This window comes from Myxocyprinus asiaticus, chromosome 28 (genome assembly GCF_019703515.2).
Source record: "Myxocyprinus asiaticus isolate MX2 ecotype Aquarium Trade chromosome 28, UBuf_Myxa_2, whole genome shotgun sequence".
Classification (NCBI taxonomy): Eukaryota; Metazoa; Chordata; class Actinopteri; order Cypriniformes; family Catostomidae; genus Myxocyprinus; species Myxocyprinus asiaticus.
Window position 1 is genome coordinate 17,624,049 of NC_059371.1, and position 71,728 is coordinate 17,695,776.

The 71,728-nt window shown below is 37.8% G+C and overlaps 3 long non-coding RNA genes across 4 annotated transcripts; all 3 read left to right on the forward strand.

Moving 5' to 3' along the window:
- The first annotated feature begins 3,077 nt into the window (after positions 1 to 3,077).
- LOC127419451 (uncharacterized) lies at positions 3,078 to 9,941 on the forward strand. The gene is made up of 4 exons (XR_007893673.1): positions 3,078 to 3,109; positions 8,368 to 8,485; positions 9,409 to 9,620; positions 9,783 to 9,941. It is a non-coding gene; the product is annotated as an uncharacterized LOC127419451 (long non-coding RNA).
- Positions 9,942 to 10,181: 240 nt separating this feature from the next.
- On the forward strand, positions 10,182 to 30,208 carry LOC127419452 (uncharacterized). 2 transcript variants are annotated; one of them, XR_007893674.1, is made up of 4 exons: positions 10,182 to 10,346; positions 12,519 to 12,614; positions 26,037 to 26,202; positions 30,074 to 30,208. It is a non-coding gene; the product is annotated as an uncharacterized LOC127419452 (long non-coding RNA). The 2 variants fall into 2 exon arrangements; XR_007893675.1 differs by lacking the exons at positions 26,037 to 26,202; positions 30,074 to 30,208 and adding an exon at positions 15,672 to 15,756.
- A 944-nt stretch (positions 30,209 to 31,152) lies between these two features.
- On the forward strand, positions 31,153 to 45,394 carry LOC127419450 (uncharacterized). The gene is made up of 3 exons (XR_007893672.1): positions 31,153 to 31,414; positions 41,507 to 41,781; positions 45,291 to 45,394. It is a non-coding gene; the product is annotated as an uncharacterized LOC127419450 (long non-coding RNA).
- Positions 45,395 to 71,728: the final 26,334 nt, after the last annotated feature.

The window sequence follows — 71,728 nt, forward strand, 5'->3', positions numbered from 1 at the left end:
AACAGTTGCCTTCCCAACCACGATTGCTAAAATCGGCTTCGGTGCCATTACCCTGTTCTCTCTCTCTCTCTCTCTCTCTCTCGTACTAACACACACACACGACACCTCAAAAACATATCCGCACACACATTTGGCGAACAGATAACTTGGTGATAAAGCTCAGCTTTGTCCCTTAGTTACCGTACCAGCGGAGGCACGCATTAAATGGGCAGATGCAATTAACCAGTCTCTCCGCCCACATTCGCGTGACGTACTCTCCACGAGAGCCACGTCTACCATTTTGTGCCCTCCTTCCCTCCTTACACACACACACACACACACACACACACATATATACAGTTGTACTCAAAAGTTTGCATACCCTTGGAGAATTGATAATATATGCACCATTTTTAAAGAAAACATGAGTGAGCAGGCAAAACACATGTCTTTTATTTCTTATGGGATTCATATTCAACTGTAGGTTATAACAGAATGGCACAATCATAAAACAAAATATGGCAACAAAGAAAAAAATGAAATGAGCCCTGTTCAAAAGTCTACATACCCTTAGTTCTTAATACTGTGTATTGCCCCCTTTAGCATCAATAACAGCGTGCAGTCTTTTGTAATAGTTGTCTATGAGGCCCCAAATTCTTGCAGGTGGTATAGCTGCCCATTCGTCTTGGCAAAATGCCTCCAGGTCATGCAAAGTCTTTGGTCATCTTGCATGAACCGCACGTTTGAGATCTCCCAAGAGTGGCTCGATGATATTAAGGTCAGGAGACTGTGATGGCCACTCCAGAACCTTCACCTTTTTCTGCTGTAACCACTGGAGGGTCAACTTGGCCTTGTGCTTAGGGTCATTGTCGTGCTGGAAAGTCCAAGGGCGTCCCATGTGCAGCTTTCGTTCAGAAGAATGCAAATTGTCTGCCAGTATTTTCTGATAACATGCTGCATTCATTTTGCCATCAATTTTCACAAGATTCCCCGTGCCTTTAGAGCTCACACACCCCCAAAACATCAGCGAGCCATCACCATGCTTCACAGTGGGGATGGTATTCTTTTCACTATAGGCCTTGTTGACCCCTCTCCAAACATAGCGCTTATGGTTGTGACCATAAAGCACTATTTTGGTCTCGTCACTCCAAATTACAGTGTGCCAGAAGCTGTGAGGTGTGTCAAGGTGTTGTTGGGCTTTTTTGTGGCATTAGCGCAGTAAAGGCTTCTTTCTGGCAACTCGACCATGCAGCTCATTTTTGTTCTCCTTGAAACAACCACACCGTCTTTTTCCAATGCAGCCTGTATTTCTCCTGAGGTTACCTGTGGGTTTTTCTTTGTATCCCGAACAATTCTTCTGGCAGTTTTGGCTGAAATCTTTCTTGGTCTACCTGACCTTGGCTTGGTATCAAGAGATCCCCAACTTTTCCACTTCTTAATAAGTGATTGAACAGTACTGACTGGCATTTTCAAGGCTTTGGATATATTTTTATATCCTTTTCCATCTTTATAAAGTTCCATTACCTTGTTACGCAGGTCTTTTGACATTTCTTTTCTGCTCCTCATGGCTCAGTATGTAGCCTGCTCAGTGCATCCAAGTGAGAGCTAACAAACTCATTGACTATTCATACACAGGCACTAACTGCAATTTAAAAAGCCACAGGTGTGGGAAATGAACATTTAATTGCCATATAAACCTGTGTGTGTCACCTTGTGTGTCTGTAACCAGGCCAAACATTCAAGGGTATGTAAACTTTTGATCAGGGCCATTTGGGTGATTTCTGTTATCATTATGATTTAAAAAGAAGCCAAACAACTATGTGATGATAAATGGCTTCATATGATCACTATCCTTAAATAAAAGACAATTTTTTTGCATGATCAGTCATATTTTCAAAATCTACGCCAAAATTTCACAATTTCTGCCAGGGTATGCAAACTTTTGAGCACAACTGTACATACCTTTCTCACATGTATTATAGGCTTATCCGTTACCATATCTAATCATGTTACTGTTTAGTTTGCAGTTGGAAGTCAGAAGTTTATTGACTGCATTGTATTGATTATTAATTGATATTATTGCATTAATAAACTTTGTTATACTTTAAAGAGAAGTGTTTTGGTATTGTTCTGCATGCACCTGTATCAAGGGCTAGCAGGGGATGTCAGTGCTCAGATTCAAGCCTTCACTGTTTTCCTTTTGAATGTCGATTTTCTCCAGATATCGACTTTCCTAAGAGAACAATCCTATAGCGAGACTGTTATACTGTCTGGTTATTAGTTCCTGATTCCAGGGTGGTGCCCCAGCGATATTAATCCTTTATTAATATTCTGTTGATTTTGATAATTGATAATTATCTTTGATTGTTGATTTGAAGGATCAATAAGCTAGTGTTAATTCTAATCAATGTTCTATTGATTTTAATAATTAATAATTTTCTCTGATAATAATTCATATTCTTTTGAATTTGATAATTGATGGTTATCTTTGATAGTAATTAATATTCTATTGAATTTGATAATTGATGGTTATCTTTGATGATTGTTGATTTAAAGGATTAAAAAGCTAACATTGATTCTAATCAATGTTCTATTGATTTTAAAATTGGACCAATGACGTGACGTGCAATTTTTATGTCCAAACCCCTTTTTGGAGTGAAAATAAGGAAAATGTTATAAAAAAAAAACAAAACAAACAAACACATTTTTTGAATCTATTAATCTCAGTTTATCAAATGATACGAACATGTAATGAGGGTTTTACAAAGTTTAAGAATTATTAGACATTATAGTCACACAATGTCATACCGGATAACTGTCCGGACCTCATGGTGAAATGCAAAAAAGCTACAAAAAGTGTTATAATGAAATAAAACCTAAAATCTCTGCCACAGGCATTATTGTATGAGTGTTGCCAACAATATATTTAAATATTTAAAAAAATATGACATCCAGTTGATTGTTATGCTTTGGAGCATTCTGTCCCAAAACTGGCAGTCAGCCAATGTCATCCGGGATAACATGCAATCTGGAGAAATTTTATGGGGCATTTTATTTTGACACGTTATCAGACAGGATGTTACACAATCAGGAAGACCCTGAAGGACCCCCAAACAATGGTGAAAGATTAGTAAGTCTCTCTTAAAATGTCTTTAATTTACCCTTTTCGCTCACTGGTACACTATGTAGTAAAATCCTGTGTCATTTGAGATAACGTTAAAAAGACATATATAATGTTAATTTTATGCAAATGTGTTTATTTAATATGAATTTACATTCTTGGAAGTTGAAGGTCAAGGTTGCAGATTTCTATAGGTAGCCAAAACAACTGCCTGATTAAGGTTCAAACTGAGTTTTGTCATATAGGATAACAGTTTTTTTCTTTTAGCCCATAATGTCATCCGTTATCCCGGATGACACATGTTTGACATTATATTCTTTTTATACAGTTTTCCGCTTTTATTTGTATAATTTCCATTCTTATTGTGATACTAACACATTAAGGAACATTGTTTAGTTAAATACTAACAAATTATATATTAATAATAATATTTAATTATTAAATTATAATTAAATTAAATGATTGTCCAACCTGTCATATTGGGGAATCCACCCCTTTAAGAAAAAGCCATCCACTCTAGTGACATCACCATGCAGTTTTTTTCTTGCTTCAGTGGCGGGAAATTCAACTGGGTAGGGTTGCACCAGCTGTGTGTAAGTTCTCACGTAAGTTAAGATTTAAAGTTCACACTAAGGGCTTAGTAACTACTAGTTAGTTTGTAACTAAGTCAGTGCTTAATTTGGTTGCACCACCTGTTCTTAAGGCAAGACTTAGGGTCGTAAGCTCTCCGTAAAGTAATGCATAGTCGCATAATATGACGTTTACCTGTACTGATCCAATAAACAGCCATCACATTTGTACACAGAAGTATTAAAAAGCCGTGCATTTCAGTTTTATCTTGTTACAGTTGATGTTCAAACCTTGTTTACTCACGTAACTGTCAGCTGTAATAAATTATATCCTCATTGAAATACGATACGTAATAAAATGAGATTTAATTAATGGTATATTTAGCCTATGTAAATAACAATATTTAATAACTGTATCTAAAAAGACAAGGGGCAATAAATAAATAAGTACTAATACAACAGATATTTATTCATTTTAACATCTGTTTAGTATATGTTGAAACTTGACACTGGGCAGCGTACACAGGAAAGTGCACCGTTAGATCGGTTTCATGCTGAAGAAGTACGTTTTTTACATAATATTTTCTCCTGTAAATATAAACGAGTGTAAATGCCAACATCATCATATAGGATATGTCGAAAGGACTGAAGCTTGTCAACCAAAACATGAGCTCATTGATGTCATTAAGTGAGTCTGCTTTTTTATTCCATCAGTTACTCCTGGTCAGAGGCTTCCGTAAATATTTAGTTTATACGTAAGGTTACGTCCTACCTAAGTTTAATGGTGCAATGCTCAAATATTTAGTAGTGCGTAAATTGTGACTTAGTGCCCATTTACGCCACAACTAGGCTAAGTTGAAACTTAATAGCTGGTGCAACCGGCCCTTGAGGTGAGTGAGTAGCTTACTTTCCTACTGACAAATTTTCCATAGGTTTGCTTACTTGCTTGCTCTGCCCAAGCTTAACATGTTAAACCTGTCGGCATAAAATATGCAAGAAGTGATTAGAATAAAAATTTTGCAAAATATGTAAGTTTAACTATACCAAATTCTCTTCAACAACCAGACTAGCTAGTTAGCTAGTCCCAGTTTGTGTAAGCTAATATGCTAACTGAAGCTCAAAATGCAATTAAAAATAAGCTGTCTCAAAAGCTAATAGAGGAGATTATTTCATTACACAAGAAAGGTCATGGCTAAAAGTACATTTCCAAAGCACTTCAATTTCCAATAGACAAAGTTGGCAGCACCATTCATAAATTTTTTAAATATGGTACAACTGCAACTTTCTTGGGGTGTGGAAGAAAGCAAAACTTCACCAAGGGAAATGTTGACTCCAGCTGACTGAATATTCAAGAAGTAATTAGGAAAGACCTGTGGAGTCCTGGAAGAAGGTTTTATAGACGTATGACACTAAACTGAAAATGAGTTTTAGACCCATGGGTCAGCAGTACGTCTGGAGTAAGATGACAAGGTGATGACAAGAATGACACCATCCCCAGAGTCAAGCATGAAGGTGGGTCAGTCCTGTTATGGGGGTGATTTGCAGCTGCAGGAAACGGCTGTCCTGACTATGTGACTGACACCATGGATTCTTTCAGGTATTAGGCCATTTTGGCATGAAAAATTTGATGCCTTCAGTGTGTAAATTGAAGCTTGGTAATCACTGGACTTTCCAGCAAGACAATAACACTGAGGATACATCCAAGTTTTCCAAAATCTGGTTCAGGGGTAGGTCGTGGAATGTCCTTAAATGGCCCTTTCAATCCATCATTAAAATCCCATTGCAAACCTTTGTTGGGATTTCAAGGAAGCAGTGGCAGAACAGAAACCAAAAAATGTCAAAGAGCTGGAAGCTTTTGCTCATGAGAAATGTGTAATAATTCTAATAGAGAGGTGTCCGAAGCCTGAGAACACTTACCTGAAACATTTATTTGCTGTTATTAAGGATAAAGGATGCTTCACAAATGATTGACTTTGGGGGTTGAATATTTTTGACATGAGATTTGTGGAGAGAAGTTTTTATTTTTTATTTTAAAAGTTGGGTAAACTGAACTCTTTGTTCTCAAAATCACTCAAATGTGTATTAAAAACTTACTTTGACTGTTTACTGAGGTTTTAGTTGATGTGTTTGTGTCTTGTGTCTTGGATTTGTTTGCTGATTGTAATAAACTTCTTGCATATGGATTCAACCTTCACCTCCATGTTGAGTCCCTTACAATATATTTTGAAAATTCATTAATGTTATCCCGTATGACATTTTGACTGGTGTCATCACATGATTCTCAATGAAAACACTTAAAATACATTGTTTGAAAATAAGATTTTAGTAAGGCAATAACATCCTCATAAAGGCAAAAATTATTTTGATGTGCAGTTTTAACCTATTTAAATTTTTGGTCAATTGAAAACCTTATTTGTCACTGGGCCAATTAATAATTATCTTTGATAATTATTAATTATTGCTAATTACCAAACCCACTCCTGAATGAAGCACCCAACAGTCCATAGCTAGAAATGTCAGTACCATAATTTTAATGAACCTGTGAACTTGTAAAGCCGAATTGGTGAGGGCAATATAATTACAGCAGGTGTGACAATGGCCCTGCCAAAATTATACTGCCCCCGGTAAACTGTTCCCTTTGAAGCCAGAGTCACATGCTTTTCAGGACAGAACCTCCATAGCTAGAAATGTCAGCACCATAAATATGATGTATCTGTGAACCTGTAAAGCTGAGTTGGGGAAGGAAACATTGTTACGGCAGGTGTAACAACGGCCCTGCCGAAATTATGCTGCCCCCTGGAAAACAGTTCCCTTTGAACGTATAGTCTCATGCTTTTCAGGACACAACCTCCATAGCTACAAATGTCAGCACCATAAATATGATGTATCTGTGAACCTGTAAAGCTGAGTTGGGGAAGGAAACATTGTTACGGCAGGTGTAACAACGGCCCTGCCGAAATTATGCTGCCCCCTGGAAAACAGTTCCCTTTGAACGTATAGTCTCATGCTTTTCAGGACACAACCTCCATAGCTACAAATGTCAGCACCATAAATATGATGTATCTGTGAACATGTAAAGCTGAGTTGCGGAGGGAAATATTATTACGGCAGGTGTAACAACGGCCCTGCTGAAATTATACTGCCCCCTGGTAAACAGTTCCCTTTGAATGTAGAGTCTCATGCTTTTCAGGACACAAGCTCCATAACTAGAAATGTCAGCACCATAAGTTCAATGAACCTTTGAACTTGTAAAGCTGAGTTGGGGATGGCAATATTATTACAGCAGGTGTAACAACGTCCCTGTCAAGATTATACTGCCCCCCTGGAAAACAGTTCCCTTTGAGGCTGCTTTTCAGGACAGTTTGATGTACCTGTGATTTTGGAAGGTGTATCCAAAAAAAGATTCTCCTTTAACATCCTGTTAAAGTTAATTGCTATTGATATAACAATTAATATGGTATGGCAAGGTGAAATGTACTGGGAGCAGAGAAAAGAATAAACTTTGTACAAAAAAAAAAAAAAAAAAACTTATTGCACATCTGATTACATTGCAATTAATAGAGTAGTAAAAAATACATATTGCACAAGGGGTATAAATTTAAAGTATAGAGTAAAATTCTTATATCCTTTATCTTTTTTGAGAATATGTGCGACTGTACCATCCACAGACATTAACTGCACTCATTTCTAGTGCAATTAGATAATCCCTTCCATTGTTCGATTTGTCAACATCCCTTAGTGTCTATCACTAACAATGTTTCTTTTTGTCTTATGTAGGGTATTGTTCTATATACATAAGTTTTACAATAGTACTTTAGTACATGTATTTAAATTGCATGTGTAAAACAGAATAAAGCTGATTATAAAAGACATTTTTATTAATGTTGTTCATATTTAGGTGCAATTGCAAGAGTAGATATAGCTGATGTTACATTAAAATGACTGGAAATGGCGACATAACTGCGTGTCGATTTACTTCAACTTCATTTTCACTGTTTTCATCATTACACGGGTAAAATTACTTTAATGTTGCACCCATGTGCAATAAACTTAACATTCAAATTACACCATTACACACGATGTACACATTTTACACAACAAAGGCAACATACAGCAATGCACATCACACATGTACAAAATATATGCAAAATGCAAATAGCAACATACTGAGTGTCTGGACTGCTGCATACATCACAAACAGGAGGCAGCTGGACATTTTCTGAAACTGCACAATTTTAATCAAATGAATTAATTCAGTTAATGCTTTTAAATATACTTCCGCAACACTTTGTTGATGTTGTCTTGGTGTAAGTTGTGTGGAAAACATTGATTATAATGTAGACAGAAGAGCGCTAAACTTGCCGCACCAGTGTGATCAAATGACGTCATGCGCGTGCACTTGAGGGGCAGTCAGAATCTGACTGGGGCACACATTTTGGCACAACACCTACTACACACACAACACCAACCAATCGCACTTCCGCTAGCCAACCGGAAATTCTGCCCACTTAGCGAAATACAGTGGACTCGCTGAAAATATTGTTGATACATTCTGAAGTGCTATTAAAATGTTCCCTTATTAGACAGCTTTATGTAACTGGACTTTCTCATAAGCTCAGTGCTGTCCAGTTCAATTCCAAGTGAAGCCTCACAATTCTTTCTTTTTTTGCTGAACTTTTGACTCTCTCACTTCTGCAGGTGGAAGCACACACAACTGTGTTTGGCATGTCCCTGATCATTCTGCAAAAGAGCGGTCAGATGAGGCAAGGGCTTCCACTAGTTCTCTGGCACATAGTGCAGTTTGTGGAGAAGCATGGTGAGTGGTGTGTGAATGTGTCAGGTCAAGTCAAGTCATTTTTATTTTTATAGGGCCTTTCACAACACACATCGTTTCAAAGCAGCTTTTCAGAAAATCATGCATTATCAGAAAATGAAACTAATATCTATAATTCTTAGAGTCATCATTGTGTAGTTTGATAAAATAAGATTGTGAATTGTGTTTAAAAATAAGTAATGAAATAATAATTGTATTTAGAAATCCAGTGAGCAAGCCAAAGGCGACTGTGGCAAGGAACACAAAACTCCATAAGATGTTGGTTAATGGAGAAAATTAAACTTGGGAGAAATCAGGCTCACTGTGGGGGCCAGTTCCCCTCTGGCTAACATCATGAATATAATGCCAATATTACTTAATTATGTATAGTGCAAGTCATGGTTTAAAACTATTAAACTAAGTAAGTGTTAAGGGACAGTGTTTAAACAAAGATTTTGTAAGAACTGTAAGATTAATGACTAATGTCTTTGAACTTCATCCTGGATTAACTGCAGAAGTTCACATAGATGCAATTGTCCTTTGTTAGTTGGTTGATGAAGGCTTTTGTTGACAATTAAATGATAGTCTATGTATTCCATTATAAGAGTGTAGCATTAGACCAAGGTAATGCAGGCAGAGATCAGTGAGGTGCATCGCAGTTCAACCGGCCGGTAATTTCGGTGAGGTCTATCCTAAATCCAAGGTTCAGGCAATGGCATATGATGTACCCCATGTCTTATGGTTGAAATTGGCATAAGTTCATCCTCTGAAGTCCATCGTAATAGACTGAAGTGATGTGTTTGACAGTGTTTCTCTCATAGTCACTTGTAATGCATGGATTATGCAAGATTGTGTGTATTTGTCAAATTTGTCTTTGTGTGTGTGTGTGTGTGTGTGTGTGTGTGTGTGTGTGTGTGTGTGTTTAGGACTCAATCAGACTGGGCTGTTCAGAGTTGGTTGGTTTGTGAAACGCTGCCAAGCGCTGAGTTAGAGTTTTGATCAAGGGGAGGTTTCAGACCTCGATGATGAAGATATTCCAACTCTGGCCTCCTTATTAAAACTTTTCCTAATATTAGGGAACTGCCAAGTGGACTGATACCAGATACACACAGGACACAATTATTGGAAGTCTTCAGGGGTATGCACACACACACACACACTCTCAAATGAATTAACTTTTTTCTCACGCTACTGTGCAACGTGCAGCATGCTAAGTGAAAATCGTTGGTTCTTGCTTCACAACAATGCAAATTTATAAAATCTGACTGAATATTTTTTTAATCCTGACTTCATCCTGCAGATTCCAAATAAGGAGAACTGAATCTGACTTTGAAGAACATCCTGAGCAGTCTCCCTGAGGAGAATTATAACATCCTGTGCTACCTGATGTACTTCCTGTCCCTTGTGGCTGCTAATAGTAATTTAAACCTTATGACCTCGAGTAACTTGGCAGTAGTGTTTTGACCCACCATCTTACAGTGAGTGTTTGTAGGTATGCATTTAAAAACTGATGTTTCTAGAACTTTCCAGATTTGTTTCGATTGAAAAAACACATTTTACCTTTACATGCACATATTTCATAGGGCTGGATCATAAGACACACAAACCAGTCTTTTGTAGTTGTCAATCAGAAAAGGAAGATGAGTGTTTGGTTTATTTAGGAAGGTGACATGTGTATTACCTGTGTGTGCAGTGTTCCTCTCTGCCCCAACTTGATTGAGGAACAGGGGATGTGTAATAGTCTTAACAGTATCTACTCGACCATCTGATCCATCTTCTCCCAAACATCTATCCTGACATGTCCACCGGCAATACAGCAGACTTACACGCCATGGGAGATCCTCCTAACTCTGTCATGTCAAAAGTGAGTTTGTCCTGTGTTTTAGGTTTCTTATATAAATTATGGAGTCTGGCTGTACCGTGAGTGTCAGTGGATCTGAAAGACAGTATTTGAAGATGCTAGACCATGTCAGAACATTCGTCTCAAGCATCAGTAATAAATTCAAGATGCTTATCATTATCCTGTAATGATCATACTGTTCTTTGCACTTAGCAAAGTAAGTATTCAAGTACCTCAAGGATGTGTATATATATCATCTATATCTTTAGATGTAGTTATTTCTACAGTCAAGTATAAACATGTATAATGTGCATACCTGCAGATGTGTAGCATGTTTATATGAATGATAAGTAAAAAGTGTACATCCTGTGTAAGGAGGAAGAGTACTAATGCTAAAGAAGACTCTGTCCTGCAGCTGCCTACTAACACACTCACAGAAATCAGGTACATACAGTTGTACTCAAAAGTTTGCATACCCTGGCAGAAATTGTGAAATTTTGGCATAGATTTTGAAAATATGACTGATCATGCAAAAGATCTTTTCTCTAAGGATAGTGATCATATGAAGCCATTTATTATCACATAGTTGTTTGGCTCCTTTTTAAATCATAATGATAACAGAAATCACCCAAATGGCCCTGATCAAAAGTTTACATACCCTTGAATGTTTGGCCTTGTTACAGACACACAAGGTTACACACACAGGTTTATATGGCAATTAAAGGTTAATTTCCCACACCTGTGGCTTTTTAAATTGCAATTAGTGCCTGTGTGTAAATAGTCAATGAGTTTGTTAGCTCTCACGTGGATGCACTGAGCAGGCTAGATACTGAGCCATGGGGAGCAGAAAAGAACTGTCAAAAGACCTGCGTAACAAGGTAATGGAACTTTATAAAGATGGAAAAAGATATAAAAAGATATCCAAAGCCTTGAAAATTCCAGTCAGTACTGTTCAATCACTTCGTAAGAAGTGAAAAATTCGGGGATCTCTTGATACCAAGCCAAGGTCAGGTAGACCAAGAAAGATTTTAGCCACAACTGCCAGAAGAATTGTTTGGGATACAAAGAAAAACCCACAGGTAACCTCAGGAGAAATACAGGCTGCATTGGAAAAAGATGGTGTGGTTGTTTCAAGGAGCACAATACGATGATACTTGAACAAAAATGAGCTGCATGGTCGAGTTGCCAGAAAGAAGCCTTTACTGTGCCAATGCCACAAAAAAGCCCTACAACACCTTGACACACCTCACAGCTTCTGGCACACTGTAATTTGGAGTGACGAGACCAAAATAGATCTTTATGGTCACAACCATAAGCGCTATGTTTGGAGAAGGGTCAACAAGGCCTATAGTGAAAAGAATACCATCCCCACTGTGAAGCATGATGGTGGCTCACTGATGATTTGGGAGTGTGTGAAAATACTGGCAGACAATTTGCATTCTTCTGCATGAAAGCTGCGCATGTGACACTCTTGGACTTTCCAGCACGACAATGACCCTAAGCACAAGGCCAAGTTGACCCTCCAGTGGTTACAGCAGAAAAAGGTGAAGGTTCTGGAGTGGCCATCACAGTCTCCTGACCTTAATATCATCGAGCCACTCTGGGGAGATCTCAAATGTGCGGTTCATGCAAGATGACCAAAGACTTTGCATGACCTGGAGGCATTTTGAATGGGCAGCTATACCACCTGCAAGAATTTGGGGCTATTACAAAAGACTGCACGCTGTCATTGATGCCAAATGGGGCAATACACAGTATTAAGAACTAAGGGTATGCAGACGTCAGGCAAAACTCATTTCATTTTTTTCGTTGTTGCCATGTTTTGTTTTATGATTGTGCCAATCTGTTATAACCTACAGTTGAATATGAATCCCATAAGAAATAAATGAAATGTGTTTTGCCTGCTCACTCATGTTTTCTTTAAAAATGGTACATATATGACCAATTCTCCAAGGGTATCCAAACCTTTGAGCACAACTGTACACTGAGAGCACACACAAACACATACACACACTGTGCTGTTTTAAAAAAATATTTTTTTTTTTTTTTTTATGTATGCCCAGTTTACATTCAAACAAACACGTACACACATGATGTTGATTATTATGGGTTTATTATAATTGATTTATTGTAGAGATAAGTGCTTATCATTATTAAAGTTTATTTAAATGCATGTTATGTGTATGTATTTTCTAGATCAAAGACAGAGAAGCTTCCAAAAATTGGACGTTTTGGACGACTAAAAAACTGATTGAGATATTTTTGGAGAAGATTCTTCCCAAAGACTGGCAGGTACACATATGTATAAACACACACATTAGGCTATTTTCAGATTTATTTATGTCTGTTAGTGTGTGTGGGTGGGTGTGTGTGTGTGTGTATATATGTATATCTCCATGTATATGTACATATATACATAGAGAGAAAAAAAATAAATAAAAATACCATACACTTAACACTTAAATGTAAAATAGCAAGCAATTATCAACATCAACATCGCAAATACAGTGGTTTACAGCCCATTTACCTTTAAACATCTCCATATCATTGACCAGTTTGTAATACGTTAACTAAATTTAAATGCGAGATTTTAATAACCCTTTTAAAATAGACACAACATCAGTTGACATAGCATCATTCAAAAAATGTTTTCTTGATAGCCATATAGCCAATTTTGCCTGACCAAAAAGAAAGTTAATCAGAACATGTACTTCCCTCCTTCTACTATACTTTGGTCCATAGATGAAAAGTGCTGGAGTAAAAACTTCCCCTAAAGTATGAACCCACTCTTCTAAGATACAAAACAAAGCCTTTCACACTTTAAAAACAAATGAAAAACAGTTTCCTGCTCTCTACAAAAAGGACAACCTACACCTACCTCTGGATCAAGGTGTGATCTGTGTCTGTTTGTAGCTATAATCCCATGTACTATTCTCCACTGAAGGTCTCCAGACCTTTTCTCAATGGGTGGTTTGTACAGGGACCTCCAGCAGCCTTTAGGGGAGGCACCTGGCCCCAGAACCTCCAACCATTTTGACTCACTGACACTCTTCAGTGTGTTAAGATGCCACACTTTCACACACATACAGGTGCATCTCAATAAATTAGAATGTCGTGGAAAAGTTCATTTATTTCAGTAATTCAACTCAAATTGTGAAACTCATGTATTAAATAAATTCAATGCACACAGACTGAAGTAGTTTAAGTCTTTGGTTCTTTTAATTGTGATGATTTTGGCTCACATTTAACAAAAACCCACCAATTCACTATCTCAAAAAATTAGAATATTTTGACATGCCAATCAGCTAATCAACTCAAAACACCTGCAAAGGTTTCCTGAGCCTTCAAAATGGTCTCTCAGTTTGGTTCACTAGGCTACACAATCATGGGGAAGACTGCTGATCTGACAGTTGTCCAGAAGACAATCATTGACACCCTTCACAAGGAGGGTAAGCCACAAACATTCACTGCCAAAGAAGCTGGCTGTTCACAGAGTGCTGTATCCAAGCATGTTAACAGAAAGTTGAGTGGAAGGAAAAAGTGTTGAAGAAAAAGATGCACAACCAACCGAGAGAACCGCAGCCTTATGATTGTCCAGTAAAATCGATTCAAGAATTTGGGTGAACTTCACAAGGAATGGACTGAGGCTGGGGTCAAGGCATCAAGAGCCACCACACACAGACATGTCAAGGAATTTGGCTACAGTTGTCGTATTTCTCTTGTTAAGCCACTCCTGAACCACAGACAACGTCAGAGGCATCTTACCTGGGCTAAGGAGAAGAAGAACTGGACTGTTGCCCAGTGTTCCAAAGTCCTCTTTTCAGATGAGAGCAAGTTTTGTATTTCATTTGGAAACCAAGGTCCTAGAGTCTGGAGGAAGGGTGGAGAAGCTCATAGCCCAAGTTGCTTGAAGTCCAGTGTTAAGTTTCCACAGTCTGTGATGATTTGGGGTGCAATGTCATCTGCTGGTGTTGGTCCATTGTGTTTTTTGAAAACCAAAGTCACTGCACCCGTTTACCAAGAAATTTTGGATCACTTCATGCTTCCTTCTGCTGACCAGCTTTTTAAAGATGCTGATTTCATTTTCCAGCAGGATTTTGCACCTGCCCACACTGCCAAAAGCACCAAAAGTTGGTTAAATGACCATGGTGTTGGTGTGCTTGACTGGCCAGCAAACTCACCAGACCTGAATCCCATAGAGAATCTATGGGGTATTGTCAAGAGGAAAATGAGAAACAAGAGACCAAAAAATGCAGATGAGCTGAAGGCCACTGTCAAAGAAACCTGGGCTTCCATACCACCTCAGCAGTGCCACAAACTGATCACCTCCATGCCACACTGAATTGAGGCAGTAATTAAAGCAAAAGGAGCCCCTACCAAGTATTGAGTACATATACAGTAAATGAACATACTTTCCAGAAGGCCAACAATTCACGAAAAATGTTTTTTTTATTGGTCTTATGATGTATTCTAATTTTTTGAGATAGTGAATTGGTGGGTTTTTGTTAAATGTGAGCCAAAATCATCACAATTAAAAGAACCAAAGACTTAAACTACTTCAGTCTGTGTGCACTGAATTTATTTAATAACGAGTTTCACAATTTGAGTTGAATTACTGAAATAAATGAACTTTTCCACGACATTCTAATTTATTGAGATGCACCTGTAATGTAGATGGCTTTCTTATCAGCATCACCAAAGAAGGCCAGCTTAGATGTCTTAAATGACAATAAGCAGCCCTCTTTTTCTTGTCATGTGCCAGTCAGTGCTGAGAAAAACATCTCTGGAAAATCACAATTGTCTGCCTCTTCATCAAAAGCTTCCATTGCCTGTCTATAGTCCTGAGGCAGAGACTCTAGAATCTGAGTCAACATGTTTTGTGCCAGCCTGACTGATTTTATTCCCAGTTTTGAAGCTAGATTTTCAGGGCTAATCCAACTTTTTTTTGTCTTTTAAGTGTCATATTTGTAATATTTGCAGCCCACATGGCTTTTCTGAAAGTGTCCAATTTAAAAACATCCGAATCCAATGCCGAATTGAAAAACAGTGGTTCCTCCTTCAGCCATAATTTCTGTGTGCAACCTGCACTCCGTGACAAAGTAAAAAGTGACCATGACTTTAAAATTGATCTATAAAAAGGCTCAAGCCACTTAAATCCAGTCTGTTAATGTCCATCAAGAACAAGTGGCAATCCAGGCCCATGTTTTCAGCTCTTCTTAGGAGGGCACAGGCTACTTCAGCCCAGCTCACATCCTCTCCATAGAGCAGTCTTTGCACCATCTGCATTCTGAATGTCCTGAGTCTCTCTCTGATGTCAATCAACCCCTGGCCTCCTTCTTGTCTAGGTAGATACAGCACAGCAGCCTTCAACCAGTGCTGTCCCGCCCAGAAAAAGTCCACTAGTCGTTGTTGTATTCCTTGCACTAAATCCTCAGGAGGCTCAAGTATTGTCATTCTGTGCCAAAGTGAAGAAGCAACCAAGTTGTTACATATCAGAACCCTCCCCCTATAGGACAACTGGGGGAGCAACCAATTCCAGTGAGACAACCTAGCACACACTTTCTCCAAGAGGCCTTCCCAGTTTTTCTTCTTAAACTCTTCTGTCCCTAAAAACACTCCTAAATATTTAAAACCTGCTCTTCCCAACTGCAGCCCACCAGGAAGCATTGGGCCTTTAAGAACTCTGCCACACCATAAAGCTTCACTTTTTCCCCAGTTAACTACTGCTGATGAGGCTTTTCCATAAAATTCTAAAGCCTGTTTAAGCACCTGAATGTCACTTTGGTCTCTGATTATAACTGTAATATCATCAGCATAGGCAGAGAGTTTAATAGAACAGTTTATGGTGTTGACCTGTAGGCCCATTAACTCTCTCAGTTTACATAACAAGGGTTCAATTACAATGCTGTACAGTTGACCTGAAAGTGGACAACCTTGTCTGATTCCTCTTTTAACATTAATAGGGATACTTATCCCACCACCCATTTTGATCATGCATATCGCTTCAGTATATAAAAGTTTAATCCTTGAGATTAATTTTTCCCCAAAACCAAAAGCATTTAGGGTGTCAAACAAAAAACTATGATCAACTCTGTCAAAAGCCTTTTCCTGATCCAGGGACAACAGGCCATATTGTCATCTTTACAATAAGCATAATCAAAAACATCCCTGATTAAATGAAGATTATCCATGATTGACCTATTTTTAACACAATATGACTGATCTTTGTGTACAATTTCATACAGCACATTATTTAATCTATTTGCTAGAACCTTGGACAAAATGTTATAGTCTGTGCACAAGATTGCCACAGGTCTCCAGTTCTTTAAAATAATTAAATCTCCCTTTTTTGGGAGCAATGACAAAACAGCACGTTGACAGCTATTTGGAAGAAAACCTTCACTACAGCATTTCTGAAGTACCTTAAAATAGTCCTCTCCTATTATTGTCCAAAAAGATTTGTAAAACTCGGCCGGTAATCCATCCAAGCCAGGACTCTTGCCTGAAGAGAGACCCTTGACAGCCAGAGAGACTTCCTCAAAAGAGCTATCAGTCTCAAAAAGCTTTTTATGATCTTCAGATAAAACAGGTAAGTCTTTTAGCAGCTCTCTTCTACAATGTTCATCAGAGACTTCAGCAGTGTACAAATTAGAATAGAAATCAACAGCAAGCTTTCTCATCTCCTGTGGGTCTGAAGTAACATGTCCATTGTTGTCCTTCAACGAAAGCATACATTTCTGCTGACCCACTTTACGCTCTAGATTAAAAAAAAAAGAAAGTAGTAGGAGCATCCATATCCTTCAGAGTTAAATAACGGCTTCTTATGAGAGCTCCTTTAACCATTTCATTCAGAATTAAGCTTAAATGGGTTTTTTTTTCAGTCCAACGTTTTAAATTAGCAGCATCATTTACAGTCATATTCATTTCAATATTAACAATCTCTCTTTCCAGCCACTTTAATGTATTTTTTAAACGTACAGAGGAATAAGCAGAATATTTCTGAGAGAAATCTCTGTGCACTTTACCAACTTCCCACCACTGTATAATACTTTCAAAAAGACTCTTTTCTGTTTGCCATGCTTCCCAAAATAACTTAAAAGCTTCACAAAAGTCATTATCTTCTAAAAGTTTGGTATTAAAATGCCAGTAGCAGCTCTTATGTGTACTTATAGACAGGGTAAAACCAACCCTAATGAGTTTGTGATCAGAAAGTATATTAGGAATAATTTCTGTACTAACTACTCTATTTTTCAGGTTACAAGATATATATAAAAAAACGGTCCAAACGAGCAGCATAAATCCTATCATTACAAACCTTCACCCATGTATATTTTTTTATAGAAGGGCTGTGTTCTCTCCATACATCTGAGAGATTCAGCTTTTTAATTATACCAGCTAAAGAGGAGGCTGACTGTGCATAAGGTTCTTCCCCATTCCTATCAAGATTAAAATCAAGACTGCAGTTCCAGTCGCCCCCTACAACAATAAACACGTCTTCATTTTCTTCTTTAACTATATTTTCAAACTTCTTGAAAAGTAAACTCCTTTCTGCTCCAACATTAGGACCATAAATATTTACAAACAGGAATTTAAAATTACTAATTTCAGCCTTAACAATTAGAAACCTTCCTGGCTCTACTTCATTTTTTGATAAAACTTTACCATTTACAGTAGGAGAAAAAAGAACAGCCACACCAGCACTTAAATTAGTCCCATGACTGAGAACATACTCTCCTTTCCACCATAAACCCCAGTTAACTTCATTACTACAAGTACTATGAGTTTCTTGCAAAAATGTAACACTCAAATCTTCCAAACCAATGATTTCTGATAAAACCTCATTCTTTCTCCCATCCCTCATCCCATTGATATCAAGAGAACCCACCCTTAAGATCTCCATACAGAAGAGAGAGAAAAAGAGAAAACAGATCAGATGGAAAGAGAAATTTTCAGCCATTATTTAGATTTTCCCCTCGCTTTTCCCATTCTTCTTCCTGATCTAGCAACAGTTAAGTGCTTTTTAAGATGAAATCTTTTCTGTTGTGAAAGCTCATCACAGCTACTTACTTTCCTAAACCACATTACTGAAGCAATAAACTTTTCAACATCAGGGAAGTAATCTCTTATTTCAACACCTACTTTTCCTTTTGTCTTATCAAGAAAAGAATTGATCTGCTCAAGGGGATATAGATCTTTCACAACCTCCTTAGACACATCAGACCACTGCTCATCATCTCTCATTTTATCATTGGTATACTGTGATAAACTCTCAGTCTCATCAGCCATATTTTCCTCAAAACCAAATTTCTGTACAGTATCATCATCAGCATCACTCTGATCATTTTCATCACCAACACTCACAGCTTTATCAGGTAAATGACTACATCCAGATTGCTCCACACAGCCAGCATTAACAACAGAGTTGCTCACCTCCTCTGTAGCTCCTTTATCCTGCTCCTCAGCTCTCTCAGATTCTGTGTTATTTACTTGAGGTTCGACATCGTTTCCATCACCACGAGATGTAGAAGCGCGCTGTTCATCTCTATGCGGACACACGAAGCGCTTATGGTCCAAGTCACCACACTCAAAACATTTCAAACTCTCAGTGCTTGCATACACCATGAAAGAATTCTCTCCGTGAGTAACACGGAAAGAAACTTCCAAGGTCCGCTCCGGCGAGTTAAGAAACATACAGACATGTCGTCTAAAAGAAAGAACGTGTTTTAGTGCGGCGTCTTTACATCCGAGGGGAACTGCTTTTATGGGACTTGCGATCTTACCAAATCTCACTAACTCTTTCACGATAGCTTCTTTAGATATGAAAGGGGGAACATTGGAAACGATTACTTTGGTTGCTGGAGCAGATAGTGGGGTTACCGGAACAAAAGTTTCCTTCACCCATATTCCGCTCACAGTCAACTCATTGACGAGTAATTCAGATTTTAAAAACACGACTACTGCTTTGTTCATCCGTGAAGCCGAGACGACGTTTTCAAAACCAAGTTTCTGACCGATAATCAAGAGCAACTCCTCCACTGTCACCCCGGTACACACCTGCAGCCGTTTCGGAGTGACAGGGTTGGCGTTCCTTGCACGTGAGCAGTAGCCATCCCGGCGACTACAAGCCGCACACACACACACACACACACACACACACACACACACACACACACACACACACACACACACACACAACTTTTCTTCCTACACTGAAAAAAAAAAAAACAGCGATAGGAAAAGAATAAAAAGAGAAGATTATATATATATATATATCAGCTCCTCCACAATCTCAAAGAGAGAGAGAGAGAGAGAGAGAGAGAGAGAGAGAGATTGAGATTTTAAAACACATTTATTACAATTTATTTCCACTTATAAAAAAACATAAAAAAACAAACACCTAATTAAATAAGAAAAAGAAAAAAAATGTATATAAATTGAGTAAAATGAAGTTTGTTGTCTACAACAGAGCACAAAACCTCTCCATAGCACCAAACATCCTCAAACATTGCAATACATGAAGTAGCTTTATAAAAACTAAAATCAATCAACAATCTTGACTTTACCATGGCACAAAAAATGGACACAAGATTAAAATCCTGATTTTGTTCAATTTTATCTTTCCTACTCATGTATATTGCCAATTTACTTTTACCCAGAATAAAATTTAACAGCTGACACTCTGTCGTCTCCTTGTATATTTAACACCAAAAATGAAAGTTTGCACTGAAAATTCATAATCAAAGGATTTAAACAAGTTCTGAAAAACCTCATATAAAGGTTTAAGTCTATAACAATGCATAAAAACATGAAAAACAGTCTCCCTTTGAGAGAAAAAAGGACATTCTTGGCTGACATCAGGATTCATCACAGATATAAAGGCATTTACAGCAATAATACAATGTAAAATTCTCCATTGCAAATCTCCAATTTTTTTAGTTAATGGTGGCTTGTAAAATGTTCTCCAATTTGGTTTAACAACTTCATCCAAATCTAAAACAGTTCGCCAGGGTGTATCAGTTCTTTCATTTAGTGCTTTTTTATTAAATCATTTAACACATGACTTATAAATTTTTTTGCCATTCACTTCTTCAAAGTCCATGTCCATTAATTTTTCTGATTCCAGAAAAATTCCACCATGCTCCTCTAAATTAGGTGAAATCAACAACTTTGGAAAAAGATCTTTATCATTGGGAGTAATTTCTCCATCACAATATTTCCTGAGTAAATCGGTCTCTTCTACTGTAAGAAGAGTCTGTATCTTTTGTAATAATTTTTCAGTCATTCGAGTGGATCTAACCCCAACTGCATTGCCACTGCATCCACCTCAATAAGATCTGGTCCTGCCAAACTTATAAGTTGACGAAGAGTTACCACATAAGCATTTATAAAGGCTTCAGTCAATGAAAACGATGCACTTGTTATGTCTAGTCTTGCACCATAAACCAATGGCTCTTCCATAAGCCAATACAAGGATGTGGGATTGTTTATCCTTTGGAGTTTAAAAAGACTTAAAAAGGTTCCGATAAAAAACTGGAAAATTCGCCACATTTAAAGTTTTTGGATCCAATAAAAATAAATATTTGTCCAGACTTAGACCTGCAACAGTTTTTAAAATAGCACTTGCCACTGGTCTCCAACTTACAGACTCTGGGCCTGTCAGGAAACATTGTATTAATTGTACTTGAAAGGACGCTGTCCTACTTTGCAAATGCACAAGTCCTTGTCCACCTTCTTCTTTTGGTATGTACAAGACGTTAAGGACCACCCAGTGCATCTTATCCCAGAAGAAGTCTATCAACATTGATTGGATCTTAGCAAGAAAATGTGGTGGCAGGTCAACACAAGTCAGCCGATGCCAAAGAGTTGAAGCAACAAGGTTATTAATAATAAGGATTCGACCCCTATAAGACGATATTTGCTTGATCCACTTCCATTTATCCAAACGGCCCTTTAATTTCTCAGACATCCCTTCCCAATTTTTTTATTGAAAATACTCATCTCCCAAATAAACTCCCAAATACTTTAAACCATATTTTTTCCACATCAGACCATTTGGGAGTTTGGGGGTCACTGTTATCCACACTCCCACCAAAACAGCTTCACTTTTTACCCAATTAACCTTTGCAGCTGATATCATCTCAAAATGTTCCAAAGTTTTCATTAAAATGTTCACATCATTTTGCTCTTTAACAATAACAATAATGTCATCAGCATAAGCTGATAAAACACAAGTACTTCACAGTTCATCAAGGAGAGGCCTTTTACAACCCTTCTTCATCTGTGCAAAAGTGGTTCTATTGCCAAGGTGTAAAGCATGCCTGATAATGAACAACCTTGCCTTATACCACGCTGAACATTAAAAGGAGCACACAAGCCACCATTAATTTTCAACATACTCTCAATGTCATTATATAATAGTTTAATATAGCCTTTAAAAACTGAATTAAAACCAGGCATCTAGAGTCTTCCATAAATAATCATGCTCTACGCGGTCAAATGCCTTTTCTTGGTCAATGGAAATCAAGACAAAATTTACACTACAAATCTTTGAAAAATCAATCAAATCTCGAATTTAAAAAAAATTAATCAAATACAGGCACACAGTAGGATTGGTCAGGATTAATGATGTCCTCTAAAACTTCCCCTAATCTAATCACCAATTCTATGGACAGAATTTTATAGTCAGAGCACAGTAATATGACACTGGTCTCCAGTTTTTAATATCACTTAAATCTCCTTTCTTTGGGAGGAGAGTAAGAATTGCTTTCCGACTACTCAGTGGTAGAAAAACACGAACTAAACTGTCACTAAGAACTGCAAGCAAGTCCTCACCTTTGATGGCCCAGTATGCTTTATAGAATTCAAAGGGAATTCCATCTATCCCTTGAACCTTCCCGTTCTACATACACTGGAGGGCTTCATACAGTAATTTTAAAGTAATGACTTTACTAAGTTTTGCATTGATACTTTCAGAAATTTTTGGCAGATCTTCAAAGAAGATGTGATTAACATCTTGATCTGTCCTATGATCACGACTATAAAGATTTTTATAGTATGTTACTGCTCTTTTTCTCAATTCGACTGGGTCTGATAAGAGAACCCCAGTTTCAGAACGTAAATTCTGTATATACCGTCTTTGTCCATTCTTTTTTTCTAATCTGAAAAAAAACTTTGATGGAACATCCATCTGCCCCACATTCTGGAAATGTGATCTGACCAATGCCCATTGTGCCTTTCTTTTATATAAATCAGGCTGATCTTTTCATAAAAAGAGAATCTAAATGGTCTTGATTTCCTGTTTCTTGAATTAAAACTTGAATTTCTAAAATTTCATTTTCTAAATTCTTTATAGACTGAGTTAAAATGTTTGTGACATTTAGAGTATATTGTTGACATAATTGCCTAATATTTACTTTCCCAATGTCCCACCATTCTTGTAAAGAAGAAAATTGATCTTTTTGTTCTCTAAAAGAAAAACAATAAAACTTAAAAACATCTTTAAACTGTAAATCTGACAGCAATGTCACACTGAAATGCCAATAGGGACTATTTAACTTAACAGAATTTACAATCATTTTACACACAACCAAACTATGGTCAGAGAAACCTACTGGAACAATTGAGCCATTTATGAAGAAACTAAGATGATGTTTGAAAACATAAAATCTATCTAATCGTGCCATTGACAACAAATTGTCATGAGCGTGTGTCCGTGTATATTGTTTAACATTAGAATTAAAATTTCTCCATACATCACATAGCTCATTCGCTTCTATCATTTGTATCAGTTTTCAGCGTGAAGCCGTATGTGGCTCTACATGATTCCTATCTATGTTTCTTTCAACACAATTAAAATCTCCTCCCAAAACCAAAAATTCCCCATCATCACACTTTTCTATTACTGTATTCAATTTATCTAGAAAAAGCATTGTTTTTCTGTTTGTGAGGTTGGTGCATATATACAAACAAAAGCAAAAACATGATCTTCAAATTGAGCCTTAATCTTTAAACATCTACCTTTTACAATCTCTTCAACTGAAAAAGATGAGGGAGTAAAATTTTTATTAAACAAAACTGCAACTCCTCCACTGAGTGAAGCATTATGACTCAAAAAAAGGAGACCGCCCCACTCCTTAGCCCATTCAGTAGCAATTTTTCCATCGCTATGTGTTTCCTGTAAAAACAGGACATCTATTTTATTCTGTTTTATTACTTCATGTATCTGTGCTCTCTTTCTGCAGTCTCTAGCCCCATTCACATTTAAAGATGCAACGCTAATGTCATTCATCATTGAAAATGAAAAGGAAACTAGACTACAGAGGGCAAAACATCCAATAAGTGCATACAAACTAAACCATTTCATCATCATTATTCAATTGGAGTTGGATTTTTGTAATGATTTTCTTTAAACGCTATACTTCTTTATCTGTAAATCTTCCTTCACTCATTGAGCACTTAACATTCTCCAGAAGTCTTCTGAGATCTGGAAAATATTCAAAAATTTGCACTCCTCTCATGTTTTTGGTCACTTTCAAGAACTTTCTTATCTCTTCCACTCCATAGTCAAGACATGACCAACTGGACTGAGAGCAAACTTAGACATTGGAATCAGAGCATTTGCTCTCACTGCTTTCATTGTCCACCTTACTCTCTTGCTGATTTTTTTCTGGCCTGTTTCAAAACCATGCTCTTGTCACTTTTTTTTCCTCTTTAGAGGTTGAATTACACTCTCCGCGTTTGACTCCGTATCAGAAAGCTGAATCAAACTAATTTGCATGTTAGCCAGAGCCTCTCCACAATCGGTGTTGTTGCTTTCATCAATCTCACAGGTTATCGTATCGGATTTTTGGGTGTTTATTTTATCACTTTTGACACTTTGTCTAGTCAGATCAGAATCAAAAACAATTTCTGCTGACACAACTCTTTTTTGAGCACTAGAAGTACTGGCAACTTCTCTGTCTTCATTTTGCGCAATGTTATCTTTAACACCATCATTCTGCTCACTGTGATGAGCGATGTTTTCCGGGCACCTGCGTATCAAATGACCAGACTTTCCACAACCAAAACACTTCATTGTGTCTGTAGTAACAAAAACGGTGTAATCAAAATCATCCAAGATCAAGATCAGTTCTGTTTCCATTCAATATCATATACGTGAATTGCCTGAACGACACAACATGTTTCACCAACTCCGATTTACTCCCTATAGTGATCTTTTTCACGGGAGCAATCAGTTTGCCGAAGCGTGACAATTCTTTAGTCAACATCTCATCTTTAATGAAAGGGGGAGCATTTGAAATGGTAACTTTTTTAGCGGGGGTAGAAAGAGGTAGTACTTGGGTAAATAAACCACGTATGTTTATTCCCTTTCCAACCACTTCATTCGCTTTCTCTACTGTACTCAGGAATAGCACAACAGAGTTATTCATTCTGGACGCCACTAACACACACTCATGACCCACTACATCACCAACCGCCACACTACACTCCTCCACACTCCCCGCAGCCACCACCTTCACTCCATGGCGCCACGTGAGTGAATCTAGAGCCTTAGCTCCCTGAGTTGCCATGCTTCCCAGTACGAAGACTGGTTTAGGTGCTCAGTTAATAAATAGAATTCTCTGCAAATTTCACAACAAAATAAAACTAACCCGAAAAATTAAAATAAAAAAAATAAAGGAGAAAAATAAAATCTTTTAAAGCCACAGCAGGCACAAAAGACTACACACTCACCATACCACTCAACAAATGCCCGCACATGCGCACAGAGAGAGAGAGAGAGAGAGAGAGAGAGAGAGAGAGAGAGAGAGAGAGAGAGAGAGAGAGAGAGAGAGAGAGAGAGAGAGAGAGAGAGAGAGAGAGAGAGAGAGAGAGAGAAACTATGAGTAAGATCAGTAAGATCTTGTCCCTTTATCACATAGGAACCACAGAGAGAGTGGACAGATCTCTGCTGGCAAAGACAATTTGTGTGTTGCAAATTCAGAAAGGGAGATGATGATGTGATAGCTCAAGTCAGGAGAGTTACTGAGGTGTAACCTGTAGACAAGCACAGTTGTTGGGCACCCAGCACAAAGATGAGGATCCAGATTCAGGAACTAGGAAGACAGACACTAACAAAGAAAACACAGACTAAGAAACTGTGCTTTAGCCTGTGTTTCTATATCATTCCCTGATTTATTGGGGCCTAAGGATTGGTGATAAAGAGAAAGTCTCAGGTATGGGTTGGCAGGGTTGGGAGGGTTACTTTTGAGATGTATTCCACTACAGATTACAGAATACATGCTGTAAAATGTCATTTGTAATGTATTCCGTTAGATTACTCAAGGTCAGTAACGTATTCTAAATACTTTGGATTACTTCTTCATCACTGGTAGATTTTTTCACTTGTTTTGACTATAAAAACTCTGCCAGTACAGTAAGACAAAATACACATGTTAAAAATACATTCTCTGAAAAACCTAAATATCTTATGCAGTGTTGTTTCTAAAACAAGATAAATCTAACTGATCTTGTTTTAAGGATTTTTAGATATTTTTACAGGAAAACAATAAAAAATTATTATCAAGAATATGATTTTTACCCTAATATCAAAGGTCTTACTAGAAAAAGAAATTATGATCCAACGTGAATTTTCTTGATAAAAAAATATGATCGTGCCTTTAAGCATTTTAGCGTAAAGCTGACAATTTACACAAGGTATATTTCTATTTCTAGTTGGGCTAGACGCAAACACTGGCAGACACTGGGGCTGGTGAGACACACAGAGACGCACACTGTGACTGAAGACAGACACTGGCAGGCACTGGGTTTGATGCTGATGGAAGACAGATCCCGGACCATCAAAAATAGAAGCGGGCTCTGAAGCCTTTTATTTCTTTGGGTATTCCTTGTATTCTCTTGCACCTCAAAAATATCACTTGTTAAAAATGAATAATTTTTACTGATAGCCTACATTTAATAAGACACTTTCATGTGTTTTTCGATATACAGTAAAATCAGTTTCACAGCTTTTTCAATTTGATACAGTTTTTAATAGTTCCAAATGTTGTGAAATGCTGATTAAATTATATGCAATAAGATTTGTTCACAAGTAATCTCCTGCTGGCCTGACCCTTTAAATCAGCTGTATAAACTTTGTTTTGAAATCTACCACTGCACAAGTCGACCGGTGGCCCACTGGGAAAAGTCCCTGTACTCCCCATGGGGCCAGACCATCCCTCGCTTTAATCGTCGTGAAAGTGTCATAAGCTGAAGGCGAGCCATTAAAGAAATGTGCGAGGCTCTATCCCTGTCTCCAACGTTACTAACCAACACAAGTAATCGCCTTTAGAGTAGAAATAGAGAATATCTGAATCTGAACAGATGGTCTCTTGATTAAGTTTTATACTTAAGCAGGCAGCCTCTTCCTGAGAACATTCTTTAGACAAGTGCAGAAGAGGAAGGACACTTGCCTTCCCGAGGAACTACAGGTAGGCTACTTTAATCTTATTATAGATAGATAGATAGATAGATAGATAGATAGATAGATAGATAGATAGATAGATAGATAGATACTGTGGATGATAGATAGATAGATAGATAGATAGATAGATAGATAGATAGATAGATAGATAGATAGATAGATAGATAGATAGATAGATAGATAGATAGATACTGATGGATAGATAGATAGATAGATAGATAGATAGATAGATAGATAGATAGATAGATAGATAGATAGATAGATAGATACTGTGGATGATAGATAGATAGATAGATAGATAGATAGATAGATAGATAGATAGATAGATAGATACTGTGGATGATAGATAGATAGATAGATAGATAGATAGATAGATAGATAGATAGATAGATAGATAGATAGATAGATAGATAGATAGATAGATAGATAGATAGATAGATAGATAGATAGATAGATAGATAGATAGATAGATAGATAGATAGATAGATAGATAGATAGATAGATAGATAGAATGTTCAAAGGCAAGATGACGCCTTACATCGGGCAAGAAGATAAACTTGTCCTAGCTGTCATCTGATTTTTATAAAATGCATAAAATACATCTGATATCATAATTAAACTTTTTTATTTTTGTCATTTAATGTACTAAATCAAATAACTATTTTCACAATTAAGTGAAGAAAAAAAAAGATAGACAAATTAGGCTATATAACAGAATCCCAGTCAAAGTGATTCATCTGAGAGAAGAAAAAAAAAAATATTCCATTTACCATATACTATAAATATATACATATTTAGACACCCATATTTTTAATTGAATGTATGTTATAACAGCAATCACACGATTAAGGTTCCCCACCTCCGAAATCTAAATTTAACCCCTGCATTCAAAACAAAATATTTGATTAAATTGCAGTTATCTACTTCACACTCCATACAAAACCTTCTAGATGAATAAATGGTTAATTATTGTTTTTTACACAGTTCCCAGACCATTCATATTAATAATTATTTTTGCGACTTGATATTAGGCTACAGCAAGCAAATACGCACGATTTATTTTATCGGCATAACAGCAAATTAAATAATAGGTAGTAAAAAACTCTTTGCTAACGCAGAAAAATAAAATAATAAAACGGAACTGTTTGGACCTGCAGCATACGACGTTAAAAGTGGTCCCGCAACTAAATGATGAAGTTGAATTAAAGTTTTGGAAGTTAAGATGAAATGGAGAGAGTCTTCTTCACAAGCTCAAGGAACGATGATGAATTTATTTTCAGGAATCTCCATGCTGGATCGTGTTGTCCTGGAGCGGCAAGAAGAATGTCCGATCAATACGTAATAAGCATTAATAGGAACATCATGCCCGTGGCCACAGCCTTACACACGCTCCGCCTATGAACAGTACCGTAAAATAAAGTGCTACCGACAGATATTTCATTCGTTTGTGGCCACACACACGAAAATACAGTGTGACTCCGTTTTTGATAATGAGCTGATATCGTCTGGATCAAGACAGATTTTACACATAATGTGAAGTGACATCTGTGCATTGAATATCCTGAATATTTTGAGGTGGTAAACCATTTTCATTCTTAGTTGTTTCTTGTGATCAAATATAGGACCAGGGAGTGGTTTTCCATACAGGTTAGCAGCGCTCATGTTTAAAGAGACTGTTGATAACAGATGAGCTTTTCATAAATGACTGACTCAGGGGTGTGGCAGGGTTGCTTACTGGGAAATTAAGATCAAATTAACCAAGGGGGTTTGATAGTAAAACTGACACAAATCGCCAACACTAATCTATCTCTCTCTCTCTCTCTCTCTCTCTCTCTCTCTCTCTCTCTCTCTCTCTCTCTCTCGCACATGCTCACACTTCTTACTGCCTTTGCATATGATGAAGATGATGATACTGAACCACAGGGACTCTGAGCTCCATGACTCACAGATCACAGAACATTAAGTTGAGAATTACTAGATTCAGGTATCCACATTTAATGATGAAATAGTTTAATAAGCTCAAGTTTGTCTGACACTAGGCACCTATACATGTACAGTACAGTGGCTCCAAAAAGTAGGCTATTTGAACACTTTTGGACCCTTAAAGGGATAGTTTTAAAGCCACAGCAGGCACAAAAGACTACACACTCACCCCCCCCCCCCCCAAAAAAAAATAAATCTCATCATTTATTCACCCTCATGCCATCCAAGAAGTGCATGACTTTCTTCTGCTCAACACAAATGAAGATTTGTAGAAGAATATATCAGCTCTGTTGGTCCATACAATGCTCCAGTGGTTACATTTATATCTTCAAAAGCAATATGATAAGTGTGGGTAAGAAATAGATCAATAAGTCCTTTTTCATTATCAGTCTTCACTTTCACCTCCTTCTTTTGTTTTTGGTGATTCGCATTCTTCGTGCATATCACCACATTTTGGGCAGGGAGAAGAATTTATAGTAAAAAATAACTTAAATATTGATCTGTTTCTCAACCACACTTATCATATTGCTTCTGGAGATATGGATTTAAACACCAAAGTAGTATGGATTACTTTTATGCTTCCTTTATGTGCTTTTTGGAGCTTAAAAATTTTGGTCACCATTCCTTGCATTGTGAGGACCTACAGAGCTAAAATATACTTCTAAAAATCTTCGTTTGTGTTCAGCAGAAGAAAAAAAGTTATATGCATCTGGGAGTAAATTATGAGAGAAATTTTGTTTTTGGGTGAACTATCTTTTTAAGACACGCTTAAATTGTAAGATTGTCATTGCATTAACAAAATAACAAACTAAGTGACATCTACAAACAAATGATGCATGATCTTTTCTCAGAACTAACTTTGCTGAAGAGTTTCTCCAGCTTAACTGGTAGAGCATGGTACTAGCAATGCCAAGATCATGGGTTCGATTCCCAGGGGAACTCAAAACTGATAAAATGAATACCTTGAATAGTGCATTCACTTGTAAGTCACTTTGGATAATAGCATAAAATCATAAATAACTAAAAAGTTTGAATTAATTGTAGTGCTGTGTATGTCCATGTGATGGTGGTAGAACATTAGATATAACATGGTGTCTGTACCTCTGTACTCACAAAATTATATTCAAGATGCCTACACAAAATATGACAATATATGACGGATCAGTAGTAATGCAACATTTTTTAAATGTGGCTCAGGTGTCCAAATATATTTGGAGCCGCTGTATATAAATACGTTTTATCAAAATAATGATAAAAAACTATTTTTAAATCAAGGAATTATAGACTGCTATTATATTTATCACAGGGAAATGCAAGCATGCCCTGCAAAAGAGAAATCTGTGTGAGGGTTGTCTACAGGATGAATGTAAGGCAGAACCAGAGTGCTCTTCTGATGTTGTGTGTGTGGCTCCTGTGCACACAGTCAGTGTCCAGCAGCAACCAAAGCTCTCGAGGCCAAACTGGTGAGCCAAGTTACCCACTGCAACTCTCTCTTGGTCTCTCTCTCTCTTTGTCTTTCCCCTCAGGTCTCATTACACACACTGGACACAGTTACATATCCCTCAGGTTCACAGTCAGACCACTGCTAATTAAAGCTAAAGAGACGTTTATCACTCAGGTATCAGTCACAGAAAGACTGAATATAAGAGATCATGAGGTACCTGATTCATTTGATCCCTCTGATGTATTGCGTCCGCTGCAGCTGACAGATCTTTACAAGTCATTCCTATTCTGGATATTCTGGATATTGCATTCCAAAAATGTTTTTTAATGGAGAAAGGGCACTTTAATACATGTATTATTAATGTATTTTATTTTCCATAACTGAAAATACTTCTGTCAATGGACACCATGCATTAAAGGGAATGCACATACAGTATATGTTCATTGGGTATTTCAATGGTCATTTCCATTGAGCTGCATTGTGACTATTTATAATAATAATGATGCAGCTTGCACCTTGATATTTGAATGATTTAATTTTTGTAAATTTTATAAGTGCATTGCAATTGTTGCAAATTAATGGTGGGCGGAAAAAAGGGCATATTCTTTGCTTACATATTGTACAAATTGCCATCGTCATTGCAACCAAATGGGTGTTGTCCACAGCACACATATAAATGCTTCTATAAAGAGTGTAGTTCATTGTCACATATGATATGCTCCACATAAAAAGGTTTTTATTTAGATGTTTTATTTTCATAATCTGGGTTCACATCAAAATGGACTTTATCTTTATATATGTTATTATATATGTATTCTATTATGTATTCTTGTCTTGCGTCTATTTGCGAAGTCTTTAGAGTTTAGACCATTCAAAACTTAAAAGATAATTAATTGTAGTGTTGTGTACGTCCATGTGATGGCGCCAGAACATTAGAAATAATATGGTGTCTGTGCCTCTGTACTCACATTATTACATTCAAGATGCCTAGACACTACACATGACTATCAGCCCTCACTTCTCTCTGTCTTTCTCTGGCAATCTAAGGTCAATCCGAAATTAATCCGGGTACTTGTGAAGTGGTGGCGGCTCATCGTTGCTGTAATAAGAATAAAATCGAGGAGAGATCTCAGACGGTCAAGTGCTCCTGTCTGCCTGGACAGGTTGCTGGGACGACCCACACTCAACCCTCGTGTGTGGATGGTATGTCCGCTTTCTTTTCAACCAAAAAATTAGGTTTATGCTGAGGTGAGGTTCATTTTAGACAATTATAAGTAGAGTCAGGGGATTTAAATGTAAACTCTCTCTCTCTCTCTCTCTCTCTCTCTCTCTCTCTCTCTCTCTCTCTCTCTCTCTCTCTCTCTCTCTCTCTCTATATATATATACCGATCAGCCACAACATTAAAACCACCTGCCTAATATTGTGTAACTCTCCCTCGTGCCGGCAAAACTGCGTCAACCCACATCTCTGAATACCATTCTGATATTCTTCTCACCACAATTGTACAGAGCGGTTATCTGAGTTACCATAGACTTTGAACCAGTCTGACCATTCTCTGTTGATCTCTCTCATCAACAAGGCGTTTCTGTCCAGAGAACTGCCCCTCACTGGATGTTTTTTGTTTTTGGCACCATTTTTTGACCATACTCAAACCAGCCCGTCTGGCACTAACAATCATGCCACAGTCCAAATCACTGAGATCACATTTTTTTCCCCATTCTGATGGTTGATGTGAACATTAACTGAAGCTCCTGACCCGTATCTGCATGATTTTATGCACTGCACTGCTGCCACATGATTGACTGATTAGATAATCGCATGGATGATTGTTGGTGGCAGATGGGCTGGTTTGAGTATTTCTGTAACTGCTGATCTCCTGGGATTTTCAAACAACAGTCTCTAGAGTTTACTCAGAATGGTGCCAAAAAACAAAAAACTTCCAGTGAGTGCCAGTTCTGTGGACGGAAATGCCTTGTTGATGAGAGAGGTCAACAGAGAACGGCCAGACTGGTTCGAACTGACAAATTCTACGGTAACTCAGATAACCACTCTGTACAATTGTGGTGAGAAGGTAGCATCTCAGAATGCTATTATGAGATGCGGGTTGGCGCTGTTTTGACGCCACGAGGGGGACCTACACAATATTAGGCAGGTAGTTTTAATGTTGTGGCTGATTGGTGTATATATAACTATATAACTCTCTCTATATAGCTATAACTATATACTGTATATACTTAAAATGGTTTTACAAATATGTTTAAAATGATGTACATGAGATTCCAGTCATTTCATTTTATTCTATTATGGGAGGTTCCCCATGGTGGAGGCTATGGTGAGACTGCATGACTAGTTGAATATTGCTCACTTTATGTGGAAAAAAATGTGCCATCATCGGTCATCGAAAACATTACATTTTGTGCGATATTGCGTCAGTGCCAACAGATGTCAGTACAAGGTCCAGTAAGTCATAACAGGACCACTGCCATATCAGTAAGCTTTGAACTGACAAAACTGACTCTGCTTAAGACAGCATAAACTCCATCTATTCTAGTTTCTGAAAGAGATAGAACTGCAGGGCTCTCTTTTTTCCATTTAAAAAATACAGCAACATAGGAAAATGGCTTTCTCGCTGAGTATCTACTTCCATTTATCCCAGGCTTTGAGATCGGAATCGAATTCTTCCCTGTAAGTTTGGTGACCTGTCAATCAGCAAATGCTTTTTAGGAATTACCTGCCATGCAAGTAATGCCATGTTGTTTGTAGAGGTTTTTAAACAGTAAAAGTTTAAAGGGATAGTTCACTCTTAGTCACCCTTATGTTGTTCCAAACCTGTATGACTTTCTTCTGTGGAACATAACATTGATGTAATGCAGAATGTTAGGGATTGACAGCCTACATCCCCATTTATTTTCACTGTATGGAAAAAAGAGCAGCATCAATATTCTTCAAAATTCTTCAAGAAAGAAAGTAATACAGGTTTGGATCAACATGTTGCTATGTTAGATGAGTAAATGCAGATGGAATTTTAAGTTTTAGGTGAACTAACCCTTTACAATTCTACCTTAAAGAGATAGTTCACCCAAAAATGAAAATTCTCTCATCATTTACTCACCCTCATGCCATCCCAGATGTGTATGACTTTCTTTCTTCTGCTGAACACATATGAAGATTTTTAGAAGAATATTTCAGCTCTGTAGGTCCATACAATGGTTCAGTATATGTATATAGTTACTTCATTTCTATATTCATTGTCTAGTTATACCCAAAAATGAAAATTCTCTCATCATTTACTCACCCTCATGCCATGAGGAAAATTATATTAACATGCACATTATATATACAGAACTTAAATTGCACAATTAAATTATAGAGTCAATAAATAAAGAAAATGTCTGAATACTTACAGATTGCTGCTTGTGCTATTAGACATAATTCCTAATTTAACCCTCCCCTCCTAGTTTTCATTGATGCAAAATCATCAATAACTTTGTCGAATCTGCATTCAAATGGTTGATACTTATTTTCTCAAGACCACTGAGTCAATCCTGTGTCACGGTGTACCTATACTATTGATTATGGTTATCTTATGTTTGTTCAGAATGTAAGAATGCATTATGAACATCTATAACCCTAACCATTTAGAGCCTTTTAGGCTGAGTAGCTGTCAGGAATAACTCGAGGCACCTTTCCCCCATCGCGATCATGCGAGCTCTGTGCAGGGGCAATCAATCAGGTATGTTGTGCCGCCCCAAAGAGCGTTGCCATCCTAGGCGCCTGCCTATATCACCTATGCCAGGTTCCGCTACTGCTCTCAGCATGGAGCAGCAATCAGCCATAGCTCATGTCTTTTTACTGTATGTAGTTATGGCTTTCGGCTTCCTCTGTCTGTGTTTGAGAATGGTTTATGTACATCTAAGCAGTGCGGGAGCAGTTAACTTTAGGGCTAATTTCACACATCAGCAGAGTATAGTTGTCAGTCCTGTTTGGAGTACTAAATATAGTTGTGTTCATACACAGTTTCGGTTAGGAAAGAGACTGACAATCGCATTCTTTAACCAAAGTGACTAAATTTTCAGGACTCACAATGGAATATTGCGAGTGTGTTTGGTTGTAGGTCCTTTATGAACTAGTTGTCTGTCATGTCATTGACGTAGTATGTGCATACAGGCACATGCTTTGCGGGTTATTGTTTGCTGTCAATCACTAATGTTAGACCTGTCAATGTTTCTTAACGTATGAAAAATGGTACAAAATATGGGTCCTGTGTGGTCAGAGAGTGGGACAAAACTCCTGTTAATGGTTTATTTCACCCAAAAATGAAAGTTCTATTGTCATTTACTTACCCTCACATCATTCCAAACCAGTTTGACTCTCTTTCTCCCATGAAACACAAAAGGAGATGTTAGGCAGAATGTTAGCCTCAGTCACCATTCACTTTCATTGCATATTTTTTTCATACAATGAAAGTGATCGGTGACTGAAACTTGTTCCGTAACATTCTGTCTAAACAACTATTGTATTGGCCGAAAGAGGGAAAGTCAGGTGGGTTTGGAATTGCATGAGGGTGAGATAATGATGACACAATTTTCATTTTGGGGTGAACAACCCCTTTAAGCATTTGTATATAAAGAGAAATAAATAAATTAACTGGATAAAGACAGTGGGGAGCAACAGTTTAGAATAAAGCCGGTGCCACAATAGCAGACTCCAAACAACTCAATTTTGGCCGAGGGTGTCACACATGCAGATTGTTTTGCTGAGATCTCGCTTTCTTCTGTTGGAGATATGACACATTTGCCAATATAATATGGTGGCGTGCAGACAAACATACAGACCCACTGCAACTCTCTCTCTCTTAGTCCCTGTCACGTGGAAATCGGAAAAATAACAACAGGAGTACCGGAGTATATACACACTGAAAGAGTAAAGCCACGTTTTCATCTGTCAAAAAGTTGCTGATGCTGTCCTACTTGTGTCTGTTCTGCCGCTATGCAAAAGAGAGAAGCGATCGTGAAGATCGACCTAAATCTACAATAATATAGTCGCCAAACGGCTATATTTGTGTATTGGTGATGAATTACATTGATGAGCTGACCTACAGATATTTTCTCCATCCAGGATTGTTTTTGTGTGGATCTGAGTGTGACTGCCGTGTCCATTTATGCCTATTCAAACAGAACAAAGGAAGAAACGCACCAGGTTCTGAAACATGCTGCAAATGAGCTAGGTGTGAAAATGCCCTTAGAAAGCGATTCATGGAGTAACTTTACCTTGTGAAAGTGTCTGATCGTGTATTTATCCCATCGAGGCTTGCCGTAGAACGTGTATGTCCATATGCAGCTTTCAGTAAGCAAAGAAATTACATTCAATAAAAACAGACTGTTGATGTCAATTCAGTGTAGGAACAAAAGGCAGGAAAAATATGGAATGAAATATGTGCCAATTAGGACTTGAATTTTAAGACTTGAATTTGAACATATTTACTTTAAATTAAATTAGCAGTTTTTAACTTGAATTGCATCAAACATTGAATTTGAATTTTAGGAAATTAAAATGTATGTGGCACGAATTCAGATCGTTAAATTCAGATTCAGCTTTTTAATACAATGTTTCAGTTTTTATATTCAGATTCGGGTAAATTTGACGAAGACATCCAAGGTACTCAGAAAGAGCAATCGAGCCTGTATGTAATTGAACTCCTTCTTGACCAATCACAACGTAGCTCACAGTTCACATTTGGAAGAGAAATAGTGAAATAGTTCCAACGTGGGATCATGGCTGAACAAGAGCCACCACCTCTCTCTAGCTTGTTCTGCCCTGATGCAAGCTCCAGAAGTAATTAGTGTGATTGGTAAACAGTCTGTTAGATGCATTAAATAAATGTTTATCGGATCAATGTTTGCCACAAGTTCCAAAAGACAGTTAGTTAATGTTTGTTGTGTTTCGTGAGCCAACCACCTTCTGTGTAATGTCATGTATGCTAGATAGTACCTGCGTGAAGTTGGCCCCCCACCCAACGCAAAACATCGGCAAAATAGTCTCAATCGCTTGTGCTGGTTTGTGTTGTAAAAATGTTCGTTTGTGCTGCTTCGGTTTTTTAGATATTAAAATAATATTTATAGGTCATTCTGAGGTCACTCATCCCCCCACATGCTCTAAATTCACCCAAAATAAGCTCAATCGTTTGTGCTTTGTTTGTGCTGGTTTGTGCCGGTAAAAGTTTTGTTTGTGCTGCTTCGGTTTTTTAAATATTAGACACTGAATTACAGGCGAATTATAAATGCTGATATTTATTGAATACAATACTGACAGAATAAAATAGATCACTTAATGGTCACAAAAATCAAATATAGGTTAGTAGCAGTCTCGGACAGTCTGATTACTATATATTAGGCTACTATATTATATATTTCTAAAATAAGTCTATCTTGTTTTGTGTGTAGTCAGTACGATTTATGAGCAGTGAGCATTTTATTTTGGGTTTGTCATTTCAATCTCTTAACAAAATGTTGGATGAAGATGTTTTAATACTACAACAACAACTTCTTATCAATGTTTTTGTCGTCGCTATGGTGTTTATTAAAAAACGTATTGGTGTTCAGACAGCAGCAGCTCAATATTCATCTGGTGTCTGTCGGACTCTTTTTCTGTCAGTCACTTTCGCTCAGCTCTGAGCACGGGAACAAAAGCGCAAATCTCCTCGATGTGAACACACTTTTAGAGTCGAACTGCCGAAGACTTTCTGTCAAGACTAATCATCACATCATTTGTTCAATAAACAACTATCTTTACTTCATTCACTGGTCTTTCCTGATTGAACTTTTTATTTATTTACATGGAGTATCATCTGCTACACTTCACTGCTATCACTAGGCGCAAGTGACACTTCTGTTTAAGATGCTCTTGTGGAAATTAGTGTAGAGTTAGTAGAGAAAAAGTCGATATAAATCAAACTACAAAAGTCATTACTAAATCAAATTTCTGGCCAATGTAAGTACAATGTTTTAACATTGTCAGTTACAAGATTATTTGTTAACTTCAAGAATAATGGTGCAACATTCAAGAGAGCTAAGATTGTCAATGTTTATTGAACAGAAAACTCATTGCTGACACTAATATATGCTAATTACAGTTGCACATGTGACCCATGTTATTTTTTGAATACATTGTGCATCTAGGGGTCAACATTACCATATTGGTCCTAATATAAGATATATTATCCTTATATATTATTACTGTATTATATTATCCTTATATTCGGACCAATACAGTAATACATGAAAACAAGATTATACTGAACATGACATTTTTTGAGTCAGGATTATTTAAGTGGGTAATTATGTTTTGCTTATGCCAGATGCCCAAGAAACCAGCAGTCAACAGAGATTCAATTTTCACTGTCCTGTGTTCATCAAAAGAGGCCATAGTCCAAAATGGCAACATAGCTACTCCTAATCAGAGCATCTGGACAGAGCTTAGTAAGCAGCTAGAAAACAAGATCACTGCAAAGGCTCTATACACTTTTGTTAAATTAAATAGACACAACATCTGGACTGCTTTAGGGTTTACTCATGAATGTGATCATGAAACAAATGGCAGTAGTGATGACACTGATTTTGAGCCAGGGTCCATTTCACCCAGACCAAAAGATTGCTGGACTTTTGATCTTGAAGTTCCATTTCAGAAATGGATTGAATTCATGCCTGAAACGGTTAAATACAACAATAAGTTCTCTAAAATACAAAAAGGGGAATACACAATTTTGAGGCCTGGCATCTGGACACATGTGATAAATCATCACATGTTTTTAAGTTTAAGTTTTTAAAGGTCCATTATTTGTGTTAATGGATGTTCAATAGTACACAGTAATTACATTTCAAAAGTAAAATCATTTTGGCTTAATTCTTAATTCATTGAGTCATGAGTTTCCACACACACACACACACACACACACACACACACACACATATATATATAGTACTAGTCAAAAGTTTGAAAACATTAAGATTTTTTAATGTTTCTGAAAGAAGTCTCTTCTGTTCACCAAGGCTGCATTTATTTGATCAAAAATACAGTAAAACAGTAATATTGTGAAATATTATTCCAATGTAAAACAGTTGTTTTTATTCCTGTGATCAAAGCTGAATTTTCAGCATCATTACTTCAGTCTTCAGTGTCACATGATCCTTCAGAAATCATTCTAATATGCTGATTTGCTGCTCAAGAAACATTCATAATTATTATCAGTTGAAAACAGTTGTGCTGCTTTTTTGTTTTTGTTTCGTGGAAACCATGATACACAACCATTCAAAGGTTTGGGGTAAGTATATATATATATATATATATATATATATATATATATATATATATATATATATATATATATATATATATATATAATAATAATTTTATTCAGCAAGGATGCATTAAATTGATCAAAAGAGACAGAAAAGACATTTATATTGTTAAAAAGATTCCTATTTCAAATAAATGCTGTTCGTTTTACCTTTCTATTCATCAAAGAATCCACACAAAAATGTATCACGGTTTCCACAAAAATATTAAGCATGCAAAAATGGTTTTCAACATTGATCAAAAATAAGAACCATTCTGAATAATTGAGCACCAATAATAATTGATAATAGTTGAGCACAAAATCAACATTTTACTATGATTTCTGAAGGATTATGTGACATTTATTATTATGCCAGTCAAATTACAAACAATGAACATGACAATAGTCATTCCAACACATAGTATAAAATATAGAGCATATAATGACTACAAATAGAAAAAAGAATATACAGTATAATCTATAAAATAAACAAGTAAAATAAAGAAAAACAAAAATACAAAATTAAAAACAAACAAACAAACACACCACTGAAGACTGGAGGAATGATGCTGAAAATTCAGCTTTGACATCACAGAAATAAAATTACATTTTAAATTATATTAAAACAGAAAACAGCTATTTTAAAGTGTATTGTTTCATAATATTACTGTTTTTACTGTATTTTTTTATCAAATAAATACAGCCTTGGTGAGATTAAGAGACTTCTTTCAAAAACATTTAAAAATCTTAATGTTTCCAAACTTTTGACCTGTACTGTATAGGTCTACACACACACACACACACACACGTAGCCTATGTATGTATAAACACAGAGCTACAGCAAACAGATTATGGTGCCTGTATTTATGACAATGTTAATATTACTACTGTTATTCACATAACTACATACAGTAACAAGTAAAAACACTTACCTTGGAGTTTGTATTACATTCCACACATCCTGTGATCCGCTGTGTCCGTTAAAAGATGAAAACGCATAGTGGATAGGTAACAGTTAAGTGAATGCGACTATTTATGTGATTTGGTTTGCCATTTGGATCTTACCTTGTTACTTCAACTGTATTGTTAAAAAAAAGACAGTCGCAAAAACGAAACTTTTACTGGCACAAACCAGCACAAACAAAGCACAAACGATTGAGCTTATTTTGGGTGAATTTAGAGCATGTGGGGGGCTGGTGACGTCATCGCCTATAATTCAATGTATAATATTTAAAAACCGAAGCAGCACAAACGAAACTTTTACTGGCACAAACCAGCACAAACGAAGCACAAACAAACGAGACTATTTGGGGTGAATTTGGAGCATGTGGGGGGGCTGAGCGACCTCAGAATGACCTATAAATATTATTTTAATATCTAAAAAAACCGAAGCAGCACAAACAAAAAATTTCACAGCACAAACCAGCACAAATGGAGCACAAACGATTGAGACTATTTTGCCGATGTTTTGCGTTGGGTGGGGGGCCAACTTCATGCATGTCTAGACAGACTATTCTACTTTTATTTCATTTTTCAAGTTTAGATGGTAAGTTGGACGGGCCTCGATTGCAGGTGTCTAAATCGTAGCAACTGCGAAGCTAATGTTAACTTATCATAAGTCAGGTCTGGATTGGAAGGTTGGCCAGCAAAGATAATGTATCCCCTGGGTGTTTTGTAGAGCATTAATAAAAAATAAAATAAAATGAAAATAGCAGCAAAGATAAGCTAATCGCCTTGTAGGTACAACACTGGTGGCAAACATTGATCTAATAACAAAAAGTAAACGCGTCAGATATCAGATGACTGATAAACATTTATTTCATGGATCAAACAGCCTGTTTACCAATCACACTAATTACTTCTGGAGTTTGCATCAGGGAAGGACAATTAACTTATGCTAGAGAGAGGTGGAGGCTCTTGTTCAGTCATGATATCACATTGGCACTATTTCACAGCAGACTCTTTCCTCTTCCAGATGTGAACTGTGAGCTAAGTTGTGATTGGTCAAGGAGTTCTATACAGGCTCGATTGCTCTTTCTGAGTGCCCCAGATGTCTTCCTCAAATTTACCCGAATCTGAGTATAAAACTTGAAATAGTGTATTAAAACATTTAATCTGAATTTAACGATCTGAATTCATGCCACGTGCATTTGAATTTCAAGTTTCATGTAATTCAAGTTCGAAACTGCAAATTCAATTTCAAGTAAACATGTTTTAAATTCAAGTCCTTAAATTCAAGTTCAAGTCCCAATGGCACATATTTCATTCCATAGAAAAATGCTTGGTGACAGAATCACTTTGGCTTACAATCAGTGTTTGTGATAATATGCAGCTGAGTGTGATCACAGATGAAAACGTTCAGATCAGCTTGACATCTTGTCAGTCCTTCACTAGAAAAAGATCATTGGTCACTTGACAAGAACACAAGCCCCCTAAATATGCTTGTCAATTCCAAACACTGTGTGCATGTAGCCAATGTGGTTACAAGAGAGTTAGAGTAAAGGTTAATTCACCCAAAAATGAATTTTCTGTCAACGATTACTCACTCTCATGTTGTTGCAAACCGATTTGAGTTTCTTTCTTTTGTAGAACACAAAAGGCAGAATGTTAGGGACTGACAGCCTCAGTAAGCATTCACTTAAATTTTGAGGAAGAAAGATGCAATGAAAGACAGAGGTGTATAGTAACAAAGTACAAATACTTTGTGTAACATGTCTGGATGGTGTAGGACAGAGGAAGCAGGGTTCAGGTAACATGTTTCTTTTGCTCTTTTATTAACACATGAAACCTCAAGTTCAGGTTGCTTTTCAGCACACACACTCTTTCACACTTACATCTCTCTTCCCCTCCTCTGGCATCAGCTCCTCTTTTATCACTCTTCTAGAATTAAGAACAAGAAACAGCTGTTAGCCATAATAATCACCCAGGGGTGAAACCTTACCACTTTCCCTCTCCCCAGATGAATGCTCAACCACGCCCTCATCGCCACATACTCTCACCGACCCAACTCAGGCCAGGGAGCCATCCGGCCTGCCTACAACACTCCCCCACCCCCCCATTTCTGGAGAGGAAATCTGCGACAGCCATCTGCGCCCCTGGCCTGTGGACCACCTCGAACTTAAAAGGCCGTAACGCCAGATACCAACGGGTGATCCATGCATTTGTATCCTTCATGCGGTGGAGCCATTGGAGCGGCGTGTAATCCAAACAGAGAGTGAAGGCCTGCCCCAACAGGTAGTATCTGAGAGTGAGGATGGCCCACTTGATGGCAAAGCACTCCTTCTCAATAGTGCTGTATTTAATCTCTCTCAAGGAGAGCTTACGACTAATGTACAGCACTGGCCGTTCCTCCCCCTCCACCACCTGTGCCGTCCGATGCATCCATCTGTAAAATAAAAGGGAGAGAGAAGTCAGATGCATGTAAAAGCGGTCCGCCACAAAGTGCAGCTTTCACCTGCATAAATGCCTGTTGGCATTGCTCAGTTCACTGGACCAGATCTGGTGCTGCCTTTTTAGTAAGATCAGTCAGCGAGCTGGTGACTGCCGAATAATTAGGTACAAACCTACAATAGTAGCCAGCCAGCCCCAGGATCTGTCTCACCTCTTTTTTGGTCTTAGGTCTCGGCAGGTTGCAATCGCTGCGGTTGCAATTTGGGGATGCACCTGCCCAGATACTGTACCTCCACCCGCCCACTCGTGCACTTCTTTGGGTTTGCCGTGAGCCCCACTCGCCTCAACGACCTCAGGACAGCCCTCAGATGCTGCATGTGCCGCTGCCAATCATTACTGTAAATAAAGATATAGTCTAAATAGGCACCAGCGTAAGCAGCGTGTGGTCTGAGGATTCTTTCCATGAACCGCTGGAACATAGTGGGGCCCCGAACAAACTGAACGGAAGCGTCATGAATTGGTGTAATCCAAACGGTGTGGAGAAGGCCATTTTTTCACAGGACATTGGCGTTAAGGGGATCTGACAATATCCTTTTGTCAAATCCAGTGTCGAATAAAATCGAGCTGTGCCTAACTGATCGAGCAGTTCATCAGTATGAGGCATTGGGTATGCATCAAATTTAGACACCACTTTTACCTTCCGATAATCCACATAGAACCGGACTGACCCGCCATTCTTAGAGACCAGCACAACCGGGCTGGATCATTCACTGTGGGATTCCTCTATTACTCCCATCTCGAGCATAGCATCCAATTCTTCCCGTACCACTTTTTTCTTGTGTTCAGGAAGCCGGCAGGGACGACTACGTACTACTGCTCCCAGGGTGATCTCAATGTGTTGCTCTATGAGATCCGTTTGACCGGGTAGAGAACACGTCTGAAAAATATTTTTGCAACTTGGCCACCTCTGTGGTTTAAGACGGCGAGAGGGGGTCTCCACAAGGGCCCAAGCTTGCCTCCGAACTCCAGGGGTGGTAGCCAGCATCTTTACCACTGAGCTACCCAGGCCCTACCTAAAACTGTGTATGTTAACTGTTTCAGTACTTTTACGAATGTTACTTAAATGCTTACATAAAATACAGCCTATTGTAACAGTACTTTCTAGAAGAAGAAATTAGATAGTGAGGTTCGGGTCGGGTTGGTCCTAAAATCTGACAGTATCGTTCGGACCGGGTAGGGCCAGGTCACATGGTCGGATTCAGGTTTCATTTATAAGGCCCGTGCAGATCTCTAGTCTAACATCCATGGAGATGGTGGAGTTATGAAAAACGGTGTAGACCGCCATTACACCCAGTCTCTATTGTGGTCACTAAATATTACACATCTCCCTCCTTCAATGTTACAATTTGTTATGGACTGTTTTCTTTTTTTTTTTGTCAAGCAAATCCACATGTTAACAAATAGCCAGTACATTTATGCATTTGGCTGACGCTTTTATCCAAAGCGACTTACAGTGCCCTGATTACAGGGACAATCCTTGCTCAAGGACACAATGGTCGTGGCTGTGGGGATTGAACCAACAACCTTCTGCTTACCAGTTCAGTGCTTTAGTCCACTATACCACCACCACTCCAGTATAAACACTATTTCAGTTATGTTTTGGTTTTATCTGCATTCAAGTCCTCCTGTGAAGTTCATTTTACAAGTTCAGAAGTTGTAATTTCTATGTAATGAGCATTCAAGTGATTTTAGTTGGACAGAATGGGCCCGTTTTGCAATTTTTCATCTTTTTTACTTTCTGAAAAAGCAGGAAGCTTCTGCTGGATCGATAGAGAGAAATGCACATGGCCGCGTTGCATGTGTGTCTGTTCGTTTATGTTTTATGTTGTGTTAAGTTCATTTATATCATTAAACCTTTATGTTGACTGTTCAGCCGGTTCCTGCCTCCTCCTTGCCCATCCTTTACCTGTTACAGTGGTGCCAAAACCCGGGAAGGAGGAGGGATGTGCTGTCACAGAGACCTCGCCGCTGCCATCCGCCAGAGGATGAGGCAGGAACCGGTTGAACAGTAAACATAACGTTTTATGATAAAGCACAACATAAAACATAAACGAACAGACACACATGCAACATGGGCATGTGCGTCTCTCTCTCTCGATCCGGCATGTCCGGCTGCCCCTTATCTCGCTGTCTCACTGATCAGCTGATTCAGTGCCGGCCATGCTCCATCATGGCCTGGCCACGCCCTCCTCCTCGTCACAATGATCATTCTGATGTGACTTGAATGCTTCATTAAAGGAATAGGTTACTCAAAGATTTAAATTCTCTCATCATTTTCTCACCCTCATCCCATCCCAGAGATGTATGACTTTCTTTGTTCTACAGAACACACAAAAAAAATTTATTTAGAAGAATATCTCTGTTCTGTAGGTCCTTTCAATATAAGTGGATGGTGGCCAGCCATTTGAAGCTCCGAAAAGGAAATTAAGAGTGCATTAAAGTAATCCTTAAGACTCCAGTGATTTAATCAATGTCTTCTGAAGCAACCCAGTTGGTTTGGGGTGAGAACAGACCAAAATATAACTCCTTTTTCACTTTACATCTTGACAATAGTCTCCTTGGCGATCATGATTTCAAGCTTGATTACACTTCCTATAGCACCATCTAGTGCTCTGCACTAAGTCAAGCACTAAGAAGTGTAATCGAGCTTGAAATCATGATTGTGCCTTAAGACTGCAATGGCAGCATGTACAGTATGGATAACATTAATGTTGCCTTTATCTCTGTTTTGGAGCTCCAATGTTCTGGTCACCAATCACTTCCATTGTATGGACCAACAGAGCTGAAATATTCTTCTAAATATCTTTGTGTTAAGCAGAAGCAAAAAGTCATACACATCTGGGATGGCATGAGAGTGACTAAATGATGAGCACCGCCAATCAAATAAGTTGCCATGGGTTTAATTAGCTGTTCTGTAATTTATGTGATGTACTTTTGATACTTAAGTAAATGTAAAATAATTTAAATAATTTTACTTAAACATTTTTCTCATGAGCTACTTTAACTTTTATGTGAGTCAATTTTCATGAAGGGATCTTTACTCTTACTTATGACAAATGGATACTTTATACAACTGATGAAAGATAATTTAAATTTTTCTGTGAACTGTCCCTTTAAGAAGACCTGAAGATGCCACAAACTCTGTTCAATCCGTTTTGGTTAGTAATCCATATCTCTACTGAAATGAGCCTTCAGATTAAATGGGATTCATCAATTTCTTGACTGTACTGGAGTGGAATAAGAATTTGCTCTCTTTCTCTCTCTCTCCCCATTTACATTTCATTGCCTCTCAGCTTCTATCGTACGGATGAAATGGTGGTGTCAAATGGAGCCATGCCTAAATGGTGAAGAGTGTAAGGTGTTGCCTGACCTCACTGGTTGGTCCTGCAGTTCTGGGAGCAAAATCAAAACTACCAAGGTGAGTCATAAGACTTACTCTATGGAGGGAGACTACTGGTCACCTAGAAATCTAGTTAGCAGTTTGACTGTTGCTGTAGAGCACACATATGTCAGAGTTGGTGATGCCACATATTCATTGCCAGATGTTCTGAGCTGAACGTCCCAGCGGCAATGGTTGTTCGGCTGCCTGGATTGTTTATGCATCTGTTTTTTTTTTTTTTTTTTACTATTTAATGAATGCTAATTGTATCTGTCACATGTAATATCATCTAAGATGCATTGGCTCTTTTTTCTCTGCTTAGGTTACAAGGTAGAGAAACACTTCACACTGCAAAGGCTGTGGACATGTGATGACAGCTCACAGTTTCACAGGAGCATATTTTAAAATCAGACCTGCAACTGTCAACAAAAATGCATGTACTAGCAGAAACATGCAAACTGTGAACTTAGGATGTGCAAAGAGTCCAAATGACTGTGTTGGATTCACATATTGAAAAATGCCAGTTAGTTTGGTATCCAAGGGTTAAAGTTATGGCTGGTTCTGAATATACTTTGTAATAATATTTCAGATCTATTTATTTATTGAGGTGAGGTGTGTAATTTCTGCAAAGTATAAAACTTCCTCCTATTCCAGCTTAATATGCAGAGTCAACTGTAAGTAAGCCATTCATAGGTGTATTTATAAACACTGTGTCTTTGTGGCACTATCAAAACATTGCTCTGCTTGCTTGAGCATCCCAACCAGCCCAATACAGCAACATAGACTCAACCATTGGTGTAAGATTGGTGTGGAACTATCAGTTTGACCAGTCTGACCAATGGAAGGCAAGGGAGTCATAATATTTGCAATTCTTTTTGGTTCCGCTATTGGCACAGAAATTACACACATCACCTTTAAATATCAAAGTCAAAGGGATGTTTTGTTTTTGCTCTCACCAAATCATGTTGCATCATCTGATTAATTCTCTTATTAAAATACTAAAATTTTGTCTGGCTCTGTGAAGCACATCTGTTGTTCCCTGGATTGTAACCAAGTTAACTCTGTTTCTAAAGATGTTGTGGTTCTGCACAGCAAAACTTGTGTCGGCTGCCTGATTTAGACAAATGTTAAGATAATGCCTTTACGGCACTGGCAACACACTGACACTCACACACACATAAACACACGTACACATAGTAACACACTCCTTGGCTCTTCATTTACATCTGACTGACTTGACAGCACCTGCAACTGGAGGCAAGTAAACATGGAAGTTCAGAACAAAACAAGACCTGTTTGATATGGAAATAGAACAGAGTGTGAGTGTGTGTTTATCAGTGTGCGTGAGAAAGAAAGACAGATGGGAGAAACAGGCTAAGTTGAAACCCTGTGTGCTCCTGAATTGTCATTTCGTTTTGTTTATTTAAATTTTGATTTTTTTTTTTTTTTTTTACATACATGAGTGACATTTTTTAAAATCACGTTAGTTTCTTTAAAATCACGCAAGTGGATTAATGCTTACTCTGTGTTCCAGTCCAGTTCTCATTGGTCTGTTATTAACACACACACACACACACACACACACACACACACACACAAACAGGTGTCCACTAACTGTTTTGACTGATTTATCATGAGTCTTATTAATCTTAATTAAGACACTTTTCTGAATTAAAGGGATAGTTCAACCAAAAATGAAAATTCTCTCATCATTTACTCACCCTCATGCCAGATGTGTATGACTTTCTTTCTTCTGCTGAACACAAATGAAGATTTTTAGAAGAATATTTTAGCTCTGTTGGTCCTCCCAATGCAAGTGAATGGGTACCAAAATGTTAAAGCTCCAAAATGCACATAAAGAAAGCATAAAAGTAATCCATACTCCAGTGGTTTAATCCACGTCTTCAGAAGCAATATGTGTGGGTGAAAAAAATATCAATATTTAAGTACTTAATACTTCAGTGTTGATGAATATACATTCATTATTAAGGTGCCTCCCTCGTTTTTTTAACCATGAGGAACAATGACTTAAATTTAAAATGGTATGTTTTCCACCTTTTCTCACTCTCCAGGAAAAATTAGTTGTTCTGTGTGGATATTCAGAAAACAGTGTATTACTTATGCATGCCATGCTTGGCATCAGTTCCCTGGGGAGGGCCAACACAATTTTGTAGTGTTTTCAAAAGAGCTGACGACAGTGGCTTTGAGGATTTCTGCTTGAATTTAAATGAAGTTGACATCCATAATGAACTTAATGGCAGTGTGCTGGAGTATCTTACATTCTCATTGTTCAAGTTTGCACCATATTATTAACAATACGCCATTGTGTGCATACTTTTAAACAGGGAAATGAGAAACTCTTGCCTTTGCCATGCCAGCTTGCTATGCCAGTGTCTTATTATGGTACATCCAAAAGTGAGAAGCGGAGGACAGAGGAAATTGTTTGGCTCATTGGGAAATTAAAAATTAAAATTATGAACTGTTAAACTTGCAATCTAGCATAACCAGGCAGCTCATAATTTTTGTAGGAGCAAATTGGCAAGAATAGAGCTGTGTGCAGCCCTCTCAAATTCAATTCCTTTTCCAAGATGTGTTCATTGGTCAGTTAATAGTCCAAACCCCTAATAAATCATGCACAACACAGTTGGGTATAGAAGGAGAAAAAACACATCACATGATGTCTACTATGTGCTATGTTTAAGTAAGTGTATGCCTATAACATATTTTATTTGGTTTGGAGACATAGCTTTTTGTGAGAATTGTTCAATCAGTGAATCAACAACAGTTACTAGTAAAGGTACTTGGCAGAAATAGGTAAGCAATAATATGTCCCACATGTTCTAGGGTTTGTGTTTGGTGTTTGAGGACAAAATTGTCCCCAAAAGTGAGACAAAATCTGACAAAACCTCCCATTCGGGAAATTCAGGGACATCCCCCTCGTGCCGCCAAAACAGCGGCAACCCGCATCACAGAATAGCATTCTGAGATTATATTCTTCTCACCACAATTGTACAAATCAATCAAAATCAAAAATCAAATCCCTTTATTGTCACTTAACAATATACACAAGTGCAACAGTGGGTGAAAATCTTGGGTGCAGTTCCGAGCAACATAGCAGTCATGACAGTGAGACATATACCAATTTACAATAAACATCAGATTTACACAACACAATTCACATATCTAATATACACATAATTACACACAACACAATATACAAATAATAATATACAATGTACAGTATACAATACACACAATATAGAATACACGGTATACAAAAAATAGTATATATAAAATATACAGTAGGTTGTATTGTGCTGTATTGACATTCAGGCTGTCAGTTGATAGTCAGTTGCTAGTGTGTTGTTAAGAGAGAATATAATTTATGACAGTCCAGTGTAAGATTAATAAAGTGCAGTGCTGATGTATATTGATCGTGACAGATCAAGAGTTCAAAAGTCTGATTACTTGGGGGAAGAAGCTGTCATGAATTCGGCTGGTGCGAGTCCTGTCGCTGCGATACCGCCTGCCTGATGGTAGCAGTGAGAGCAGCCCATGGCTCGGGTGGCTGGAGTCTCTAATGATCCTCCGAGTTTTTTTCACACACCACCTGGTATATATGTCCTGGAGGGAGGGAAGCTCACCTCCGATGATGTGTCTGGCAGTTCGCACCACCCTTTGCAGGGCTTTGCGGTTGAGGGCAGTGCTGTTGCCGTACCAGGCAGTGATGCAGCCAGTCAGGATGCTCTCTACAGTGGTGGTGTAGAACTGTGTGAGGATGTGGTGGTTCATCCCAAACTTCCTCAGCCATCTCAGGAAGAAGAGGCACTGGTGAGCCTTCTTCATAATGGCATCAGTGTGGACGGACCATGTGAGTTCCTCTGTGATATGCACATCGAGGAACTTGAAGCTTCTGACTCTCTCCACCGGTGCGCCATTGATGGTGATGGGGCTGTGTTCTCTGTCTTTTCTTCTGAAGTCCACCACAAGCTCCTTGGTCTTACTGACATTGAGGGAGAGGTTGTGCTCCTGACACCAGCATGTCAGAGTGTACACCTCCTCTCTGTAGGCTGTTTCATCATTGTCAGTGATCAGACCTACCACTGTCGTATCATCAGCAAACTTATTGATGGCATTGGAGCTATGTGTTGCCACATAGTCATATGTGTACAGGGAATACAGGAGTGGGCTGAGAACACAGCCCTGTGGGGCTCCAGTGTTGAGGGTCAGTGATGAGGAGATGTTGCTGCCCATTCAAACCACCTGGCATCTGCTTGACAGGAAGTCCAGCATCCAGCTGCACAGTGAGCTGTTTAAGCCCAGAGTCCGGAGTTTCACATCAAGCTTGGAGGGCACTATGGTGTTGAATGCTGAGCTGTAGTCTACAAACAGCATTCTCACATATGTGTTCCTTTTATCCAGGTGGGAGAGAGCAGTGTGTAGTGTAGATGCAATGGCATCATCAGTGGAGCAGTTGTTGCGGTAAGCAAACTGCAGTGAGTCCAGTGAGGCAGGCAGCACAGAGCAGATGTAATCTCTGATTAGCCTCTCAAAGCATTTGCTGATGATGGGGGTCAGAGCAACAGTTTGCCAGTTGTTTAAGCAAGTGATTTTGGATTGGTACAGGCACAATGGTGGACATTTTAAAGCATGTGGGGACCACAGACAAGGAGAGGGAAAGGTTGAAAATGTCTGTAAAAACACCAGCCAGTTGGTTCGCGCACGCTCTGCTGACACGGCCCGGAATGCTGTCTGGTCCCACGACTTTACGGATATTCACCCATCGGAAGGATCGGGTTACAACCGCTACAGAGACGGAGAGTGAACTAACCTCTGTAACTTCGGCCACGAGAGCTCTCTCCACGAGGGCGGTGTTATTTCCCTCGAAACATGCATAGAAATTATTAAGATCATCCGGGAGAGAGGCAGCGGTGATCATGGTGGAGTTTTTATTCCCTTTGAAGTCTGTTATGATATGAATTCCCTGCCACATGCTTCTAGAGTCGGTGGTGTTGAACTGTCCTTCAATCTTGTCCCTGTACTGGTGTTTGGCTGCTCAGATAGTTTTGTATAGAAGAAAGGAGTGCAGAGTGGTTATCTGAGTTACCATAGACTTTGTCAGTTCGAACCAGTCTGGCCATTCTCTGTTGACCTCTCTCATCAGCAAGGCTTGGCACCAACAATCATGAGATCACATTTTTTCCCCATTCTGATGGTTGATGTGAACATTAACTGAAGCTCCTGACCCATATCTGCTTGATTTTATGCACTGCACTGCTGCCACACAATTGGCTGATTAGATAATCGCATGGATTATTGTTGGTACATGATGGGCTGTTTTGTTCTCTCTCTCGCTCCCCTTTTCTCCCCAATTTGGAATGCCCAATTCCCAATGCGCTCTAAGGTGGCGTAGTGATGGGTGGCGGAGGACGAGTCTCAGTTGCCTCCGCATCTGAGACTGTCAATCCACGCATCTTATCACGTGGCTTGTTGAGCGCATTACTGCTGAGACCTAGCGTGTGTGGAGGCTTCACGTTATTCTCTGCGGCATCTACGCACAACTCACCACGCGCCCCACCGAGAGCGAGAACCACATTATGGCAACCACAAGGAGGTTAACCCAATGTGACTCTACCCACCCTAGCAACCGGGCCAATTGGTTGCTTAGGAAGCCTGACTGGAGTCAGTCAGCATGCCCTGGATTCAATCTTGTGACTCCAGGTGTGGTAGTCAGTGTCTTTACTTGCTGAGCTACCCAGGCCCCACCCCCAGATGGGCTGGTTTGAGTATTTCTGTAACTGCTGATCTCCTGGGATTTTCACACACAACAGTCTCTAGAATTTACTCAGAATGGTGCCAAAAACAAAAAACAACCATTGAGTGGCAGTTCTGTGGACGGAAATGCCTTGTTGATGACAGAGGTCAACGGAGAATGGCCAGACTGGTTCGAACTGACAAAGTCTACAGTAACTCAGATAACTGCTCTGTACAATTGTGGTGAGAAGATTAGCACCTCAGAATGCTATTCTGAGATGCGGGTTGGTGCTGTTTTGGTGGCACGAGGGGGACCTACACAATATTTGGCAGGTGGTTTTAATGTTGTGGCTGATCAGTGTATAAGATCTATTGTATAGACAAAAGTAAACTCAGAGGAATAGAATCGTTGTCCACAATGCATGCTATGTAATCTGTTGGTGAATAATACTATGTAACACAATTTTTGTTCCTGGGTAGTAAGTGTTATTTCTTAATTGCTTATGCCTCAAAAGTATAGAAAATTACTATTATTCCCCACAAACTTTGCTTTTGTGACCAGGACAGTGATATTTTGAAATGTACCTATTTCCAATGAGAAAATGGGTGAATTTGTGTCTTTTCGTTCACATAAAGTCAGAAAAAACAACATATGAATCCAAAATCCTTCTTTATCTGTGGTCTGACGAAGACACCGGCTTTGACCTCAGACAGCTTAGGGAAGAAGTCTTGAAGGTACTTGAAGACTGCTGACTCCTTATCTAGAGCTCTGACAAATTGTTTCATAAGGCCCAATTTGATGTGCAGTGGTGGCATCAGCACTTTCCGGGGGTCCACCAGTGGCTCCCAGTTGATGTTGTTCCTCCCCACAGAGAACTCGGTCCACTGTGGCCAGTCCCGCCTGTGGCAGTGCGCCTTGGTGTCCCTGCTGTCCCAAAGGCAAAGATAGCAGGGAAACTTGGTAAAACCGCCTTGGAGACCCATCAGGAATGCCACCATTTTGAGGTCTCCTATGACCACCCAGCCGTACTCATCATACTTCAAGGCGTCCAGCAAGGTCTTGATGCTGCTGTAATCCTCTTTGAGGTGCACCGAGTGAGTCAGGGGAGAGATGGGTACTTGTTACCATTATGGACCAACACAGCTTTGAATATTACTTTAGTATAAATACATGTTAATTTGGATTCATATGTTGTTGTTTTTTCTGACTTTATGTGAACGAAAAGACACAAATTTGCCCGTTTTCTCATTGGAAATAGGTAAATTTAAAAAATATCACTGTCCTGTACACAAAAGCAAAGTTTGTGGGGAATAATAGCCATTTTCTATACTTTTGAGGCATAAGCAATTAGGAAATAACACTTACTAGCCAGGAATTTTTTTTTTTTTTAATCGTTACACAGTGTAATAACTGACTGGTGGTGGATCATTTTTTACACGTGGATCATGCAAAGGAAAACCAGCAGAAAGGAAGTCTCAAAATTCAAATGAATCAAAGGAAATCAACACAAATAGATGTCAATGAATGTGTGTGTATCTCTTGTTCCACAAATGCACATTCAATGCTTCACAAGAACAATGTGTTTGATTTGGAAGATCTCCCTTTAGTTGCACACAGAAATTGTTCTGTATTTGTACAAAAAGGAACACTTGTATTCACAAATTTGTCTCTATTTGTACAAATTCCAAAACATTTATTTAATGATAAATTTCACAGATGCAAGTTTAAATGCATTTTTTGAGGGTTGAAATACACATTTGTTAAGTTTTCTTTCAAATTAATGGGTAGATATGCACACATTTGTGAATAAATTTAGGACTTATCCATTGGTAGTTGTTTGTGTGTGAGTCGGCCATGGTAAAAACAGCTAAACAAATGTCTCAAAATTAAAATGAATCAAACAGAATCAACACAAATAGACATCAGTGAATGCATGCGTTACTTGATCCACAAATGCACATTCAATACAAAATTTAATTCAATATAAAAATGCATATTCAGTTCACAAGACCATTTTGTGTTTGATTTGGAACATCTTCCTTTGGTTGCATGTACACAAATTGTAATACATTTATACAAAAGGAAACATCTGTGTTCACAAATATGTCTCTATTTGTACAAATCCCAGCACATTCATTTAATTTTGAATTTCACATACACAAGTGAAAGGATTTGTCTGTGGATTGTAAGATACATTTGCAACATTTATCAAATTGATGGATAAGTAGGCGCGCATTTGTTAATCATTTTGAGTCTAATTTCATCCCATACTTTTTCTGTGTCCCGCAACATTTCCCTGCCACTCATGATGCACGCGTGTGTTTGTTTTTGTGCAACTGATGATGTCATCATGCTTAAATCGGCAAAAACGCATGCGCAAGTCATTTTACTTGCTGAACAAGTGCGAACCCGGTTACAGTTTGCTTTCTCACTCATGCGAACCGCGCCACAGTTCCAGTGCAACTGAACTCAGACCACCTCCTACAGGTAGTCTCGTGTTCTGTACTGTGGTCTGCAAAACAGTTTTCACATTACCAAATTTTCATGCGAACCGTGCTCTGTTTCGGACTAAACTGCCAGCGTGAAAGCACCCTTGCTTTTGCTCCGGTACACTGATGCGACTCTTGACAGAAAGATCAAGGGACATCAGTGACAACCAGCGCAGGTCTTCTCTCATGTATTCCATTAAAAACAGGAGAATGTATGTGATACTGAGACTTAATGATTGCTCATCAAGAAGTGAATAATAACACTGCTCAGACTCACAAGCAAACATCACCATAAGCTTAATTAACATTGCAAGTTATTACATACAAACATTATAAGCCTTAATATATTCAAACAATAATGTAAATATGAAATTTACTAATTCCTTGCACACTATCCATATGAACTTGAGCAATCGTGAGCGAACTTTTCTAGCGTTAATGAGGTGCCAAATGCGACATGGCGCTACGCCTATTCACAAACTACTCAGTTTACGCAGCAATGCATTTTGCATACTGCTGCTCCGCGCGGGCTCCGAGTAGCGCTTATTCACGTTGCTCCGCGATCGCGCCAAACTTTTTATAGAATTATTAGCACACTTGAACTGCTAAAAATATTTGTTGAAAATTCCATGACTTTTCCAAAACATTAAGTTAACTTGTTTTTCCATGACATTTCCAGGCCTGGAAAACACAATTTCTAAATTCCATGACTTTTCCAGTATTTCCATGACCCTACGAACCCTGCCCATAACTGAGCCACACCCAAGCCTCATCTAACCCAATTTCTGCACAGAATCTCTTCTCAGCCATAATCTCCCCAAATCAAATACATATAGAATAAACCACAAAACAACTATTGCATGAAACGTTTTTATTTTTGTATATTAAAAAAAAAAAAAAATCAGGTCCTTTATACAAATTACAATTTTGTTAATTTGGGGTGTTTTTTGTTCAGTGCACATACACAAAACATTTACAATGATCTTAACTAAAAGTAAAATAAAATAAACCAACTAAATTGAACTAAAATAAATACAATTAACACCTGCAACAGGCAAAATGCAATTAATTAAATGTTTTCCAATTATTACAGTTATAATGTTGGCAGAGGGGACAAAAGGAAGGCCTTGCATTAATGCAATATGCTTGTGCATTCTAAACAAATTTAAGGGATCAAACAGCAGATAAAAAAAACAATAAATTTATATGATCACAGTAGTTATTTTACTGCCCAACCTAATAGCTGCATTTGTTTCTCTGTGTGTGAGAGAGAGTCTTTTCAGAATTGTCCTAAACAAGGGAGTTAAAAGTGTCATGCTCTTCTTTTCTCCTCAACCACTTCCTCCTTCCTCAATCTTTTTCAGGGGCAAACTGAAGCCATCTCTGTACATTAACTTCAGTCTCCTGGTCGGTGGTGTTGCATGTCAGGCGATTTTTTTCCCTCACAGAAGCTAAGGACACAAAATGAATAAATAAATAAATACAAATCATTAAAACACATGCGTTGCTAGATACTATTTAGGGGTGCTTCAGCAGGGCCGAGTGCAGGACGAGCAAAGATCAGGATCTGCTGACCAACTGAACGAGAGGAGATGGCTTGTCGTTCTTTTAGTTCGGCAATCTTGTTTAACAAGAGAAAAGGGGCTGGATAAATTATGAGTAAAAGTAACTTATGATATTACAATGACGTCAGGACTTTGAATCATTTTTGAGCCATATTGTTGTCTTTTTTGTATAGTCATGCACAGCAGTTCACAAAATGTAAGATATGCTTTGTTTTGATTTGTGGGAAAAAGTCTTATAACGCTTAAACACTGATACATTCTCTTGGTAGATTTGTAGACACACAAATATTAATAAAGTATAATTGCACTTGTTTCAGTCATGAACAACTCAGTACACTGTCAATGGTTTAAATAGATAGTTGGTTAGAAAAATGAAAATTCTCTCATCATTTACTGGCCTTTATGCCCTCCCAGATGTGTATGACTTTCTTTCTTCTGCAGAACACAAATTAAGGTTTTTGGAAGAATATTTAATCTCTGTGGGTCCATACAATGCAAGTGAATGGTGACCAGAATTCAGTAGGTCCAAAAAGGTCATAAAGGCAGCATAAAAGTAATCCATATGACTCCAGTGGTTAATTCCATGTCTTCAGAAGCGATATGATAGGTGTGGGTGAGAAAGATCAACATTTAAGTCCTTTTTTACAATAAATCCCCACCTTTGACAGCCCCGACCTGTATGTGGTTGAATGTGTGGAAGTCACTTCCACACCAGAATGTGAAAGTGTAGATTTAAAGTACAAATTGACTTAAAGAGGCCCTATTATGCTTTTTGGGATTTTACCTTTCCTTTAGTGTGTAACATATCTCTTTCTGCATGTAAAAGGTCTGCAAAGTTACAAAGCACAAAGTGCAAAAGGGAGTTATTCTCTCCCACAGACAACACTGCTCAAGAACTACACGAAACACCTGGTTTGTAGTCCAGCCATTTCTTCCGTAAAGTATCTATGTCACTATGTTATACATTTGCATAATGCCCGCCTAAGGGCTACTTTGGCCTGTCCTCAAATAAAGGTAGTTATAGCCGAGGCCAGGATGAGTTGGGTTAGTGTTGTCGCCATGTCGAAAAGATGCTGTTTTCTTCACTGCGAAAGCAAAACCCCTTTGTATGGACTTCCAAAGGCAGACGAATTGAAGAATAAGTGGTTAAAATGTATTTTACAACCAGGCCTGGATTAAGATTCCAGAGGCCCTTGGGCAAATTGTCTTGTAGCTACATCCAACAGTCTGCTCAATTCAGCGATGGGTTACAGTGCGGGCTTTCCACACTTGCGCTTGACCAATTATATCATTCTGTTTAGATTAAAAAAATATCAGCGTGCTTTTTATTGGTTAGGTGTCATTATCTGAAGGCAGCGGCTATTTGCACTAAGTGAAAATACTGATATATTCTATTTACATTAAGTGACAGACTGACAGCAGCAGCATTTTCTTAGCGATATGCTATTTACACTAAGTGAAAATAAATAGCGATATATTCTAGCGATATTCACTATATAAAAGTAGCAGTTCTTTGCAATAAGTGCAAATAGTTGTTAGATGCTATTTATACATATAAATAGTGGCAGATACTATTTGCACCTCAGTATTGTTGTACATTAACAGGATGCAGCAATAAAGTAATAAATGCAGTATAAGCAATAATAACATAGTGTAAATGACTATATGTATTAAAATTATTAAATGGACAATAAAGCCCTCCCTACACCTAGCCCTAACCGATAAAAACGTTATTATTAAACAGTTGTTAGGCACTTTATTTCCATAAACATTTTCTTCATTTTTATTGAAAATAAATGCCTTTCTGATCTGATATGTGATGGGAAAAGAGCGAGTTCGGCAAATGGCGGATTCGAAATCGGGTCGAACGCGTGAAAAGCTACTTTCAGGAGCCACATGCCCTACGGCCTATGCCACTGCAGACATACTTTTTTATTATTGTTTGGCCCAACCAGACATTGCCCTCTGTTATCAGCAATGTAAAAAAAAAAAAAGAAAGAAAGAAAATATTTTTTTCTTCCCCTCGCTTGGGCCCCAAGTGCGCATCGTGCCCATAATGCCCATTGGATAATCCGGCCCAGAGTACAACCACAACCAATGCCGGATTTTCAAGATGATTACTCCTGAAAGATCGTGCAGTTCCCACTTTGTTGGGACAGTCTGGCACTTCAGGACCACAACCTGTAAGTATGCGTGATTATTTGTGGATTGATCTGCTACCGAGAGTTCAAAAGCGAAGTTTGTGTCGTAGCTGTACACCCAGTGCACAGCTGTAGGCCTCTGCTAGCTAATGTTATTGTGTTGAAATAGTTTTGCTAATCAGCTGCGGGCCCACTTTTACCTACAGTTGTGTAGAATTATGCAAATTGTCTGTCGTTCTTACTATCATGAATAGTGATCAAGTGTGGAAATGGATTTATTTTTACAAACGGTCAATTTACATCTGCAGTCCACGGTAGTGCTCGGCTAACTTGCCATGTAACGTTACTTTTTTATTAAGGGTTTACTATTTATCTGTGGGCCGGCTTTTACCTAAAACTGTGTAACAAAATGGTCGATCTCAAGAGTCTTATATAATTATAGAGTTACAAGCTCTAATGTTACAGATGCTATTCACGGTAGTCCACGGCTAACTTGCTCACTAACTCTCTAATTCACCCAGTAATGTCCAACTGGGAGTAAGCCGCTGTTCTCCAGTCATATAGTTCGGCTACACCCATTCCAGCAAAAGATGACTAACTTAGATGCACTATGTGTCTTTTACTTGAAGCGTTGTTAGGTTCACAATAATCAACAGTGTACTTGTAAGAAAGCTACATAATTAAAACTTACCACTATGAAAGGCCTACTCAAGTCGTGCTTGCAAAAGTGGTTCGGGTCAATCATCTTGTTCTTCCAAACATTCATTATCGGACTCAGGCTTGAACTGGTACGGCAAAAACCGATGCCACTGTTACCATAGTTACAGTCGTTTTTACAGAGCTGCTCAGGAAGACTCAGGAGCTGAAACTCAATTATGGTAAGGGACATTACATTTCTGACACACGCTCTATGTGGTTGACCAGTCACAACAGACTAGGCCAGTTGACCAATCAGAGCAGACTGGGCTTTTCGGAAAGGGGGGCTTTAAAGAGATAGGAGGTAAATCAGAGTGTTTCAGCCAGTGTATGAAGAGAGGGGAGCAGCAATGTACAGTATGAGCAAATAATGTGTTTTTTTTTTTTTTTTTTTTTAACATTAAAGCATGTAACCTGTAAATTAGCATAATATGGGCTCTTTAAATACTGATCTGTTTCTTACCCACACATATAATATATCACTTCTGAAGACATGGATTTAACCACTGGAGTCATATGGATTACTTTTATGCTGCCTCTATGTCCTTTTGGACCTTCAAGGTTCTCAACAACATTCACTTGAATTGTATGGACCTACAGAAAGACATACGCATCTGGGATGGCATGAGCATGAGTAAATGTTGAGAGAATTTTCATTTTTGGGTAACCATTCCCTTAAAGATTCCTTTTTTTTATTATTTATTATTTTTTTTTTTTACAAAAACAGTCACTTTATTTTTAACAGTCACATTTTTTTAATAAATAAATGTGATTGGAGTGGTTTGCAGAAAGACAGAACAAAGGATATCAGAACATTTTACAGGTTGAATAAATAATTAAATTGCAAATTAACAAATTCTTACATTTTCCTTGGTCTTTCCAAGACTTTCTTCTCAGTGGTGACAGCCCATTGAGAGTTAGGAAGAGATGAGTGAAAAATCTGCTGTCCACTAGGCAGTTCTTCTGGTCCGCACACTAAATGAGATAGAGGGAGAAATCTAATTGACAGTTTATAAACTGATTATAGAAAAACAAACTTATAGCAACTGAAACTTACGCTTTCCTCTTCTTTGGTTTCTTCTTAGCGAATAAATCACTTTGGAAGTCAGGACCAGTGTGTGTAAAATCTTCGGTGCACTAGACAGGTGAGAAGCAAATATAATAGACATTTCATAAATTGCTTATAGACAAAAAAAAAAAAAAAAAAAAGTCAAAAGCAACCGAAACTTACATTTTCTTTGGCTTCATTTTTGCCAAGACAGAATTCAAGGGTGAACAAATACCCTTGGGAGTGAGGAATAAATGAGTAAAAGATGTTTGGTGCACTAGGAAGTTCTTGTGATCTGTATACAGAGAGAGAGATAAGTAAATATAATATCAATTTTTTTATATTGTTTACTGAAAATTTAGCCTAGAAACTTACATTTTACTTTGATTAGCTTTTGAGAAGTAATTTTCGACTTCATCTTCCCCAGGAAAAAGGATGTTCTTCGGTCTAATGAAGCACTTTATTAAATTTTGGTTGGATATCATATATTTTCTCACACAGAAAAAATAAATATAACTTACATTCTTCTTCGTTTGACTTCTGTTGGAGAATCCTCTGTCCCAGGGTCTGTGTGTTCAACATCTTCTGGTAGCTTTAACCTTCTTCATTGTAATTATCTACAAAAAGAGGACTTTCCCCATACAGTTCATTGTTTTGCACCGGCAACATTTCAGATTAATCAAATTGACAGAACTCTGACATAACATGTGAAATTATACAGTATGGCTTTATGATGTGTCAAGGTAAAATATTAATCTACATGTGTGGGACATGACATGTTTACTAATGAATACACAGATATATCGCCAACATAAACAGATTCTACAAGATTGCACTAACCTGATGTGAATATTCTAGCATGGTGTGGGGTCCATCCTTCTCAAGATTCTTCCTAAATTAGTATTGCCTTGACGACATCTACGTATTTTGTTTGGTGGACACATACAGAACATTCATTTGTACATTACATTAAACTTTGTTTAATGCTTGTCATCTCATGTGGCTCCTGTTATTAGAAGTCCCATTAATCTCCATACCAAAGTCAGTTTGTCTCAATTTCAATTTTCATTGACACCAAACACAGCCCCTGCAGGGAAGGAAAATGAAAGATATACATTAAAAACTGTTTTGTTTTAAGACACTGATTCTTATGAATCACCATTCTAATCACAATACTGTCTGGTGTACTACACAGATGCATGTTAAAACATATATACATTTCTGTACGTGTTATTTTTATATCATGCTGCATTATCAGAAGATAAGCAACTGAACAATAAAGCACTGTAAATTATAACAGATTACATCACTGTAAAGTTACTAAAGTTACTTATGGTCAGTGTTGGGTGCAACAGACTACATCATAATAATACAATCGATTACTGTTTAATTATGATTACATATAGATTACATTATATTTCAGGCACCACAATAAATTAGTTGCTAATTAATTTGTTTGGTAGGCCTTGTGTGATAGCGTTAATACACTGAAAGTGGTCTCGTTCCTCATTTACTTAGACTACAGAAACAACAACTTACAAGAAGACACAAGGATAATATCACAGTGCAATGCAGTGTTATCATAGAAACATTGCTTACCTCGCAGCACTCATGGAAGAAAAAAGAGGCACACAGACACACATGCCTGTGTGGTTTTGATTCACATTTAGCGGGAATACATAGTGCAACAGCAGTTTAAATTTGAACACCCAACGACCAATGGTCTGAATATAACTTTTCAAATGTGGCCCATGACTCATAGGCCTGACCTGGGCCACACGATCACAAGCCTGATCTGGGCAACGCACCTCCCACCAACAACCAGCCCTCATGTTGTTTGCCGTCACGTATCTAGTGCCACCATTGCGAGACATGACCCATCTTTGGCTGACAGGACACATGCCGTTGTCGACATGAGGTCATCAGTGCTTGAGGCCACATTCGGGCCAAGTTCGTCTGCTAAACTTTTAGACATAAACTTAAGATATGGCTTAAATCAAACCAAATTGTAATCATGTGTAATTAGTCTCTCATAGTTTTTATGCATGCATTTTTTGCTTTTGCATTGTATTGTATTGTCGTCAGTTTGGTCTGTCTCTTATTTATCCTTATTAAAGTTTTTTTTTTTTTTTTTTTTTTTAAGTGTTGTTACTTAATCATGGATGTGTTGTGTTGCCTCGTTTGTCATATTGTATTGGATTATGCACTGTTATTATTTGTACACTACTGTGATTAGTTACTTGTGATAAATAATTTGATCTTAATTTTAGGTTGCCGTCTTAAGAACTGCCTAGGGACAACAGATAATAATTAGCCTACAGGGCTAACTCTGGCTCATTTACAGTTTTTTCCTGTTGATATTGAGTACTGTCCATAAAAAAACAAAAAAAAAACAACAACAACAACATCTGTGTGTTCCGAATATTTTTCCACCCAGATTTGGACCCAGTGTGCTGACAAGCGCAACCATGGTGAATTTTCTTGCAATCACCCACGCTGTGCCTTTGAAGTCAAATCCCTTTTGATCTCTGGCTAGCGATACTGTATTTGCACAGAAGTGAAAGAACGTTGTTTAGGGTTAGGTAAAGAGTTATGGTTAGGCCTTTCCAGTTACATGGGTATCAGTTCTGAAATTCAGAAATGTTTATTAGACAAAAATCTACCTTCTTTCACCGATTTTCCCATGAGATCAGTCTGCATTAACTGGACTTCTACTGTTTGAAGTTAGTTAAAAGTTTTAACTACTCAAACTCTATAATAAGCTGTCAATGGTGCTTTTGGGCGATTTTTACTGGCTTTTCCCCTTTTTTCACTGTTTATGGTAGCTGTTTCTCCTTATCGTGTGTGTGTGTGTGTGTGTGTGTGTGTGTGTGTGTGTGTGTTTGTAGTTGAGATATACCTGTCTTGTTTGTGTAACAGTGTGTGCGAGAAGGTTGAGAATTGAAAAGTGATGCGAGAAGGTGAAAATGTAAGGTGAGAGAAAGTCTTGGGTTAACAGTGTCTATCAACACAGGCTGTGCTGTTCTGATCTTCAGGTACCCTGGTTTGAAGCAGAATAACTGTGGCTGACATACTGAAATGTAATTCTTAGAGCTTTGAATGGTTTGGTCATCAGGTCCCTCTTAAAGGGACAGTTCACCCAAAACTAAAAATTCTATCATCATTTACTCACCCTCATGTTGTTCAAAACCTTATGACATTCTTTGATCCGTGGAACGCAAAAGGAGATGTTAGCAGAATGTTAGCCTCAATCAACATTCACTATCATTGCATCTTTCCATATAATAAAAGTGAATTGTGACTGAGGCTAACATTCTGCTTTTTTTGTTCCACAAAGGAAAGAAAGTCATATGGGTTTTGGAACAACATGATTTGGCACAACAGTTTTCAGTTTTGGGTGAACTATCCTTTTTACTGCTGTGCGCATGTTTTGTTCCTATTTTCTTTCCTGTTGCAAATTTTTTTTTTTCGTTATACTGTCAACTTGAAACATGTCTCATGTTTGGAAACAGGTGATTACTGCTGCCATTCTTTGAATTATTCAGTGCGGTGTAACCCAATTATCATACTGAAGAGAGTCAGAGCCAGCGATTGTGGAGTTAATGTAATACTTTATTGTAGTATGCACTTTGACAAGCAGTACATATTTTGACAACTCCCTGACTCTGAGCTCTGGTCATTAATAATTTTGACTGAGAACAGGGTTGTCTGAGAAGCTCCTGATGCCAGCTTAAATTCCATTCAGAGAGAGCAAAATAATTGTTTATGCTTTACTGGCTAATATATGACATTGGTCTTGACCTATATACTGACACTAATCTGTATGAATGCAGCATCATGCAAAAGCAAAACATTTAAGTTACCAATACCTTTGTAGAAATGCATTATTCTGAGACATATTTGAAAGCCATAATTAATTTATTCCACAGGAGTAAGTGTCTGATAATAAGGGGTTATTGTGATAAAGTGAGTAGCCACCATAAGGGGTTTTAATCTATAACATCCTGAGACCTGAGCATGACTGCTGTCTAGGGGTGTGCAGCAAAGCCATTATCTGTAACTGTTACTATGACAAAATTATCTGTAACTGTATCTGTATTCAGATAGAAACAGATGTGGGTGTGGTTTAAATCGGAAGTGCATCAAAACTAATTAAAAAATGTAACTCTCTTACATTTAGGCTATAGCTTCTGTATATAAAGTATGCCTCAGATAGGCCTATTTAAATATTATTATTATTATTATTAATATAATAATAATTACTATTATTATTATAATAATAATTATTATATTTGTATTACTATTTAATTATATTATTTATATATTCTTTATTTTTTCTCACCAGATGAAGCTGAATATGTTGGCTATATAAACTGAGGAATATGTTGTTAACAGTTGTTTCTCCTGGTATTTCGGACATTAATATCTGCTGAAACAGAATTTTCGTTTATGTCTGTGCAGTGTTGAAGTAACAATGTTATTCTGGAGTCACGAGGTGTCAAGCAGTTGTAAAATGTCAAGCACACATTTTGCAGTGAATATTAAATACAAATACTAATATTAAAAGAAATGAGAATACATTAATATAGCCTACAAACTGAAAGCACTGTAAATCTCTATCAGAATGTTCTATGATACACTTGACAGTTATCTTGTGTTCACACTGTGGAGGACATAATTAATTAGTTAAATTAAATGCAGTGAAATAAATTGCAAGATTGAGCCTCTATATATTTCTAGAAATGAAAAGCGAATCCTCTTTTTTTAATCCTCCGTATGCATGAATATTCTGAATAGATTTACACTAAATGTAGTATTTAAACTTCTGTGGAGCATTTAAACATTTTTGGAATAAAGGATTAACCAGAAAATTACCTTAATGTGGATATAAATGTGGTCAACGTACAGTCGAGCTCCACTATAAAATCATCACTTCTTTGGTCAGGAATTAAACATCGCACTCATGTTGGTTTATAAATCCTTACGTGTGAATTGTGTGAACAAGAGATACACACACATTCATTGACATCTATTTGTGTCGATTTCCTTTGATTCATTTGAATTTTGAGACTTCCTTTCTGCTGGTTTTGCCTTGCATGATCCACATGTAAGCTATTAGCTTAACTACATTTTTGAGTAGCGAGACAGTAGCTTAACTAGTTTTTAAATCAAGTAGCTTTTCGGTAGTGAAATCGATATTTTTGATAAGGTAGTGGCGTAGCGTTGAGAAAAGCTACACCGCTACATCATGCCTTGTACCTGGTGTTGCTTACTAATGGCAGTTTTGAATCAAAACTAAAGATGTCCGATCACAAATGAATCACTCATTTGAATCTGCTCTTTAAAATAAATTGGTCACAAGTGATAGGAAAGCAGTCTGAATCGGTTCGCAATTCAATCTGAATGACTTCAGAGAGTTTGCGTGCACGCTGATGAATCATTTGTGTGGGCTCTCACTTGCCAATAAGCTCATGGAGTATTTTATAACACAGAAAATAAAGATAACGCTGGTGTGACGTGTTGTAGCTGAGATGAGACGGGAGGCAATGGATCTATATGCAGGCTTTTAATGAAGATGATGATAGAAATACAAATCAACGTGAACACGTAACAACGAACAAGAACTGACAAAGAGGGAACAAAACTAGAGGGTATTTATACAAACAGGTGCTGATGAGGGAATGGAGAACAAGTGATGAAGATGGGGAACTGATGTCTGAAGAGGGCAGTGCATCATGGGAAATGTAGCTTGGGGGAAACTAATGATAGAAGACAAAAACCATTTCAAAAGAAGAGTCCTTTGAACATAACAGTGAAACACTGTGACAGCTGGTTGCAGTGGATCTACAATGAATGGAAACGAAACTTGCAAATGTGTGCTATCATTTGCCAGTGATGAAGAAGGTCTTTTATAAAGTTCAACACGTTTGCAGCTTGTAAACGTCTTCTGCAGGTAAATACATTTTCCAACCAAAAGAGTATCAAAACACGTATTAGGCTACACAAAAACACATAAAAAAGTACAATGCCATTACCATGTTTTTTGGACATGTACAGTGGTATATGAATGTGGTAATCATATATCAAATTACCATGTTGGAATATTTTGAAGCACCATGCAACTACAGAATGGTGATATAAATAGTTGTATCCCAAAGTACCATGGTATTACCATCTGATACCATCAGAAATTACATTGTTATTGCACAGATGTGCGCTCTCTCTCTCTCTCTCTCTCTCTCTCTCTCTCTCTCACACACACACACACACACACACACACACACCTGCACAGAATTTGGCCTCTTATCAAAAGCTTCCAGTACATACAGAAATACAACAGCTACACACAGAATTACAGGATAAGATGAATAGTATACTGTATGTACGCAGAGTTTTTATACAGGAACGTGCAAAGGAAATTATGTTCAAATGTGTATGGGTTTGTAGCGGTAGAAGTATAAATATGAAAAATAAAATGTAAAAATAGTGATTTTACATGTCGAACACATGGGTTTGTATCGGTAGTATGTCTAACTATGAATTTACATGATTGTTTTTATTACGTGCACATAATATTGCACCAACTGTATACGTGTATACTGTATTGCACTATACTGTACTATGCTGTACCATGGCTTTGATAAATGTCATGTGAATTAGTCTTTTAGTCTATGACAGTATGCTCTGTGCATCTGCGGTTGAAAAAAATATAAAGTAGCTTAAATGTAGCAAGCTACCTTTGGCGTGTACCTTGTAGTGTAACTTGCTATTTTTTCTGAAGTGTAGCTTTTAGCTTAGCCTAACTATTTTTTCTGTTGAGTAGCTGGTAGCTTAGCTATAGCTACATTTTTTGAGTAGCTTGCCCAACACTTCCTAAGATGCGCACAATTAACGGAGACTGCAAACGGAGTCGAGAATGCAGCCATCTGATCTGAACTTAAAATCACCATGCGCATTTTCATTCATAAGGTATACACTGCAGTAATATTGGCTTCACAGACTCATCATTGCTTTGTCATTTTCGATATGTTTATTTAAAATATCGCTTTATGCCTGTGCTCATTGGAAGGTCAGTCTTCCGAATATTTTTTTTATTAAGTCATTATTCGTGCCTTTCCGAATAAGGTATTCGGCTTCGGGCACATCCCTACTGCTGTCTGCTTTTCCATTTCCCTTTTAGATTTGTAACTAGTAGCACCTAATAAACAAGGGGAAAAAATGTTCTAGAGCAAATAATTTTCCTAAAAATGTATGTCCACATGTGTGGACAGCGGGACTAAGTTGTATATGGAAAGTCAGATTTTTTCATCAAATTGTTTATTATGTTTCCAGGAGAGTTGGTTATTTATGTTTTTAAGACTTTACAGACATTATAGCTGATTTTCTGTAAAGCTGAATCATTTATTCTGATTCAAAGTAATGACCAGCATCATCCACTCACTACCAACCATGTTAAAATAAAATTTAGCATTATACATTCTGAATCTATGAACTAATTACCATTGTCCCATGTCTGCCAAACATGTTGAGTAGTCCATAGATTATCTGCAGCCTGAAACTGAACTTTTGGTCGGATTTTAGCAGTGAATGCACTTAGCTGCATTGAAAGCACCCTTGCTCCCTTGCTCTCTATTTAGTAATTGACTTAACCTTCTTTGTGCTGACTCTGAACACTTCGAAATGCACCTTATTTTTATTCTAACTCCATATAAAGCCACTGAAAGCAAACTTTTTCAGCTTTTAGATGAACCAATTGATTCTAATTGTGAAAATGCACAGTAAATATAGGAATGCATTTTCTAATGTTAATGAATAGAACCATATTGTACGGTGATAACAAAATAAAATATAAGAAAATGTATATTAAAATGAAATGAAATAACTCACAGATGTGTTAATGCTGACATGTTTTTTCAACTTTTGAGGGAATAATGTTCCAAAATTCATATCCGACATCATGTTTATCAGCACGCTGATGCACGAAAATGAGTCCAACGCTCTATCAGTTGCTCTAACGTGCAACTTAATCACATTGGAATAAGCTTGTAATGTTATGCAAGTGTTCAAATGTATCGTCTTTCACATTCTGCGTTACAGTAAAAGTGTTTCACATTCTGCATTACAGTAAAAGTGTTTCAATGTCATAAGGTGGTAGCATTTGGTGAGTAACAAAGTGAAAAAAAGTGTTATGAACTGATAATCAGTTTTTACTTGTGATTTGTGTGAAATGTGTCGTTGTTGTAGTGCCTCAAGTGTTTATTTTACTTGAAAACTGCTGTGATATGTAGAACGAGGCTGGTAAAACTCATATTGCAAAAATGTTGTTGTAATGTGTAGATAAATATAGTTATGTGATTCTGAGACCAGGCTGTGTAAATGGGAGACTACAGCAAATATTATTTTGTGTACACACACACACACACACACACACACAATCCACTATTACATTTCCTTTTTATTTTACATTTCCATATTTACAAAAGAGGAAAAAATATATATAGAGATAGAGAGATGGATTACAGCAGCCAGAAGAGAATGCTGAGTGCCGACAGAATGCCAAATTAACTGGCACTCCCTCAGCAGCTAAATGTGAAACCCCAGCGCGACAGTGTTGACTAGTTTTTAAAAATTTTTTTTTATTAATGCCAAGGTAATATAACACTAAGAATAATGTCAGAAATGTACAGAAAATAATAAACTATGCAAACAACTTTGCAAGAAATGTGTCATCACAGTCTGATGAATAGGAAATTAGACCACTGATGTAAATGGAGACGCAGTCCTAGTGTACATCACTTTAAACAGATTTGTGTAATACCTTTTTGTAGTGGAAAATGCTAATTATTGCACCTTTAAAATGTAATATTAAAGCTTAAGTTTTATGTATCAGAATTTAATTTTATGCCTTTAATAGTTCATTTGAATCTGTCAGGAAAATGCACCAATCAGTTGTTTGAACGGATCCAATTTGCAATCTCATTCGCCTTCTTTTTAAATTGTTATATCAATGCCTTTTTCCAAAATTACATTGAGACTTGCACAGCAGACAGAGAGCCTCATAAGAGCATTTCAGCAGAGATGATCCTAGGGACTCTGGGGGCCCTAGGCAAAAAAAATAAATAAATAAAGAAAATAAAAAGTGGGCCCATCTGAATGCCAACCATGGAAGTCCATGGAACTGCTAAATAATTAAAGTAAATAATTATATAAATTCAGATATCAATAAATAATTATATACCTTCAGACATTCAGATATCAGATAAATTTAGCTGATCATTGTAACACACAATAATACCACATTGTGATACACTGAATTCACATTCAATGTGTGCTTGTCTAGGGTGTTGTAAAGACTTCAGTAATGCTCTTAGAGAGAGAAAAGAAAGCATGGAGCATTAAAGCTACCATCTTTCACTTATAAGCATTAATTTTTGTAACATACAATATAGGTTGAAAAGCTGGCAATACCATTTTACAACCACTCTTTTCATGAAAAATAAATGATCTAATCCATAATAGAATTTGCTTATCTAAACTCGACAGAAAAAATAAACTAGCTGTGATGTAATAACTCTCTTCTATATGTGCCCCTCTCTGTGACTGTTAACAATGAAACATTAATCTGACAATAAATTACAATTAAATTGCGTTATTGTATCATTACTGTTGTTTAATAATAAATAATGTAGTGTAATATTATAGTTTATATGAATTAAATACAAATAAATCAATCCTCAATTTTTTCCAGAAGAATATTGTGCTTCACTCGTGTGTAAGCTCATCCTTTGAAATTTTAATACTTAAAAAAACAGTACAGGTAAGAGCTCTAGTGTTCTCATGTTTCATCGCCCTGCGGATAGCATTAAAACCTCAGCTGAGCAACGGACTGTCTCTCTAACTTCATCTTCTGGTGTTTGTTTGTGTTTAACATTAATCGCTTGTGATGTTGTTTTCCTCACTTATTGATCCCTGTACTGTAGCTGAATGTAAATGTAATTGAAACACTTTGCACACAATGGGACAGTGGTGCTCGGCCATTCTGCAAGCTTCCTTTAAACGTATTGGAGCTCATTACTTGGATTGTTTTTATTCTTTTACTAAATAATTTAACATTTGTTGTGATCAATCATTTAATTAAGAAAGAAGAGTAGTTTGATGCAACACTTGACACTTTCGCTATGGCTGATTACAATACCGGAAGGTAGAATGTAACTAATACATTGGCTGGCTTATTGAATTACTTAATTGCTGGTGAAAACATTCCATTGCGTATTGCGTGTGTGTGTACGGTGATAGACATGATCAAATCCCTTCTGATAGGGAAGCCTACAAGGTTAGCATAGATAAGCATAACACAGCCATTCCATAGAAATTCAATGGAGGTACACTGCCGAGGAGAAAAGAGGCTGTTCTTTTTATATGGATGCAGTGGTGGACTGGCCATTGGGAGAACCGGGACTTTTCCCGGTGGACCGGCCGCGAAATGAGGCCGCATGGGCCGCCGCGTTATGCAGAACGTGCCACAAAACGGCGCTGCGATATGCGGAAGGGGGCAGCGATATGCAGAAAAGGACAGCAACCCCCAGTTTCTATGTAAAATCCCAGGCCGAATTTTCTTCCCAGTCCGCCCCTGAATGGATGTCTATGGAGTAGATGCTTCACAACGCTGAATAAACCGCTTTTGTGAGAAAACAGCTCATCATTTAATGAATATGCCACCTGTCCGCAAAACTTCAACATGTTTTACACTAAACAATCCTTTTGGAATTAACTGCTGTATGTGTGGAGTTTACTATGATAAAATTGCTGTTTTATAAGAGAAGTCACAGACAATATTTCGACCAAAAGGTGTCCGTTTACGGCTCTCTCCATTTATTTGTATAGCATCAGCAAACTGTCGTAAAATGCTAGTTGACTGTTACAGCCGTTATGCTCTCTCCAATGATAGTACTGTGAAGGTTGTTATCTCAGTACTATAAGATCTCTGACATGATCCCCAGGGAGACACGTGGTTCTCTGATGCCCTCGCTGCATGTGCATGATGTGTATATCGTCCGCCTAAACCACAGCACCCCTTGCCAAAAATTTGTTTCTGCGCTTATGTCCATAACTCTCGTTTTGATTTTACATGTCAGATGTGTACTCCTTATATAACTTAAGGAATTACTCTTACTGTAGAATTTATATAATAAAACAGTGGTGAAATATCAGATCTGGAGATTACGCCTTTCTAATTAGGTATAGTTTGTTGCGATTAAATACGAATTGTATGGAGAATAACTTGAAGTGAATGTAAACAATACCGATCGTGAATCGCGTGGCCGTTGGCAATCTTTTCATGAGAAGGGATAATTCAGTAAACATTACAGATTCTGTACCAGTCAGCTTCTTCTCCTTCTCCTCTTTCAACTCCCAGATTGGTACATTGGACATCCTCTTCATGATTCCTGCATCCCGCTAATACTTGAATTAGTAGCTAAAGGGATGGGGGCCCTTCTATTGTGGTGTCACAGAAATTTGAACATTCAAAACATGCAGCCTGATCTCATGAAAATGTTTTGACTGTCGCAAAATTGTAAATTCTGCTCTTACATGAATTTGTTGCGAAATGGTTGGAGACCCCTCTAGGGGGGTTTTCGAAAATGTCATTCTAGTCTGCTAAGCGCTGCCAATCATTGGTTTCAAGTGTCGTTGCAGTGAACTACTATTATTGCCGCCTGCGGGGGGCCCCCAGTTGCCTGGCTTGCCTGTCCCGGAGGTCCGCTTCTGCATTTCAGACTTTCCAGACCTAGAATCCTCTCTCAGAGCAAATGTCAGTGCAGTGAATTCTGTGGTAGCGAGTAGGACATAACTGCTTTTATCCTTTAAAACTCCAGTGGATTCATTGTATCAGAAACTGCTTTGAATCCTTAATAGCCTCATTTGCTGGACCTCAAAGAGCTCAACAAGCCACCATCAGAATGTGTGATGTTTTTTTTTTTCTCAACACATGAACTCGCACTGCATATAAATCTGCATTTGCCCTTCTAAATAGTACTGTAGGTTGGAATTGGTAAGGGTATGGCAGAAAAGTGTCTTTTCAAACATGCTGGGAAAATATGTTAGTAAAGTACAGGAGGAACAACACTGTAACATGCGTATGGGTAGTTGACAGACAACACTCTAATCTAATCTAATGCTACTTCAACGGCATTTTGCAAATTCTTTTATAACTATCATGCAAGTAGTTTCTGATCTCATATGAATTGATTGAGAAAAAATATTGAATGTTTTTATTTCTAAAAAATGCATTTGTCACCACAGGACCATTTACTTTTCCCACATTTATGTTAATTATATCCTAAAATCTTTATGTTTGTTAAATTATTGTTTGCAGGTAAGCCGATTTCACTGCAGCATGCTACAAGAGTTTTCTCTCTGAAACCCTCCTCCTCCCCAGCATCACTTGTCTAGATCTACTTCAAGGGGATTGTATGCATGTCTCATTGTGCAGCAGCAGCAGCATGTCATACATGCTCAACACATATAGACCAAACCAAATTTTCATATCCATTATATGACCTTAAATGTATTTGTCATGACTGAAATTAAATGTGTGAAAAAATGTTGAGTCCAAATGGATAGAAATCTCTTTTTTTCCCCCAGATGTCTTTTAATA